This window comes from Melopsittacus undulatus, chromosome 1 (assembly GCF_012275295.1).
Source record: "Melopsittacus undulatus isolate bMelUnd1 chromosome 1, bMelUnd1.mat.Z, whole genome shotgun sequence".
NCBI lineage: Eukaryota > Metazoa > Chordata > Aves > Psittaciformes > Psittaculidae > Melopsittacus > Melopsittacus undulatus.
In genome coordinates this window covers 32,329,158-32,401,246 of record NC_047527.1, presented here as the reverse complement: position 1 = coordinate 32,401,246, position 72,089 = coordinate 32,329,158, and the positions used below count along the sequence as shown (strand labels likewise).

The following is a 72,089-nucleotide window of genomic DNA, read 5'->3' as shown; positions in this document are numbered from 1 at the left end:
ACTGTGAAAACTGAAAAATAATGAAGTTCCCAGCTTTATGTAGAATTATATTAGCAGGTAGCCCTTTTATTTGCCAGAAGTTTTGAGGCTGGAAAATAACATAACCTGTTAATGATTGGATGATCTGATCCACTTCTCATTCATGTGTAGTTATAGCCTATTCCTTTAATCTAGGCACATATGGTTTTTAATCACTGATAGCTCAACCATTTAGATCCAAGAGGACTAGACAATTTTTTTAACTTCCTTATTGTTTCCTAGTTGCTATAATAAATTCTTGATCTTATCACTTTTCTTCTAGCTGTAAAAAAAGTTTTAATGCCATAGGCTGAATTAGAGGATAAATTCCTGCATTCTGAGTTACTGTAATTTTATTTTGCCTTCTGAGAATTACTTTTGAAATGTTATATGGTATTTCTATAATCTTCTGGAGCTGCTAAAAAGCTGCTAGAAGAATGGTATGTTAGACTTTTAAAATGGAATGTCTTATATGTTTCTCTAAAAGCAATCTTTTAGGTGTTGTGTAGTCCAGGAGGACTGAGTGCCCAATGGGCTACTCTATAGCAGACAACAAAATGAGTTAATGTCTGTTCTTTGGCCCAGAGAACAAGTGGCTCCCAAACCAGGGTGGTCTCGTACACTCCACTTACTGGCCACAGCTGCAGGTCTGTGACACCCTCTAAACAAAGTCCATGCTTTGCCATAAACCAAACTAAGCCTGGGAGCACATGAACAAATGAACCGTGTGGATGAATTTTGGTCAGTGCTCAAGTCCGTGCCAGGGTCTTTAATATATTAGTGTAGATATAACCAGCTGCAGGATATTAACGATTAGACAGATATTGTTATTAAGACTAATGGTCAATGCATTTATGAAATCTAGAAAGGGGACCAAATAATAACGTAGGAAAAAGCCCCTCTACTTAAATTACAGGTAGAGGGTAGGTTGTAAGGCATATATGTTCAAGTCAGACATGGAAAGATAAATTAGTCATGGACAAGCATTGATACATAATGAAAATAAAGATGTCAGGACTTAGGGCTTGGTAGGGCTCAGTGCTACAAAGTCCAAACCTTTTTCTGAAATATAAACACCTTCCAGGACCGACAATTCTGGTGTGATTTAACCCCAGGGCACAGCTCAGCCCCAACCAGTCACTTGCTCACTCCCCTCCAGTGGATGGAGGAGAGAACTGGAAGGGTTAAAGTGAGAAAAATCATGGGTTGAGGTAAAGACAGTTTACTAGGTAAAGCAAAAGCACAAGCAATGGAAAATCAGAAATCCATTCACTTCATCTCCAGCAAAGTAGGGCTTCATCATGTGATATGATTTCCAGTTAGTGCATAATAGGCATATCTAGTTTTGAAAAGTCTGTCTTATTTGAGCTGGGTTTCCATTGCTATTAAACAAGCTACTTTTTGTTCACAGTTTGATGCTGAAACTTAATAGTAAAAGCACTCCGCAGACAATGCAAGGAATTCCATTTCTGCCTAAGATTTTGACTTCCCATGATGACTGCTACCCTCAAAACCAGGAATGAACTGTCAGTCATAACAGTGAAATTAGTCATTATGATAGCAATGATCAGATTTCCAGAAGCATCTTCCTGATTTTAGAACAAAATCTCATGGCTTAAAGTTACTTGCTCATTTAGAAAATCCTACTCTGAAACAAAAAGTGATGATACTTAAGAAAACACTTCTATGTATTCAAACTCATGAGTGGGACTCATGGAATTAAAAAAAAAATCAGGTATTGTCACTGGTAAACTTGCATGACGGAAAGATTACAGCCTGGAATACACTTCAAATTATTGTATGTTTCCATAACTCTTTGGTGAAGTTCCTGCCACTGATCTCGCTAAATGTAAGCAGGTCAAATTATTTGATTGCCATTTCTCACTATAGGCTTACTGACCAGCCAGCTTTTTTGCTTTCTTCTGATATATTTCTTTTGTGATTGCAGATAACTAGACTTATTTTTTGCAGCATTTCATAAAGAGGACTGTATGAAAAATTTTTTCCCTGCTGTCTGTTAATTCTTTTACTTCCTACATTTTTTTTTTTCATGGCCACTTCTGAAAGTAGTTCCTCCTTCGTATTTTTTTCAGTAGCTTATAACTGGATGTTCTATTGTTAATCCCAAATGTCCTTGCTTTGGGCTACTGATTTTTTTTCTTTTCACTTTCTCTTAAGTCATGCAGATTTTCATCAGCAACAACATTGCATTAGCACAGGATTTTTTTTTCTGTCAAGAGCATGAGTTAATCAGTTGTGTCCCAGCAGCAGGCTTTGGGAAATATATACACATTCTGCATTGTCTAATATAGGTATTTGCAGCATTTTTAGATATTTTAATTATTTATTTTTGGTGAATATACTTTATCCTCAGTCTTCCCTTTAGCCAGAATCCTTACCTTCTCTAGTTGTTCAACAATTTGATTTCAGCTTGTAATTCCCATAGGACATTATATCATATGATTTATGCAAACATAATTATGTCTGAGCTACAATATTTGTTTCGTTAAGAGCACAATTTTCATCAGCAAAAGAAGATAACATAATGGTTCATCAAAACATAACTTTCACAAGCTCAATGTTGATTTTTTACTTGAGTCTGTTATTTCATTGTACTTTTGTTTTCCTCTAAAATACTTGTCTAATTCCTTACAAAATATTAAGGTTGCATTTATGTGTAGTTACCTGATTTTCCTATATTTCACACAGGTGCAACATTTTCTCTTCAATCTGATGCTTTCTTCCACAATCTCATTCTTTCAAAATTCCTACCTTACCTGCTAATTATGTCAACATTTGAAATGGATGACTGTGCAATTATCTGATCTTTACTGCATTAATTTTTGTGTCTTAATTTCAGTTATTCAGCTTACTTGTATTTATATTGAAATAGTTAATCTTATTGAATGCTAAGTCAAACTGTTCATTTAGTATGGGGACCATACCTCAATTATCCTTAATATCAGCCTTGGACCCTGGTTTTTTGTTTGTTTGGGTTTTTTTTATTATTTATTCTGGTTTTATTTATATTCCCAAAAAGTATTTATCTCCTACTCATTTTAATATGCTTTGAAGGTCTAACTCAGCTTGACTTTTGGCTATTCTCTTTCTATCTCTTGACTTCTTGACCTCTAAGAGATGATTTCTTGGCTGATCAGTCCTTTTTTCCATTCCTTACAGCTCTCCGCTTACTCCTAATATCATTTTTACTTACTCATGCAGCTAGGTCTGAAGGTCTTCTTTGTATGCTTTGGTTTGGTTTGTTGTTTTTCTTTTTTTTTTTTTTAAATGGAAGAATGTTGCAGATGGCTTATGAAAAATGTTTTCCTCTATGCATGAGTCTTGAGTTCAGACCAGATGACTTAATTAACCAGAATTTCCTTTTTCAAATCAGATTTGTGTCATTGCAATAGAAGCAGTTTTTGTTTGTTGTTGTTTGTTGTTGTTGTTGTTGAGTTTGGCTTTTGTGTGTGTGTGTTTTTTTGTTTGGGTTTTCTTTTTTGTTTGTTTATTTGTTTAGGTTTGTTTTGTTTTATTTTAATTTATCTCAAATGGGATCTGTCAATGAACACTACCTGAAAGGTTATTTTCTTATTCCACTATTCTACAGTGTCCTTACACTAGGTCTTAGGCTAGTCCTTGGACTAGGTCTGTAATATTATTCTTAATTCTGTCAGCAATTATGTGCAAGTTATCACATTTTTAAGGTATTATCGTGAGTAATAGCACTTGCTTTCCAATCTATATCTGTGAAAGCAGTCTTCCACACTGTTACAGATCACAGAGCAATTGTTCTGAATTAATAATGTAATGATTCCTCTCCATGGTCACACTCAGTGTTGTCTTCTAAATATCTATGAGCTTCAGAACAGCAAAATTCCTTTTCCATTTTATTTATTTATGTACTTTTTAATCAGTAAATCCCAGTGATGCTTCACCTCTTTTGTCTTCTTTATCTTTTCTGGATGACTTGGCTCTTATCCATGTATGACTGCTGGGGTTTTGTTTGTCCCTTTACAATCCATTACATAATTCTGTTTCCTGCATTTTGTTTCCCTAATTGCTTGAATGTATATGTAAAAATGTTTATTTCTTTTTGTTCCTCCATACTACTGATGAAGTTTCCTACACAGACAATACACAGTCATTTCTTTACGAATTAGATAATTTCAACTACTGGTTGTGCTAAGACGTACTTTTTTGGAGCCTATCCTAGAATCAGTGGAATTCATTTCTCCTTTGCAGTAGCTTTAAAAATTGATTTTATTCTCTCTTTTAAATAAAAGTTAATGTATGAGCTTCATAAATGTCTCAGTACATCATCTCCTCTCATTGTAAAGAACTTTCAGTTGCCATAACTTCTTTCAAAAAAGGCTCTATCCATATACTCTGGGAAATTTTCATTTCCTTCCTCCAGCTTTCATTTCTCTTTCCTTTGTTCCACCCAGCTAACCATCTTTCCTGTCTGCTGTAACCCTCCTTCTGGTTTTCTGACTCATATTTCTCACCCTGCAGCCCATTTCTCCAAATTCTTCACTCCCTTTCTCAAACATATGGGAATGATTATGTTTTGCTATAGACCCATTCCAGGTTCACCCACCTAAACCTCCTGAATTATCTTTACTGTCTCTGAATATAACTTTGTTGTTTTTTGTTGTTTCTTTTTTTTTCTGAAATATGGTAGTTTATGTCTTTTGGCAGTATTTCTGACTTTTCTCATGACAATATTCTTGTTGAAGGTAATGGCATTAGTAGCACAGATATGGGCTTCGGACTTCCTCCAAGGTGTTCAATCAGGCAGATGTAATGTAAAATCTACAGGCAAAATATAGCCCATACAGCTACTTACCTAGATTTCCAGGTTAAAAGGCAGGATAAACAGATTTTTCCTAACGACTTTGATCTTTCAAGGCACTGTCTGAATCAGTCATGGAATCAAACCAATCATAGAATCACAAAATGGTCTAGGTTGGAAGGGACCTTAAAGGTCATCTGGTTCCAGGCCCATGTGCAGGTCATGGGCAGGGATGTCTTCCACTATAGGTATATATATAGGTTGCTCAAAGCCTCATCCAGCCTGGCCTGAACACTGCCATGGACAGGGCGTCAACAAGTTCTTCCTTAGAAAACTGCAGCTTTTAGTGGCTTCACTGTAAGTCTGTGCAGTACCCGTAAAAACTCTGAAGTCATATTTTGTGTCTTTGGGTTGATTTTGCAGGTGTCTTCCAAAGGAACCCAATCAACTCCCCATCCCCAAAACTGGCATGTAACATATGCCCTCAGTTGCAGGAACTGTCTCCAATAATCCTTGTTTGTTTAGGGAGGATTCCTTCTTGAAAAATATTTCTTCCACAAAGGGGGTGATGTGTATTTTTATGACTTTAACCAAAGATGTGTTCTGAAAATACATTTTCAATAAAAATAGTTTATTTTGGACTGACATAGCATTCATGTTTTTTAGCATCTTAGCAAAGTGATCTAGTATTCCTGAGTCCTTGAGCATGCATCTGTTATTAGGGTTTTTCCATTGCAGAGAACATATTAAGACAAAACCATTTAAAAAGGCATTTAAATGTCCTGAATGTGAGAATTCAGCTCCATGACCTATTCTTACTTAAAAGTCTTATTTCTTTCTTCTCTCCAAACCAGGAGACCCTGAGTCTATGTGACAGCCAATTCACTACCCCCCTACATCTTGTTCCTCTACTCACCCCTGGCTGGTCTTCTTCGCTAGTCCTAAGCCAGAAGTGTAAGTCTGGCAATGGCCATCTTCCTGCAGGCCCTGGAGAGTAGAGTCACTAGCACATACTACAGCATGTATAAGCAAATGTAGTGTATTTGAGACTCTACACAGAAGACGCTACTGCTGCAGTATACGTCTAGAGCTTTGAAACGTGTGGTACTTTCATGGCAAATATACCAAAGCTTGAGAACCTCTGGTATGAAAGCTCAGCTACGCTAACTGCTCTAGACACACTAATACCCATTGCACAGTGAGGAAGAATGTGATTGGAATAGCAAATAAACATATACAGAAAACAAGATGTTTTCTCTTATATTGTAAGAGAATTTATTTTCTTCTGAAGCGTTTCCTGAAAGTAAAATTAGGCTCTGTGACAGCTGGCATATTTCTGTAAACTATTTTTATCACTGTAGACATTGGAGAAACAGCAAAACTGTCTAACATTCCCTGCTCTATTGACTCAGCCTGAGCCTTTTGGAAACACTTTAGAGTCATGCAATGGGTGATACTTATTTGATGCAATGTTCCTTTTGACCAAGAAATCAGAGATCTAAATCCTAGCCACAGAAAACATCAGCTGTTACTTTTCAGGTCTCAGTTGCTGAACAACAGCAGGTCAGGTTGTTTTCTGTGTAACTGAGACAGGAACAGTCTCACAGGTGGAGGGCACTATGTGTCTGGTATGTAGGTACCAACTTACCTATAGTTTAGTTCCCCTTCCTGCAAGATGAAAAGAGATTTACTTGATTAGTTCTCAAGACTACTGTACAGCTTAATAAATAAAGCATTTTGAAATCATCACATTGGAAAATTCATGCCTAAGTTACATACTTTTTTAAAGAAGGTCAATAATTAGTTGCAGAATTGTATTGGAAACATTTTAGCACTGAATACTCCTGCACTTTTTCAGTTATTTAACTGTGAAAGTATAGGCAATAAATAAAACACTGAAGCCAATATTTTAACATACATCCTATGTGAATTTTATTTAGCTATCTAGATAAAATCAAAATGATGCTACTTTGAAAAAAACCAAACCAAACAAAACATTAAAAGGATTTACAGCCAACCTGCTTCATCATGTAAAAATAATTGCAAAGTATAAAAGTAGTTCATTAAATAGTGTATTTAGTTAGCTCCACATTTTTCCCTGCCCTTGTAATATTGAGAAATGGTTATTTTTCATCCCTAGATTCATTTGCTTTGCTTTGGAACAACAGATGAACAAAATGGCAGTGTGACCTGATTAAGCAGGCTTTGTTTCATCAAACTAAGCCATATATGTGAACTCAAAGAAAAAAGCAGCTTCTCCCTTTCCCAGTATTGTATACTTTCACAAGCACAACTCTGAGAGATGTAATAAAATAAACAGTTTGTTTTTAAACAGATGTTCTTGTGCTGGTCTGCATGGGAACAGCTGATATATGAGGGAATAGCCTAAGACCCAGTACAAAAATAATATTTAAATTGGAACAAGTGCTTTTGTGATTTACACCTAATTTTGCTCTCTGACAACTAGCCAAATATTACAGAGAAAATATCCAATGTGTGTTCTTGTTTTGAAGCAGCACAGAAGATCTGTAGAGGGAAAAGAAAGAAGGTGAAAGACATCACACAGAGTTACCTTTAAGATGCAATTCACTGAGTTGTAATGATCATGTTGAGTACAGCTTGTACAAACAGCTACTCTCAAACCTTTTAAAACCATGTATATTTTTAGTAACTAGTATGGCTTTAAGTCTAGGAGTTTCAAAGGTGTCTAAGAGAACTAAATATTAAATTCCTTTTGAGTTTGACTCTTGAGCTACCATTCAAAGAATCTGATCCAACAGGTTCCCTGGGAGCTTAGAGCACAGAGGATGTTGCTGGACCAAATTTTATGTCAGCTTCTAAATCTGTCCCACACTGTGCTAAGTGCTAAAGCTCCACTCCAAAGAGAGATCAACTTATCTGCTAAAAGCACCCATTCTGTGCTCAAGAGAAGAATGAGAATTTACCAGATGGAAAATCACCATCAGGGATACTAGAACAGGTTGTCCAGAGAGGTGGTAGGTGTGCCATCCTTGGAGGCATTCAAGGCCAGGCTGGATGGTGTTCTGAGCAACCTGGTCTAGCTGAAGATATCCTTGCTCATTGCAGAAGGATGGGACTAGATGACCTTTGAAGGTCCCTCCCAACCCAAACTACTCTATGATTCTGATTGTATGATCCCATAGAAGTGTGAATCAGTGGTGGGGAGCATCATGAGTGTGGGAAAAGTTTGTCTCACAAAAGACAGAAGTACAGGTGAGCACAGGACATGTATGGAATTGTAGAAGAAAAGTAGGAGAGCTGTTCCTGTGAGTCTTCTGTTAAGTTAAAGAAAATGTGCCCAAGCCAGGGCCATGCTAAATGGAGGGACACACCAGTCCTCCACTAGATCCAGTCCGTAACACTGTAGGGCTGCAACTCAGCATGCAGAAAACCTTATTCCAGGCAGAATATGGTTGCTCAGATTCGGGATAGGCTGTAGACTACATCTAATTTGGCAGAATTATTTAGATTGATCCACAGTGCAGAGGACTAGAAGAAAGAAATTAAATTCTCCCAAAGAGAGCATTTTAGTAAAGGGCAATCTATAAAATCCCATCTTGGCCATTAGAGCACTAATATATAAATGAAGGTATAACCATGCAAGTATTTAAAACTTTTTCATTTTGAAAGACTCTGTCATGGTAAATGTGCTCTGTCCATTTATGAGCTCAAAGTCTGATGTGATGAGCAGCAGTGTAAGTAAGAGGAAATGTAAGTGTAAGAAAGAAAAAGCCTGTATCCAAAGAAGAGAATTTTCTTAGCTTTATTTTATGAACTCAGACATTTCTTAGAGCTTTACAATGAGCTTCTGTAGAGGCTGACTTAGAGATCAGGTCTGATGGCAGGTCCTAAGTTAATTCTCTAGCTGCTGAAAATCTCTCAGTGGGTCACATTGTGCAGTGACAGCTAACCTGAAGTCTAAGGAAATATTTTAGTAATGTTTCTGGAGTGGCTAGTGCAGTGTGTGATGAAAATGCCTGTGCCCCTGCCAGTATGGACCCAAACCAAACATATATAAGCCTGGGTTACCCTAGAGTTGATCTTATGTTCTGGTTTGAGCAGTAGCAGTATTTTAAAGTGCAGTTTAAACCATGACATCTTATTACCAAACATCCAAACAAAACTTAAAATATTACAACTCCCTTTTTCCTCACTTTTTAAAAAATATTGAATGAACTTTTTAGAAAGGAGAGGGGAAAATTATAAGTGGAGAGGAAATGTGGCATGATACCTTAGCTAGATGTCTGGAAATCAGTCAGCCCTTGAGAAAATCTTGGACTAGAGATCTGATTCCTTTATCTTCTTTATCTCTTTATTGACAAGTCTAGTTCATATAAACACAAACTAAATTCAAACTCTACCTTTGAAGACCCAGAATTTTATTCCAAATATTTCTGATTGCATTTCTTGTTTGGCAGGAGATGGCAACCTTGGATAAAATTATCTTCCTAGCCTGAGCTACTCTGCAGTTTGCAACAGAACTGGGTGTTTTTATTTGTTTTTCTTTTTAAAGTGAGGAATTTTCAGGAACATTGTTGATTCAAATCACTTGGGCCCATTTTGCCTCCTGCTTTTCCCCTCCTTAACCTATCATTCCACAAAATCGCCACCAGATGGCCAAAACATCCATGTGCTGTCTGGAAACAGTTCTCTAAAGTGCTATGAAGAGTGAGAGAGAATGTAGATATTTTGCCATTTGAACTTTGTGTCGCAGGTTTTCTTATAAACTACAGTACGCTACAGCAGGTTTTTTATACTTCAAGAGCTGAGGATTTAAATAATGATCCTACCTCTGAACAGTGATGGTAAAAATGTTAATAAAGAACTGTATGTCTTTTACATGGACATAATCTTTCCACATTATTCAGAGGATGAAAAGTGCTATCAGATTCCTCTGCTCTTTCACAATTATTTTTCTGGCTTAATTTAGTAATCCAAGCCCTGTATGTCATATCACGTTAATTAATTTTATGTTAGTGAACAGGTTAGTTGACACAGACATATTAAAGAATCTGAATGTGCACAAGTCCACGGGACCTGACAAAATCCATCCATGGGTCCTAAAGGAGCTGGCAAATGAAGTTGCTAAGACACTGTCCATCATATTTGAAAAATCATGGCAGTCAGGTAAAGTTCCCGATGACTGGAAAAGGCAAAATATAACCCCCATTTTCAAGAAGGGGAAAATGGGTGACCCAGGAAATTACAGACCAGTCAGTCTCACCTCTGTGCCTGGCAAAATCTGGGAGCAGATTCTCTTGGAAGGCATTTTAAGAAAAATGAAAAACAACAAGGTGCTTGCTGACAGCCAGCATGGCTTCACTAAGGGGAAAACCTGCCTGACCAATTTGGTGGCCTTCTATGATGGGGCTACAGAACTGATGGACAGGGGTAGAGCAGCTGACGTCATCTACCTGGACTTGTGCAAAGCGTTTGATACTGTCCCGCACGACATCCTCGTCTCTAAATTGGAGAGACATCAATTCAATAGGTGGACTACTTGGTGGATAAAGAACTGGCTGGATGTCCACAAGCAAAGAGTTGTGGTCAATGGCTCATTGTCCGGCTGGAGAACAGTAATGATTGGTGTCCCTCAGGGATCGGTGTTGGGATCATCCTTGTTCAACATCTTTGTCGGTGACATGGACAGTGGGATTGAGTGCACCTTCAGCAAGTTTGCTGATGACACCAAGCTGTGTGGTTTGGTTGATACACTGGAGAGAAGGAATGTCATCCAGAGGGACCTTGACATGCTTGTGAGGGGGGCTGATGCCAACCTCATGAAGTTTAACCATGCCAAGTGCAAGATCCTGCAGCTGGGTGGGAGCAATCCCAGGCACAGCTACAGGCTGGGCAGAGAAGAGATTCAGAGCAGCCCTGTGGAGAAGGACTTGGGGGTGTTGGTGGATGAGAAAATGAACATGAGCTGGCTTCAGTGTGTGCTTGCAGCCCAGAAAGCCAACCGTATCCTGGACTGCATCAAAAGGAGTGTGACCAGCAGGTCAAAGGAGGTGATCCTGCCCCTCTACTATGCTCTTGTGAGACCTCACTTGGAGTAATGTGTGCAGTTCTGGTGTCCTCAACATAAAAAGGACATGGAGCTGTTAGAACAAGTCCAGAGGACGGCCACGAGGATGATCAGGGGACTGGAGCACCTCCCATATGTAGACAGGCTGAGAAAGTTGGGGCTGTTCAGCCTGGAGAAGAGAAGGCTGCATGGAGACCTCATAGCAGCCTTCCAGTATCTGAAGGGGGCCTATAAGGATGCTGGGGAGGAACTCTTCATTACGGACTGTAGTGATAGGACAAGGGGTAACAGGTTCAAACATAAACAGGGGACGTTTAGATTGGATATAAGGAGGAAGTTGTTTACCATAGAATCATAGAATAGTTAGGGTCGGAAAGGACCTTAAGATCATTCAGCTCCAAGTCCCCTGCCATGGACAGGGACATCTCACACTAAACCGTGTCACCCAAGGCTCTGTCCAGCATGACCTTGAACACCTCCAGGGATGGAGCATTCACAGCGTCCCTTGGCATCCCATTCCAGTGCCTCACCACCCTTGAAGTAAAGAACTTCTTCCTTATGTCCAATCTAAACTTCCCCTGTTAAATTTTAACCTGTTACCCCTTGTCCTATCACTACAGTCCCTAACGATTCACCAGCATGAGGGTGGTGAGGCACTGGAATGGGTTGCCCAAGGAAGTTGTGAATGCTCCATCTCTGGTGGTGTTCAAGACTGGGTTGGACAGAGCCTTGGGTGACATGGTTTAGTGTGAGGTGTCCCTGCCCATGCCAGAGGGGTTGGAACTAGATGATCTTAAGGTCCTTTCCAATCCTAACTATTCTATGACTCTAAATAGTACTAAGAGTACTATAATGTGTTGTGAGTACAAAAATACTTATGCCTACATTCTCAAACAAAAAGTTTAAGGTCCTTTAGGTAGAGTTACAAAATACAAAAGAGTGTTTTTTAAGCTAAATTTTATTTATATATGCAAATATCTCATATTTTAGTACTAGTCAGAGATGTGTCTTGTTCTGGCATAATTTAGTGAAGTGTTCAAAAGACAGTAATGATAAGGTTAGTTCTCAGTGTGGTTTCGTTCCCATGGTTTTGAACCAGTCCCCAGGAAAATGTTGCATCCAATGCAGATGTCAAATAGCAATAAAATAATGAAGTTTCCATTAAAATACTAACTTTCTTTGAGTTTAAAAATGGTGCCTTCATCATAGGTCTGTTTCCTGTGTTTGCAGTTTGAATAATTCCTAATTGGTTTACTGCCAAAAAACATTTTGCTACATTTTATTTTCTTCAGGGACAGAAAACTATGAGAGAGCTGCACATTCAGTTCTACCTTTTTTTTTTTTTCCCAAATTTGAGATTGTGAGGATCCTATTTTAAGTAATTATAATAAGAAGCAGTTTGGGCACTGTTTAAAGAAAATATACGATTTACCTACTTGCTTTCCTACAACAAAACTGAAGTGGTACAATAGTGCCTCTGAACGTGTATTTTCACATAAAAAAACTTTATTACCAGTGATGATGCTGGAAGAAAACCAGCATAAGTTGAAGAATTCATTTAGAATCTGGGGAGTATCTAGAGTGCCAGAGACACTATCTCTGCCCAGAAAAGTAATGTTTGCTTCAAGAGTCATAGATACTTGATAAGCATGGAGTCTCATGCTGCCTTTTGTGGCTAAGTTATACCTTAAATATTGGGATGCTATCATTTTTATTATATAGTATTTCCTTCTAGGCTCCATAAAGTCAGCTTTTTTGTACATAGACATAATCATTACAATCACTTTCCTGTACCTTTATGCTTTTTTCTTAATTTGAAGGACTTCAATCTTTAGGTCCCATGTAAAGAAATTTCCTCTGAAGAGAAATATTAAGAAATTAACATTAACAGCATAAGTCCTAGTGTTTTATGGACCTTCTCTTAGGTGTTCATAAAGTTTCTCAAAAAGATTCCTTACAATTCCAGATACCAATAATGTCGCATCTTAACTGAAAATCATTGCAAAGAGCAAAATGCTGTGGAATACACACTTGAAATGAAAACATAAATTGCAGAATAACTCCTTAGAAATAGGTCTCAGGTTCACTCAGAAGATTCAGGAACTGTTTGATAAATATAATCTCAGTTTGAAGATGCATTTCCCAGAGGTTAATGATCATGCACAAAGGTGGCTTTTCACATCTCTGGCTATTATTGCCTGCTACCTACACACTCTAATTTGTAGAACAGTAAAAAAATTCAGCTTGCAGTGAAAAATTCATTTTGACAGTGGCAGTAGCATCCCTCAGTTTCTTTTGTACAGAGCTAATATCACTTAGGTAGGATGTGGCAGATTTGTTATGTGCTCATATACAAAACAAACAACCAAAAACATGGACCAGTTAAAAGTACCCAGGTGTTAATGGAAATGTTTCTTCCATAATAATTCCTTGGCTTCTAGAATTATAATATGGAACTTTAGCAGTAATTTAAAATATCATTCAGCAGAAAATTAAATTTGTGTCACAAAGATACCTGGAAATCTCCAGACTACTTTTGCCACTCTTTGTGGATGGAGTTTGAATGTATCAAACCTCCTTCCAGTTGTCACTTGGCAATGTCAGTGTAGTATCATCACATTCAAATGCTTCAAGGAATGCTGATGTATTTTACACCTGAATAGGGCTCAGTGTGCTGGCATCAGTTTGGGATAATTGTTTGTTTTTTTTTCAGATTTTAGTATTTATATGAGCTATGCTCATTACAAAGTGTTTTTGAACTATCTTGTCAAGTGTTTTTCAGCTTTTGAAGCACGTAAGTTGAAATTAAGTGCCCAAACAAGAGCAAAAAGACCAGTTTCTCAGTGATGCTAACTGCGGTGTGAGAGTAACAGCACTGAATTTCAGCTCAGGTTTCCCTCAGTTCAAAGAGAGATGGAAAAAATTAAAGAATAGAAGAAATATTTTTCAGCACAAAATTTTTGTGACATCAATGATATTTATTTTCAGCTTGTTAACACCCTTCTATTATTTTAAATTACCTAGTTATAAACATTTTAGAATTAAATGACAAGAGATATTTCCAGTTAATCTTTGTAAAAGGTTGGTGCTTCTCCTTAAGCCAGTTCATGCGTCATACTGCTTTCATTTGTCCAGCTGCTAATATAAATGATGATCTGTTGAAGTGCATCTCTCTTGGCAATAAATAAAGCTGGCAAGGATTTCTGGACTGTTGCGCGCATTTACTTTATGAACAAGCACACCATTCTGTATATCAGCACTCACTGCATTGCATTAAACAGTCTTGCAAATACAGAGTGATTTTCTGAGAGATTTAAATGACAACTCTTTTGTTGGAGGGATCTAAGACTTGCAGCGATTGTGACTTCTGTTTTATCAGAGCTGACAAGTTTCTTTAAAAAATCTGAGAGGGAAAAATTAAGCTAATTTGAGAATGAACAAAGGAAAGAATGGCTTTCATCATATTTACCTTGTACCATATCTAGACTGACTGTAAATATCTGGAAAGAACCTATGGTCGCATTTAACAACAGACATCCTTCGACTTCAGTGAATTCCAGACAACATCATTAACATATCATTTTCTCTGTTCTTGGAGCAAAATTCTGCTACCACTGGTTAAACTGACATAGTAGCCAATTTTGAGATAATGTCTTATGAGTATGGGTGTGGGACAGCAGTAATACTTTTTATGTGGAAAACCTTTTGGACTTATTAATTTACACTGATTGATAATGTGCTCCACAGGGTTGAGATGGATGCAACATAGGACCCTGAGTGATAAAGACTGAGGCCTGTACTGGGAAGATACTATTTATATATGAGTTGGAGTACCATGTTTTCCCCTCTTCTTTTGAACTTTGAGTTGATTGAAGACTACTCTGTGAAAACTGGACCTTTTCATGTCTGAGAAACTCACATGTTATAGCATACGCTGGAGTAGTCTGTGTTTCTTTGTACAGGTTATTTTCTTCGTGGAGAATAATAACAATATAAAGAAAGGAAATGTAAAAACTAATTTTTGCATTCTTACTATGTAAGTTTTTGCACTGTTTGCAGCTTAGCCTGTTCAGCACTTATGCTACAGCATTTGTATTCTTATAGCCTTACAGAATCATGCGGAAACCCTAGAAATGCTTTTCTGAATATGAACATAATTTCAAATGATGCTTTGGAATGGAAAATGTTGTAAGAAAAATACCCATAAAATGTAATTTTCTATGTCAGTATATTTATGGCACCACAGTTTATTGATGGCACAGTGCAGTGCTTATAAACACAGCAGTCAGAGCTTAATCATTCCCATCAGCAGTGATTTTGCGCATCCTCAGACATCCTTAAATGTATAATTTTTAAGCTGACACAGCACAATCTACCAGTGTTGTGCCTATTTATTGATTCTATAATATGCTTGTAACTCTAGAATTTAAAGGAACCTGCATGGTCACCACCCAACTCCTGGTATAATGTTTTTTCACTGCTAGAGAAACTGCACAGGCATAAAGAAGTGTTCAAAATAAGATTAAGTGCAATATGAAGTAGTGATTTAGGTAGTTTCACTTGTGAGTAATGAAACACTGACTGGGCATCATTTTGGAGGATCAGATTTTCCTATAAAATTTGAAACTGAGTACCTGACTAAGTATAGTCATTAAAGACCACACTCAACTTTGCAGAAGAGTGGAGATATTTTCATGGATGTTTTAGCTGTATTCTAACTTGGATACTTGTATTCAGCCTTTTTATATTTCCCCTGATGATTGACAGGAAATAGTCTAGTTTTTAATCTATTGTTTTTGTTTGGGTTGGTTTTGTTTGTTTTCTTTGGTTGGTTGCTTGGTTTGGTTTTTTGTTTTGGGTTTTTTTTTTTTTCTGCTGTGTTCTGATGAAAGTATTTTGCGCTGACAGGGGCCCAGCTGGCTTTTGCACAAAGAGTTGAAAAATCAGTTCAAGATAGCAGTGTTGGATTGTCAGGTTTGTGTTTGAGATTAACGGTCTAATGAAAATAAGATGCTTGTCTTCCTATTTGTACATGGAGTTTGCACCTACAAGTAACTGTTGACAATTCCAGCAGATCTATCTGCTATGATTTTACTGGTATCTGATTTAGGAGTTTTAGTTTCACTAATTTTCAGTGTGACTCAAATGATGTAGACACCTTTGATAGTCAGTGAACTCAAATTGCAAAGTTGCAGGTGAAGTAATTTGGCTGAAGGATTAAATAAACCCATTGAAATGACTCTTTAAGAATGAACAGGACACATTATCCTTGTTTCTCTGAAAGTTTTCCTTCATTACTATTAGAACTGTTTTCTACTATAAGGGTAAAGCTACATAGTTTGGTTTGTGGTATGTTATATTCCTGAAAGTCCCTCCCAGTTGATGTAGAGTACAAAAATTGCTTAAATAAAGCCTACGTCTTCTTTGTAGTGTATTACACTGACTTTGATCAACCACTCTTTTCCATTTTGAAGAACTGTCAAAGTCAAATTGTAAAAGATTTTAGGGTGAAATTTGCTGACCTGACGCTGTCCTTTCCAAAGATTTCTGTTGAAATACAGATTGCAGTTCTTAACATATGTTGGTATAGGTCATATCATCCTACCTTCAGTGTTGCTTCCCAGTTTTAAAGGTGAAAGGTGATGAGAAACCAATAATATTATTTTTATACAAGTACAAATTAAGTTACAATTTCAGCTAGCCTTAGAGCTGTGTTAGAATATTTTGAGATCATGAATGGTGCTTATGGCTTTAGCTTTCTTCTTGAGTACAAGACATGCAAACAGTGTCTCTCAGAAGGCCTCAGCATCACTGATTCTTTAACTTCTGCATCAGCAATTCTCAGTCTTTCTAGCATTCAGAAATACTTGCTTTATTTTTTTTTTCCAGAAGTGAAAAGATGTTTTTTAAGACATAACAACTGTGTAAGAGCAGCTCATTGAAGGGTTATGACTGTTGTAATTAAGGAAATCCAAGGTGTGTCCCTTGCTACAAATAGAAGTTGTTGTTATACATGGAGTAAGCCACTTCTGTTTTTTAATATGCCGAGATACTTTTATGCTTAGGTAGCCTAGATGTGCCCTTCCATGTTTCTTTACATCACTGTGTTCTTTAACATATTCAGTGTTAGCTATTAAAAGCCTAAGGTTTTACAGTCATTAGAAGTGCCTGACTTCAGGGGTCAAAAATGCAATAGGAGGACAACTGAAATAAGAGTGGTAGCTTTTCAGCACTTAGAGAAACTATTCTTGTATATACCTTGTAAGACACTTTATAATCTTCCCAAATTAGGGTCCTTATGCAGTATAAAACAGTTTTTAGAAAATTAATAGAAAGAACATACACAATAACCATGCAAACATAGAAGCTAAATAAAACTCCAGTGTAATTAGTGAAACTTAATTGATTTCATATGAGCTGTTTCTACCTCCACTTTCATTAAAATTAGTCATTTATGTAAGTGCTTAAAAAGTCACTCTGATTAGCTGTATATCAAAATTTCTGATAAATCAATGACTTTGTTTTACTAAATTAAAGCACTTTAACGTCAGAATTGGTTATATTTTATGCAACTGAACTTTGATCAAGAAAGGAATGTCATTTTCTTACCAAAAGACCAGCATTGTTGTATACAGCTGGAAAAAAAAAACATTCAGAAGGGCATCAAAGAATAATATTGTGCCCTGTCTCTTGTTAATACAGAATCTGGAATTCCAATTTGCATTTGCATCACTTGGCAAATTCACTGTAAAAACAAACTCAACACCACCATTCCCCTTTTTTAAAATATTTTGTCTAGGTGTATTACCAGAGATCTTTGTCAGAGATCTTTGCTTGAGGTCAAAGAGGCCATTGTATTGCCCACATTCATAAAAGTGTAAATAATCTAACAGGACATAGAAGATTGACATGAGTTGATGGTGTCTCCTTTAGTTTTTGCCAGTTTTTTTCCAAATTGAGTGCAGATGTGTTTAGGGGAAAACTACTAATGACAGAAATGGTCTCAAAGCAGTAAAAGAGTCACCATTCCAGTGACAGTACTTTGAATTCAGGTGATGTAAAAAATTGGAATGCATATCTCTTCAAATCTTTTAGCCCCAACAAATAAGTGGTATTAAATTAGTTGAAACAAATCAACAATAAAAAATACACCTTTACCCAAGTCCAGGATTTTAATTCAGGATCAAACTTGATAAAACCATTGCCATCATTTCTGTTCAGCAGCAGAAAATGCCTTTTATCCATCCTGTTTGACTCATAAGATATGGTTTCCCCAGAGTCCTTCCAGTCACAGGTTCACTAACAACTAGGTGTCATTTATCCTTTTTCCCTAATGGATGTTCACACAAAGATGCTGTGAACTTTCCAACAGCCAGTGAGTCCCACATGTCTTGCTTAAAATTGAGACAGTTCATTGCAATTTTCTCAGCAGATTAGAGGACTGAGCTTCATTTATTCTATCAATTTTAATAAGAAACATAGAAACAGATGTGAAAGTTCTTTAATATGAAAGGACTCTTACTTCAAATGGAGCACTACATGTTTGCTTCCCATATAGAGAAACTTCCACCTCTTTGTTGAAAGTAAGGCTTCTACATGCTGTTTAAGAAAATATTTTGTGAACCACATTTAGTCCATGGGCTGCATATTTCAGTTTACATGGAAAATACAAAACAAATGAAAAAAGTTGATCTACTCAGGGCCCAAAGTGACTGATGTATGAGTACCAAACATGTCAATACTCAGGAACAAATTCATGTAAAACAAAAATTCCAGAGGTAGCCAATATTAAACATATGTCTGATACTAATATTTTTCTCTTTCTCTCCATTTCATTAGAATTGGACTTGCCTGAAATGCTTATAACAGCATTTAACAGAAGATAACCATAAGCAGGAAAACAAAAATACAAAACATTTTTCTCTTGATGTAAATCCGATACCTTGCAGAATACTGTTATATTTTTTGCTTCACAATGGATGTTGAACTATAGGAAAACAGATGAAATAAAATGGGAAAAGTACATACAGCACAAGCTGCAGACAGCTATCCTTCACACATCTACAAAGGGGGATTCCTCATCCCCCTTTATCTTATCCTTACGGGAAAATGACTGAAGCAGAGATAATATCACCTCAGAAGTGGACAAAAAGTAGAAAACAGTTTGATTACTAATTCTTTGCTGCAAAGAAGAGGAGAAAAATTGTCCAATTTACTTGAACAGGCTCCTTATCACAAAGTATAGAGTATTCTGTAAAAGATATGCATTCACATTTCTCACCATCTTTGCTGCATGCACACCAGGTTATAGTCACAGGAGTGCCAAATCCTGCAGAGCTGCTTTTTGCTCTATTAAAAAGTCCTTTAGATGGCAACTTCACAGAATATAATTATAGCTGGCTAAGTAGTCTCTATTATCTCCAGCAACTAGAAAATAAGTGTTTTAAATTTAGAGTGGTTCAAATGAATGTTTTTTTAATGTCATTTTACTACTTCACCTATGGATGCAGCTATGCTGTACCACATTGTGAGCAAATAATTTCATTCAGTCTAAAGCATAGCACTGAGAACATAGCATAGCAGGCTCTTCAAAAGTTTTGGGAACCAAAACATGAAACCATATTAGAAATCAGAGTAACTTGACCTAAGTACAAAGAGAGTTAACCAGTTCTTCCTAAAATGGAAAGAAGCCTTCTGTGTATATAGGGTTCGTTCCCCTGGGTTCTAGTATCATAGGGTTGAGATGAAGTTCAAAGTCAGACAAAGTCAGTATCTTTGACATTCTCTTAGCAAAATAAACACTAATGGTGTCAGTAACAGCTCAATAACAATGAATGTTTTTCTTAAAGGGTAGTCAGGACTCCACTCTCCCTTTTCTGAGGGTGAACTTCCACTGCTGGAAGACTGCACTTTAAGTCACCTCAGAAATTGAAGGATGTCAGTGCATTGGTGTGGTTAGAGCAGCTCCATGGACATGGAAAGGAAGAAGAAAAGATTTGGATCTCATCAGTCTTGTAGTTACTGAACACAAAACCCAAGTTCTTGATTTATGACTGTATATAGTGAAGGAGAATCTTTAAAGAGGCTCTATTCCACACTGATTCCCAGTCTACCTTTTCTTTATTATTTGCTTTAAAAATACTTCTTCATTGTGAAGTTTTTTCCAAGTTTGTGCAAAATTTTAACACTGACAGTTTCTGTAGAATTTCTTCTAAGGCATCTGTTCTTTTGGCTTTTCACTGGCTACCTTTCATCAGTTTAACTTGCCATCAACCATACTTTTTTGCTTCCTATCTTCCCATTTTTTTATTATAAAGCTTTCAGATATAGCATCTGAAATAATTCTGAGCCTTGCCCTTCAAAGATTTGGATTTATCTTTACATTTAGTAAGTAATAATGATCCTCACAAATGACTAGATATTAAACATGTTCCAGTACTCTGGATTTTTCTGTCACTTTGACTTGACTTTGGATATAACTGTGTGGTTGTGCATTACAAGTCCAGTCTACAGTAATGCTGTCTTGCTTTTCATATAAGAACTTGATTTGGCTTTGCCCTGCAATCAAATAGCTTGGTTTAGAATGAGACACAATGCAGAATCAGATCTGAGCTCTGAGCAGCTTACTTGGTTATTTGCTCAGCTGAGTCTTAAAAGTTCCCAAGAACGAAGATTGTCCAAGCTCCCTGGGCAACCCATTCTGTTACTGGACCATCCACATGGAAGAAAAGCTTCTCAGTATATTCTGACTGAACACCTTTCAATTTATATAATTTTCTCTTGTTCTTCTGCTCTGTACCACTGTGAAGACACTGGCTCCATCTGGTCAGTTACCTCTTCATAGCTTCTGCAAGTCTGCCACCAGGTCTTTCCAAAGCCGTCTCTCCTCCAGGCAGAACAAGCCCTACTTTAGCCTTTTCTCAGGCCAAATGCTTCCAACCATCTTGGTGGCCCTCTGCTGAAGTCACTCCATCCTATTGGTGTCCTTCTTGTACTGGGTGGGGTGTGTCTGGGGAAACTGGATGCACTACAGTATTCTAGATGCTCTCTAAAAACTGCCAAGCAAAAGTGAATAATTGCTTCTGTTAATACATCCCAGGAGGCTGTCAGCCTTTGATGTGAGGACACACTGCTGGCACATGTTCATTTTGTCTACCAAATCCCCAGGTCCTTTTCCACAGAGCTGCTCCCTGCCAGTATCCCAGCAGGCCCAGCTTATATCAAAGGTTTCCTCCCAGATGAAGGATTTGGCATTTGTCTTTGCTGAGGTCCTGCTGGCCCATTCCTCCAGCCTGTCTACCATTTGTCCAACTTTGTTAACCTTCTCCACTTCCAGTCAGTCACACATAGCAGGTTGTGCAGTTGGGTTCAGTCTCTCATCTCTGCTGGGTCTCTGTCATCTTCCCAGATGCTATGCAGTCTGTTTTTTGCCCCACATCTTCTTAATGTGATGACCTGACTCCTCAACCAGCTCATGGATCCTGCAAGTGAGAACACAGTCTCTCACCATGTCAGCCTTTAGGCTGTATGTGGATGTCCTTTCCTTCTTCTGCCAGGGTCAAGGCTTCTGCTGTGACAGAGGTAGCTGCTCCAGATAGGGCTGGGGAGAGTGTCTTATGGTTACCAGTGCCACATTATATTCAGTTACCCAGCTGCACCAATTGCTGTTCTAGGAGCTGCAGTCAGGGTCTCACAGCTATATAGGTCTACTCCTAAGAGTAGCTGGATGGCTTCTTGACACTTCCAGATCAGGAGGCAGCTGCAGATAAATGATGTATTCACCCTTTGAGCACAAAGAGCTGACAGAAGTGTTTAGAAACTGTTTGATTTGGTAGAAGGAAAAGTGTGGAGTAGCTGCCATTTCCCAGCAACATCAGTCACTACAACACTCCAATAAGAATTCCTATAAGTCCCCAAAGATTAGATTAGAAGAAGGTCTCAGAATATCCAGAAGAACCTAAACACTACTCTGCAAACTATTGTGCCTGTTAGCTGTAGTCTGGCATAGTTTAGTAGTTAACATTATGTTAAAGTCACATTCTCCTAGCAATCTTATTCTCCATTTTGGAGATTCTTATTCTGATTCTTATTACAACTTAGTCTTGAATTAGGGATTCCATATAACTTCCAAATTATATGTTTATATCAACAGTCTCAAATCTGTTAGAAATGTTTGAAAAGTTTAATCTTCTTTTTGAGTTTTCATAGGAAACTGATAACGTTTCAAAAGGCTCTTTGTCTTTAGGTGTTCTGTTTTCATAAAATATCTGTAGTACAGTCTGATAACTGACTTATGCAATTTCACTGTTCTGTAATAATAAATGTTCTTCATAACTCTGGCACAATGATATACATATATATATATATAATAGCTTTTGCTTATTATTTTTTTTTTATTTTTAAGTTGATTTATTCATCCTTATGAAGAGATTAAATCCATGCTCAACTTTTCTGCTGCATTTCTGAGGAATTTTTACTGCATTCAAATTTTTAGCTTATTAACTATTAGGCTTTTAACAACTCACCACTTCATCTTTCATTTCCTTAGATGGTGGTCTATGAGAAGCTTGTGTCAATGTCTGGCAACATAATGCTGAGCAAGTTAGTCACATAAAAATAAAAATGTTGTAAAGGTAAGAAATAGAGATCTAAGCAGACTGTTATCACAAGAAAAAAAAAAGGTTAAAAATCACAGTACTCACAGAACACTATGTTCTATCCTGGGCCTCAAAAAATAATCTGTTTAGTGCAAATAAATGAGATAGAAAAAAGACAGGCAGGTATTTAGAGACACAGATGTAGACTCTTGCCTGGAACTGTAAGCAGTAAACTCATGCCCAGAGTTGCAAATTAGGGCAGGAACTGATCCAGAAATTGATGTTACATTTTCTGCTTCCAGTACAGTGAACTGGTCACTAAACCATATTGCCTTCAAAGTAAATATTTAGAAACTTTTTCAGGCTTAAATTTAGTTTCCTTACGCAAAGTTCATTTGGGCATATTCATGTCAAACATAATTTAGAATCTTCTTTTGCTCACAGAAGTTGAATATGAAGAAAGATGAATCCTCTAAAGGTCAGGAAAAATACTGTAGAATGTACACACCCACTCTTCAAAATTGGTGCCAAGTTGCTACTTATCTTTCCATTAGAAAAAGAAATATTAAAAGTGTTGAAAATGACACAAATTCTAGAATAGGAACCTGATTTGCAGTCATCAGATGTTGAACACCCACCCAAATATTATTCTTTTTCATTTCAATACCCTTCAAAGTTCTAAAAAGGATGCTTCAATCCAGTAGAAATTAAATGTGAACTTCTGCACTTGGAATGAGAAATGTTGTCTTTTTTAGTATTGATGTACACTGGATTTTTCAGTTGCATTTTCAATTATAAAGATGCCTACAGCACCATATAAAGGGACTACATCATCAAGGATCTATAAGAGAGCACACAAAAAAATGCTTAGGTTTGGTCAGAATGAGCCCACAAGACAAGCACTGCAGACACTACACCAATGGTTACAGAGATTTCTGTTTATAATTTATCTATCCAAAGAAGTGAAGCACTCATGCATTCATCTGTTTTTATTATGCTGGTTATGATAAGATTACTAAGTAATGCCCAGAGTAGTGAAATGTGACTAAAAGAAAGTCTGGAAAATGTATGCTTAATATGGCAAGTACACTTGGCCTAGTAAATTCTTAACACTTCTGCTTCTCTTCATTGTGGCCAGCGTTTTCTGTTGATGCATTAGTGAGAAGAATACTGATTTTATCAGCTTGGAGTGTGCTAATTACCTCATTTCTAAGAAATGTTATATTATGACTGGCACAGTTCTTTAGCATCCACTCTACTCATCAGTAATTTCTTGTCAAAGCAGACTTCTTGCTACATGTAATTAGCATTTCCTCCAATTATAAATAATTGTTCTTTATTTTCTACTAATTCTTTTCTAGGCTCCTGATATATTTCCAGTACGATAGATGAACCTGAGCAAATTGTTTCATGAGTCTCCCATATGCCAATTTTGTTACTGTTGTCACCCAATCTTGTGCCATTGGCTCCACAGCATATTAAGAATATTAATGCTTGTGATTTTTGGAAGTTATATCTTAAACTTGTTTGGTTAATACTGAGAATATGGTTGTCTATATTGTACTTATTCTATCTTTGTTTAAAACTTTGATATCTGAGTGCAATGTGGATCTCATACATGTTGATATATTGGATAGAATTCAGTTCAAGATGAAGATGCAAAAAGTAGTGTCTATATATAAGCTGCACACTTAAGCTCCCAGTGTAGTCCACAAAGATATGGTCAATACAGTCAAGGACATTTAAAGAGCTATTGAAGCAACCTGCCGGGTGGGTGTCTCTGATGCAACTTGAGATGGTCTCAGCTGGTCACCTGCTGTATTTCAAAAAGGCACAGATCTTAAGTCCCAGGTCATATCTGTGAAGCAGACATATCATATGTCTGGGCATATTAAATGAAACTAGAAGTCTGTGGCTGAGCAACAGAAAAACTACCTTGGTAAGCTGAAATTGTTTCTCCACTGTTCCCCAGCTGCCATTATTTTTTCAGGAGATAACTCTTTTGACACAGTTAGTTGCTATGATCTTAAGCTGATAACTATCACTATAGGCTGGATTGGCTTGTGATTTCAGACTTCATCTATGACACTGCTGTAGTCAATGACATTTCTGTCGCCATATTGGCAGGAGGAGGTAGTTAATGCCAAAGCATTATCGAATGAAGAATGTTTCCTATTCTCACTTCACTCGTGCTAAAAAAGCCATCTTTCCTTTTTTTTTTTTTTTTTTTTTTTCTTTTCCGTGAGATACAGTTAGGAAACTTTTCTTCTTTCCCAGGATGATCTAGAGTTAGAAATAGGTCTGTAGTCTAGGGCCTGGCAGAGCTCAGGTCAAGGTACTGCTCTTTACACTATTTTTGAGCAACTACAGGAATGTTACTTGGCTTCTCAGTGCTTCATTGTCTCCATTTGATGACTATCAATATGATGAAGTATCAAAAGTACAAGTGAGAAATTTGAATGTGTGAGGCATTTTGATCTTTACTATGTCTGGGGATATATATGCACTTAGGGTTTGTCTGGCACTGAAGTTTTAATTTCAAAAGCATCTGGAATCCCAGAGAGGTATTTCTAAGGTAGTAAGGAGCAAAATAAATTATACTAAGTGTTTCAAGCTAAACTGTCTAATGTTAGCAACCAGCATCACATTAAATTGGTGTAAATACACTATTCTTAATAGATGACAATCCAGCTTCTATGCAGTCATAATTCATTTACTAAAATAAATGTCAGTCAAATTATAAAGTTCATGCTACTTATCAAGTCATGGATGATTAGAAGATCAGAATTTATATTCTTAATCCAAGGAATACACAGAAGGAGAACCATGAATGTTGTGAGTCATCAGTTTTATTGTGCAATGAAGATAAAGAGGATGTATTTCACAGGATATATAAACATATATCTTGTTCTCTTCCACCTATGCCTCTGTAGAGCTTATCCTTCAGATAAAATCTAGATCTTATGCTAATTGATTGTATTCCTGTTTCTGTTTTCTCCTACGTGTGAACACTGTTTTTCTGAAAAAGTGGACATTTTCTATCAAAATCTTAAAATCTAGCCTATTTCATAGAACTAAGAGAATCTTTCAAAAGGTAAATTGAATTGTTTTTAATTCTTAGTTTCTTCTACATTCTTTCTCATTTTTGGTTGTATAACTTTTTTCATTGCTCACGTTTGCTGACATTAAGTACAAGAATTATTGCACTTTTTTTTCCCAGGCTGCTCAGTAACCGTGTTGTGGCTGCCTCCGCTGGCACATTCTGTTCTTAATTAGGTTTACAAATATTTTTTCTCATTCCATGGTCTCACTAATGTCTGTCTCTGGCCTGTAATCATTTTTTGTCACTGGTTTGATTGCTCTCTCTTTGTCTTTTCTGAGTGGGCTGAAGAGTAGGGAAATAGTTCTTTTTGTGTATGTTGTAGATGGTTCTATTCTTATTTTTCTCCTTGTGAGCTTGCAGACCCCTTTGATTCTTCTTTTCTTAATTTTTCCTCATTTTATCCATCCCTTTCTTGGGGTGGACCTTCATGAGGACTTTAGTGTGGCTTCATTAGTCTTGCTTGCCAATTTTCACTGAATGTCAGGTCATTAACTCATTTCTTTCACTAGAAAACTGAATGCACACATGCATATGATTATCTAAGGTATTTCAGTTGTCAAGCTTGAGAGTTACTGTTGCTCCTTCATTATTTGCCATTGTTTCTTATTTGAGAACTTATTAGTACAACAGGCTTGGGTCAAGACACTCTCATGCCCTAAGGTCTTTCATGTTCACAACATACTTTCTGTTATTGTGCCTGTTAGCACTGCTCATAAACTTTTTTTCTACATTTAGATGAGTAGTTATACTGACTTGCCTGTTAGACATGGAAACAAATAATTAAGCAGTAACCACAAGCAATGGAAATAAAAGAAATCTGATAAGCTGACTTGTTCTTAAGAAAGTGCAGCTCAGTTTTACAGCTGTGAACGTTATGGCTATTTTACAGCATTTACTTGTATGTCATAACTGTTCTGGATAAAGACCAACATCATAACAGCCTCCAAGTACTGCCACACGGTGAGTATGAGGAAATAATTATAGCAATCTAAAATGTGGCTAACTAGTAAAATCTACCCTCTGAACTTCCTGAGATGTTAAGCTGGTATCATCCCTTTTATAACTTATTGCAGTTCAGATGAAATCAAAGGACCTGCAGCAATTCAAAGAAACAGATTTCTTCCCATTGTATTCAAACAATGGGAGGACAGTTCTTGATGTTAACATAAACAAATATGCACTTCATTACAGAAGAAAGAAAATGGGACAAAATGAATCATCTACAAAGACAAATGATGTGTTAAAGTTTCTTGTATAATCATGTAAAGGAATACCAGCAGCTGCATTATAAGCAGCCGTTTTGGACAGGGTGGATATGCATATAGTAATATAACTAGTGATGATATTTTATACTTAACACCTTTCATCACAAAGCACATTATCAAACACTAGTTATTTCGGCCTTACAATATGTCTGTGGAAGACTATTATACCATTGTAGAGATTGCACACAGATTAAATGGCTTGGGCTAGGCCACACAGCGAGTGTGTAGTAGAGCCAAAAGGAGAGCGTGAGTGTTGGCTTCCAGCCGCTGTGCTGTAACTACTGGACCTTGCTTCCTTAATACTTAATTTCCATATTGCTTCTGTAATAGAGCTACTGAAATTTTGAGCACTCGGTAAGATTTGGTGTAATATCAAACCACTTGTGCTTCTCTCTTCTAGCTTCTTTATGATGTGGCAAAATGTTGTAATTACATTTTTAAGGGTCTCCTTTTATGGGCTGCCCCAGGTCGCCTAGCTCTAGTGGGGGATCAGGCTGATACTGTGTTGCTCTCATCCCCTGCCCCCAGTATACAATTTCTCGCTGCTGCTGCTTCTCTCTGCTAGCTTTTGTCATGGCCTCAGTGCCCTTAGCTCTGCTATGTGAGTGGCTGGACCATTCTGTGCTTAAATAATTCCAGCTATATGCTAATAAGAAACAGATGTCTCCCAAGCACTGGCATGAGCTCTCTGCTCATGCATGAGTCCTGCTGCTCCCGTAGTTTCTCACGAGCATTCAGGTAACTGATACTGGCTAGCCACAACCTGCCTCGAGTTTTGTGTGTCTGAGGGAGAGCAGGCAAGGGAAGAGGATGAAGAGGGAGTGAAGCGGGAGGCAGACTGGTGAGGGGTAACGCGCAGCACCTAGGGCACTTGCTCGGCGATGAATGGAGCAGAGACTGCTCGCAACTAGTGCCTCTCGACTGCCCTCCCGCTGCCGGGCATGGCTCAGGGTGTCCCGTCCCCCCCCCCCCCCGCCCCCCAGGGCAGGCTGCCCCACGAGACAACACGGGTCAGGACAGAGGAGACGGCCTTGTATAAGTTCCGTTTCCTGTGAGTGAGGCAACAGCGGTTTGCAAACCCTCTGCGCTTCATGCTGCTCCGTCTGTGCTTACAGAGCTGCGTAAAATGTTTGTCAAGCCAGCATGATGCTTGTGAAATGAGGGGGGGGGGGGGGGGAAATACCCAACAAAAAAAAAGAACACGGAGGGGGGAAAAAAAAGGTAGGAAATACTGAAAAAGGAGACTCTTACATGCTGCCGCTTTATACTATAGAAACTGGGGGTGTGACTGAATATCCAAACCACCTACACATCAGAGATGCCACCCAATCCCTGCCTCTGTGCTGTGCAGAACTCCTCCCCTCTCGTTTTGGCGAAGCAGAGACCTCTAGAGAAGCTGCCTGTTCTGGCTCATACGGACTGTAACATATAAAAGCTGTTAGCAGCTCCTGTGGCCAGAAGTTTCAAAACCAGCACAGTTTTGTTCTTTGGGGGTTTATAATAGGAGACACTTCTTCACAAAGGTTCATATCATCATATAGGAGAGTGCTATATATACTGGGAGAATAATAGACTGTATTTTTTTTTTCTTGGTATTTTCCAGAGGTAAGCCATTCAGCTCAATAAGTTTGCTTTGCATGCAGTTTTATCAATGCTTATCACATTTTGCTGAAGTTAAGATCTGAATGCTATTTCTAAGATGTCTTGCCTTCATGCTTTATATGTTGTCTTTTGCCTACTAGCTTATCTGTGCCACATTGTGTCAAAATGAGCCATGCATATGGGGTAGGCATAGCCTAGGATATATTTTTCATTTTCACTGGAAAACATGCTGTGAAATTCCTTGAAGTCTCCCCATCTAAGTTTTGTAGTGTGTTTTATGGACTGATCAGGTGTGATAGCACTGTCCCTATTTCAGGAATACTACTAGCTCTGATTATGTAATTCATTGTGTAATTATACTTCATTTGGTGTGATTGTAGTAAGGACATATTAGCCCTTAAGATGGTTATTGGGAATTGCTCAGTAGCACATGTTCTAACTGGATTGTTATTATGATTGAGCTGACAGAATAATTTTTCTGATCACAGACTGCCAGTTCACTTTGTCCTGCTACTCAGATGTACAGAATCACATCTTTGACATCTTCTCTTCTACAGATTTGTTTTCTACTGCCCTGACTTAAAGTAGAGTACCTCTGTGGCCTACCCTTCTCCTTTGGCCCCAAAATGACAGTAACCACTGCAATCAGTTGTGCTTTCTTATTTTCCATTCTCTGTGAAACAAGTGCATTAGTGTTACCCAACTCCACTGACCTACTCCTGTCAGACGATAATTTCACTGACATTGAGACAGCTTTGGCAGCTCATCTGGACTCTGCAAAAATCCCCAAAGCCAGACGGAAGCGCTACATTTCACAGAATGATATGATTGCCATTCTTGATTATCATAATCAAGTCAGAGGCAAAGTCTTCCCACCTGCTTCCAACATGGAATATATGGTAAGTGAGCTTTGTTTATTTCAAAGTAAAACAAACTGTAAGTCAGTGATTTGCTTTTCTTTAATTGTGAGGGTTTAGTTAGGTAGATAAATGATTTTTAGCATTGCTTACTAAAATGTTCTTTCCTTACATTATTAAAGTTGCATTAACATAAGCAAGCAAAAGCCAAATACTGAACTCTGAACCTTTTACTTGCCTTTTAAATTTTCATTTCTATGAGTAGTCCTAGTGAAGCTTCTGAAACCCAAGTAAATGAAGCTGTGAATTAACTATTTGGTGGCCTGGGGAATAGTGTGTGTGATCACAAGATGTGCTCACACACACTCACATGTGTTTAAAGTGCTAATCATTAGTAACCTATCACTTTCGTGGACTTCACTTAAAGTCATTGCCCTGATTTATACAAAAGGTAGCCAGTGACCATTTCTAATTTCTTTCACACATAATTGCCTTTTGGAGGCAATATGGTAAAACTGAGTTTGTAAAGTAATTCATCTGATGCACTGTTTGTCTCATGCTCATGTGTTTTACTTACTGCATATGGTCTGTGTGCATCTAATGCTTCTATATTTCCGTCAAATACAATGCTGCTTTTAAATGTTTCTCTAATATGTAGGATTTCAGTGTACGCAAAATGTTATGTTTGTGGCAGGCGCTTTTTACGCTTATTGACAAATACTCATTATATGAATTATCTGTTCCTGCAGGTATGATAGAAGTTATTCATTCACTGTGATTTCGTACTTGGCAGCCCTAGCTAGAGTAGCATGTTTGCTATTTGTGTTCCAACTTTGAATGCATGCATAGTGTAGACCTCTACTGTTAGACATAGGCTGGCCAAGCATAAACTTTTTTACCTTCTAAGTAGGGTATTCACCCTGTTCTAAAAGAACAGACAACTTGTGTCAGCACCATGTATCTGCTTGAAGTCACAAGAGTTTCTCATATGACAACAGTTAACAGGTTTGAGAAACAGGACACCATTAGCTTGACATAAAAAGGGGATAAGAGTGATAACTCTTTTTAGCAGCTAATGACTAACAACCTGGAGACCTTTCTATCATAGATGTTACTTAAATCTGGATTTGATTATAAAATTGTCTTAGCACATCCCAGCAGCACCTCAAAATACTGAGTGCACTCAAAACATATTCAGATAAAGACCTGTTGCCATACTATAGGCTGAGTTTGAAGTTTGGTTGAGTGGAAAGGTCAGAGACAGAAAAAACAGAAAGGTCAGAAGGCAAGCTCAGTCATCGTTTTCATTGCTGTGCTCTCCACTGATGTTTCCTTTGACTCTGCATAAATAAACTTTGTTGTAATGTCTGAGGGAATGGCAGCCTACCATGCCCTTCCTTGGCTTGTGTGCTTTAGCAATGTGCTCCTGCAGCTTGCTTAAGTGAAGCCAACACCCTGTCATATTCCCAAGAGTTTTGTAAGTGCAGTGTTCTTAGCCTGTTCAGAAAAACAAAAAACAAACAAAAAAAACTTCAAAAGAGAAAGCAGTTTCCCTTGATTAATCTATTTTAATGCACTCATATGCATTAACTGCCAAGATTTTATCTGTGTTAGTTGGGTATTCTGCTGCAGCTGCGCTCAGCAATCGTGCTGTGCAAGGTTTGGTACAAAATCAAGACTGAAGCCATGCTCCTTGCAGCTTACATACTGTTTTTTAATTTGCCTTTCCTACTATTGCTTTTACCAGTACCAACCAGCTGTCGGTTGTGTTCCCATCAGCATCACCCCAACAAGTAGTCTCAAGGGTAAGGTCTGAGGCTTTCTTTCACATTTGGCTTCCCAGTCTGAAAGTACTTCATAACTTCATGCTGCACAATTCAGAGCAGCACCTCAAGCTATGTAGGTAATGATCCAGAGCGCAACTTGAACTTGGATTCTGAAGTGGCAGCCAATCCCTTTGCCACCAGTTCTCTTCCAGAATTTAATCCGTCTGTGTCCCATGTAAGAGAGCAAAAAAACCCCAGTGAGCAACATTGCACATAGCTTGCTCTGCCACCTTTGTAGCCATGGCAACATCTATTTAATTTTTCACATCTGTGGCTTCAGAAAGGTTTTGGTAGGAAGGTCTTGAAGATGACATGTAAGCCATACAAAGACTGGGAACCCCTGTATCAGTAATGTTTGAATTTGCTTGGTCCACTGTTAGATCTCTGTATAATTTCAATGTATGGCACAACATCTGTTGTATGTTACAGGGACATAAAGTTGCTGCTGTTATATATAGAAGATATTGTGTCACTTGGTACTCACTTTCATAAATAACACAGCAAACACACTATCATTACTAGCAGACAACAAGTGCTGTACTTGAAAGAACTTTCCAGAGCGTGTGTTCCTGTCCTGAATACTATGGAAAAGTGCAGTGGTAGTGATGAAAGTGGCCTTTAACCATTTCCCCTAACAATGACTAAAAAGGATGTCACATGTCAGAGAATTACTGGAATTACTTACAGATGCAGTAGGTTGTGGAAATCTTTTGTCTTTTTTAAGTGTGTTGAAGTAGAGAAAGACTAAACAGTTTGGAAGCACAAGAAAAAGATGCTTTCTCATCTTTTCTCTGTCCACAGTCATATTAAATTGTGTTTTGTTCTTTTTTCCTAATTCTGTTAGGAGCTCTGTTCTTCTCATGAATTGCTGTATCACATTCTCAGTTTTGTACAGTCCATTTACTTTTTCTTCTCCACTGGTAAGAACTCAGGGTTTAGCTATATGGGTTGGTTCTTGTGATTACATTCTCCACAGCCAACCTTTTCTTGGGCTTTTTCTCCTTGATGCATTCTGTTCCTCCCCTTGATATAGTCCCCTTCTCACACATTCATTGCATGTCCCTGTCCATGGAGTGGAGTTGGAATGATATAATCATTAAGATCGCTTCCAACCCAAACCATTTTATGATCCTGTATCTATAGAAAATTAGGCTTCCTTGTGCATTATTTTGTCTGCGCTTATTGTCTGGGAGGTTTTTGTCTCTAGAACTTTGGATAAGAGGTCTCAAAGAATGGCTTTGAATGCACATGTGTTAGGCAGGGGAGGTTCAGATGAACACTGCAGTAACAGAGCTGGGGGAGTGTTTTAATTCTTTTGGAGAAAGGTATATCTGACCTCTGCTCTGGCCTGTTGTATGCAGTCCCCAGTGAAAGCCAGGAGCCAGGAGTAAAAAACAGTGATGGGACACAGTTTTATTATCAGTCCTTAGAGAAAGAAACTGGTGTGCTTTATACCAGTTAAACTTTGGGAAATCTTTCTTTTGGGACATTAGCACCCTTTCCGTCAGACTTTTAAAGTAATCCTCTTTTGGTTCTGGTATTGCTAATGCCATCAACTGGAAGTTTTTCTGCAAATGCAAATCTAGAGTCAGTGCATGTTTGAAAGAAAGAGAAATGAAACAGGGACTTTCAGACCTTTAGAAGTAACGACTTCTTTTAATTTGGGTCTTCTTATGACATCCTTCATTTTTCCTCAGCCGATGACTGTCATTCTTTAGTGTTCTGAAAGCTGATGCTATGCCTGCACAAAGAAAGATGACACCACATTTTTGATCTGGCAAGGGGTCAAAATCATCCACTTGGCTTTAGGTTTGTTTTGGTTTTGCTTTTTGTTTTCTGTTTTTCTGGAGAAAGCAGAAGGATTCCATTAAATTCATGACTTAGAAAGTGAGGTGTAGAATTGCCTGCATCTCTCTAAGCGTGAAAGGTATGTAAACCTGCAAATCCGGTGGAAGTCTGTGTACAAGCAAATCCTTTTTTCTGAATGCTTGTTCTGTACTATAGAAGCCTGTGTTGCCTTTCTGGAATATCTTGGTTACTTGATAGGCTAGTAAAGATTTGAGCTGTTGGTAGCTGAAATTTGAATCTCATAAAATATATCATTTAGTATGCATTGGTACTATCTTTAGGCTCCCAAAACATTCATTAATGAAATGTCTGTTCCTATGAGAACCAAATGTTAATTATATCTTCCCTACAAGCACCCCACTTGAGGCCAGTTTTTTAAAAGGCCATATGGTCTTTATTGTAATCCACATCACTGTGTGCATGCAAAACCTGGTCAAGAAGTGCTTACATACAGGCATGATATTAATGGCTTCTCATGTACCAAGCAGAAGCAATAACTCTGATGTAGCTGGGCTTTAATGAGCATTGAACACTGTCCACCATGACATTCCCGTAGGGAAAGTGGGGAAAGCCTGTTCTAGTTAAAAGTACTCTGAAGTGATCTGAATAACTTGTTGAAGAGTGATACTGAAAAACAAGCTGTGAGTAGCTCACTGTTGGCTCTGCAAGGGTGAATCCTGAGCCCAGTACTGATCAACATGGTCATTAGTAGACTGGCAGCAGCATGTCTGTAGTATAATAGATTGCATGGTCAAAAACATGCAACTGAATGGTTGTGGAATGCTGTCTGAAGATTTTAAGAGCAGAAAAATGCTCTAGATAAACTTGAGCCTGCTAATGTATGGAAGATGTTCTGATACACATTTTTTTTGTTCACTGATTGCATAAATGCACTTCTATACTTGGCAAAATCTGACCCTCATTGAATATGTCACTTTGTAGGACTCAAAATAGTAAAAGATTCCCGGACTAGCTTGAAATGAGTTTTTTTGGACACGCAGGAATGATTTCATGGCAATATAAAGATATTTTCTCACAAGATGGTGGCAGAGGAGCCAGAAGAAAATGGAGAATGATCCTATTAATTTCTAGTAAATCCACATGAAAGACCATTATAAAATGGGCAAAGAAAATAAACTATTGTTCTAAAATAAAAGTAATTTTGTTCCAAAAGAAACTCCTGTGGTTGTGTGAGTCACAGGAGAAATCTGTGCACTATGTGTGGCCCAGGAGTGACCCTTTTTGCTCAGGTGATGAATTTGGAGACTTGTCTGCAGCTCTTCAAGGAGAAGAAGCAAACTTACAGAGTCAGGTCAGAGAAACAAGAAAATACCCCACTTAATGGTCACAAATGTAAATAATTGCTTTATTATTTCACTCTTAAATTTGAAAGTCTTGATAATATTTTCTTTCTGTCAAAGTGATCTTTAAAAAGGTGTTCTGTGAATATGCAATAGGTAATGCGTAAAACAAAATGAAAAACAAAAAAAAGTCCTAACCCCCCCCCCCCCCAAAAAAAAAATCCTATGTCAAGTTTTCCAAAGTCCTAAACCTTTTATATGGACTTGGAAAAAGTGAATTGATTTGGTTTTCTCTCAAATTCAGGAGCGTTTCTGCTAAATAAGCTTGTCATCTTATCTATTTTTTTCTGTTGTCAGTGTGGTTTATTACAGACAATTCTAGGTCTTAGAGGACATTTTGTTCTTGAGTTGTTTGCCCTGGCTCATCTACATGGTCCCACTGAAATCATCCACATCTGTGAGTGAGGATTGTAGGGCTAGTTTCTTCAAGATTTATGTCTAATGAGTTGGATAGGAACTCCTAATTCATATAGTTTATCCCTGCCTTGTTGCAGGACTTCCTTCTGCATTAAGTACATATGGTTTTCATCTTGTCTACTACTGAACACATTTAGTGATGCTGTCTCAGTCACATCTCTTGGCAAATATTTTACCTTAGGAATAGAAATGATTTCCAAATGTCTAACCTAAATATTTCCCTGTAAACCTCAGATAATTAATCTAAACCTGTCTAATATAATTTCTTTCCTGTTCATTTCAAACATTACCCTTTACCTATGTACTGATAGTTTTCTTGGTATTAAGATACATGCATGCATATAATCTTTCCTTAGTTTCCATGTGCATGTCTTACAATGCTTCTGTGTATTGGAGCAAATTACAGTTGCATTCCATTTGCAGCTCCTTTGTTAAATCGGTGAGTAGCACCCTTAAATATCAAAGCAGATTAGGCCCACAATGCAATGGAAAATTTACTATAGAAGTTACTGGCAGCCTTGTTCCCTTAAATCCTATATACATTATGAAAGTTGGAATAAAGTAATCAGATGGTAAGTTGGGGTACAAAGATCTTAATCTGATTTTCATCATGCCAGAGCACAAAGTAAATCTAAGTATAGTCCAACCCAGTCTTCTGGGAGGAGAGACATCAAAGTGCTGAGAGCTTCCCCAGTGTAGTCCACATATCCCAGTTTGCCATAGCTTTTAGTCATGCTGGGAATTCAAAGTGAGGTGAGAATAAATGAGAAGGAGTGTAATGGGAAAATGTGTTCACTGGTTCCAGTTTGACCCTCCTACCAATTATTTTTCTGTTTAGCCAACTGAGTATGTCCTTTCTGCCTGGTGCCATAACCAAAACCAGGAGTGCCTAAAGATCATGGGTTAATGAATTCCGCAATATCAATCCTTGGAAACTTTTAAGAAAACAGAAAGAACTAATGTCCTTTACATGCTTGCTGTTAGGGGTGGCTGTCTGCATGACAGTACTGAAAGGAAGCAAACATTTTACAGCATACTCAGCCTTTTTCTGCAGTGGGGGCGAAACATGGCAACTGGCACTAAGCTGAAAGAAAGTAAGAGTATTTGAGCTTACTTTCTGCTAATTTTGGTACAACAGAGTTACCTAGCTCCCTTTTTTCCTCACAGGTTAGTTTATCCACTGACCTGTTTCCTACTGCACCACTGTCAGTAATGCAGCGCTATACTACCTGTAGGCTATCAGTAAGATGCAGGATAATGCCCATTTTTCTAGTAGAGCTTCATCTACAAAAGGCTGGGAAACCCTATTAAAGCCATCACTTATATTCTGAGTGAATGACAGAAGACTTGTTCAAGAGTTACACAGGAAGTACTTTTCCTGGAAAGTGTTCCTTGAAAAATCTGAAGAACTTTCCCCCAGATGCTGTTGCTGGTAAATATTGTGATAAAGGATGACTGTGTTAAACTTGCTTTGGTATTAGAGCTCATTTCCAATGTTTTATGTATAAAAATTTTAAAACATCTATCTAGATGGTGTTTTAGAATATTTACATTATTTAAATTTAGTATTAAAAGAAAGCCTTCTAGGAGTCTAAGCAAACAAAAAAACAGCCTAGTAAAGTCCTAGCTAGAGAAGCAGCCTGCCCAGAGCCATCAGAATTAGACATTCCTTTATTATTAAATATAGCACCTCTTGAACTTCTTGGCTAAAAACAGAGACAAAGCATTTTTCACAACAGTCTTGATCCAAAGAACACATCACTTTGTTTCAGACATGAATGGAGATGATAGTAACCTTAAACCTCTCAAAATTTTAATTCTTTTTCCATACCTGAAAAGAACATCTGAAAAGAAGAATAGTCTACCCAGATCTGTGGAAATGTGTATCATAAGGGAACATGGAAACTGTAGGACAACCACTTGTTTGCTTTTTGTGGACAGAATACTGTCTTTAGCACAGGCACCACTATGTGTGAATGCATCTCCAGGTGCCCTGGAATGGGGTTTGAGGTCTGTTTTAACTCAACTAAGAATGACTTGGGTTTGCAGTTTGCATCTGTTGCAGTATCTGTTAATCTGTATCAAGAAAAAGAATCTTAAATTGAGCTTTCTTCTTCTGAGAATAAAGAACTATTGTTTTTATTCTTTGTCCTGAAGAAAGAAGCTGCTATGTGTTTTCTTTTGTCATACTGCTGTACCTTTCAGTCAGAGCTGCTTAGAAAATAAAAGTATTTTCTTTGAAAACTTTTACAGAAATTAAGAACATTTCTTGGTTTTAATGAAAAAACCTTAGTCGTTCTTAAAAAAAAACAGGCAAAAAAAAGTAGATTTTTTTTTTTTTTAGAATGGTTGCAAAACCCCACAAAAGAAGTAAATTTTTCATTCACATTTTGTGGGTTTGAGAAAAGGCAATTTGCTCTGATTGTATTTAAAATGATGGAGGTCAGACACCTTCCTTGTCAGACTTAGGACCAATTGTCAGGGTGACATGGAACTAGACAGAGTTTGGTCTGTGTTACCACTTCTGAGATAAGCTCTTGCCAACTAAAATATGCCTTGCAGTAGGTTAGGAAAGCACTGAATATTTTAAGATATGTAGCTCTGATATTTGTCTTTCCCAAAAGCTAAACAAATAATAGCATATCAGTGAAGCTTACTGTTATTAAATGTGATAGCCTACCAATTTTCTTTGTTTCTTATTGTTTGAAAGCCTGGTGCCAAACATGAAAAGAAATGCAGACAACCTTTAGAAGAAACAAATTGACTATTAACAGTGGTCAGGATTCAAATGAATTCACTTTGAATTTGTACCAAATAGACATGCAGGAATATAAACTTCTGTATAAAATAAAGATTTGAATTTTCATAAGAAAAGAATTTCTGGCAATGAGGTTTCTTGAACATATGTCTGGTAATGCCCTGATTACTATAAGAGAGACCTTCTCAGAGTACTGAGGCCTTCAGAAGTGTGAATCAGATGTTTGGAGGTTTGGTTATATGAAAGTAAATTGGCTATAAAACATTGCACAATTTTGCTTTGAGTTGCAATGGAGTATTGGACAAGCAGCTTGATGTATTAATACTCTATTTATGTGCAAAAGAATGAAATACAGTACTGTGATTCCCTTCAAGATTTTTTTCTCTAGAGAGAAGAAGTTGGCAATTTTCTGTGTAAACTTTCAAATTATTACCTAATGCATTTGGGAAAGGATTTGCACATATGGTAGGCACCAATTACAGTATGCACAGTAAAACTTCTAACAGGTGGTAGCTGAAAGCAAAAAGTATTCATATTCTTAGAGAGAGAGAGCGAGACAGGCTAGAGCCCAAATGATCTCAGAGCCCAAATAAATCAGAGTCCAAATAAATATTTAAGTTTGCCAAATCTGTCTATAAATTCCAATGAACTCATATATTTTCATCACACAGTATGTATTGAAAAAAGTGAAGGCAAAGAGATGAGGCTCAGTCACTGCTGAAAAAGCATGCAGGCAGAAGGGCTGGTAGGTTGTGAATTAAGCTTTGTGGGGTAGTGGACATGGTGAGGGGTCCTACAGGAACTGTCTGAACCTGAAAATACTACAGACTTGACTATGAAAAAGAGAAAGGGAGAAGCTGGGCAAGGGACTCCAGTATGCTTTGCATGTTGCTGTGGTATTTCTGAGGGACAGCCACTGCACGTGCAAGTGGTACAGCTGGTGCAAGGCTGCATGGCTGAGTGACCCATGAGGACAGGATCTGCATGTTGGAGGATAGCAGCTTACATCTGCTAATCCACTCTGGGACTTGCACTAGCAGCTGTGGAGTGCAGCTGCACCAATGGGCTGGACACATCAGATTTCATCCATCAGTTTCCAAGTGTTTTTTCACACAGGAAGAAATCACTTGCATCAAGGTTTTCTTCTTTTCCACTTGCTGTCATTCCAGAAGAAAGAGCTTCTGATCTTCATCTGGGCAAACAAGCAGAAGTACAGGGCTAATGGAGAATAAAATCACAAGTCTGAGGTAGAAAAGTTAACTTTTTGTTTCATTGCTGCTAAAAGAAGGTCCTACTGGCAACCTTTCTGATGTGCATATGAACCATTGTGGGTTTGTTTGTGTCAAATAATAATCTGAAGATGCTAATGAGTCCACAGTGGACATATAGTAATGGAAATTAATATGCCCAAACAGGCAAGAAAATTGCCACTTTCTATTACTGCAAAATACAACAGTGTTGTCATGCAACTGTGTTCAAATTGTGTATCCCAGCATTTGCAGTCTCTCATCACATCATTGCAGTCATGTAAAGAAGGAGGAGTGTGGAAGAGGAGAGTGGTCAAAAAGCGTATTTCACCTGTTTGCTCTGGATTTGTGCTCAAACCTGTACCTGGTGGTTACCACTTCAGCTGTAGAAGTGGTGTCAGCCAGCTGACAGGGATAGTCACACTGTGGCTATTGTGGCTTTATGGGCAGCAGCTTTCACCCTACTGGCACTCAGGGAACTCATAGAAGGGTAGTGAGTGAGGGGGATGTCTATGTTTTGTTTAACCACTGATAAATATGCAGATTATTACCCTATCTGATATGTCATTGTAACAACCAACCAAACAAAACCAAATAGCAAAATTCCTGAGGGCTGCTGCTGATATTTAATATTCAGAACAGTGCTCTGCTGAGTTTCTCTTGTACTCTGGTGCAAAGGAAGGGAGCTTCCTTGCTACTGGCTATAAAACTGGGCCAGGAAAGATTAAGGACTGTGATGGCACAAGAAGAATGGAAGCACAGTTCTCTATTGCTTGAATGCTTTAAAATGATCATTAGCAGACTGCCTAGCCTGCCAGGTTAAAAACATGTCTTTATGGACTCCCCAGTTAGCCCATATCTTCTGTCTAGCAATCTGTCTGCTGGCAACTCTCAAGGAAGGAGCACTCCTACTTCCCACATTTTTTTCATAGTTTCTCTGCGACAATGAGGGCTGTAAATCTGCATGCTTCTAAAAACATCCACGTTGCACACAGATATCCACGCAGAATTAGTGTATCACTGTGTATTCTGCTCCTTTTGTATTGAGAACACAAATTCTCGCTACCTGCTGCCATTAATAACTATTTCAGAATACTTGCAGAGAAGGGGGAGTTCATTCCCATTTACATTGGTAATTATGTCCCTTATATAAACAACAAGGCATGCATAAACAAGATTTAACAATACTGAGACAGATAATTTCTTTTATCACTGTAAATTTGCATTCTGAGCTTCAGGGAAGGTATCCGATTATTCTGAGAATACATTTTTTGTCTCTGAAAAACAGTAAATCAAGAAATAAAAATTAAAAGTGTTTCAATTTTCTCATGGAAAGTCATCCTTGGCTAAATGGTCTTCCCCATTGAATAATACTTTTCCTTTTTCCACACATTGTGTAATGAAAAACTAGACTATCAAAAGTTAGGTTGATATTTTTTTCTCAGTCCCTATATTTGCCAGGAAAAATGGATCTTAACTTTATCTTCTTCCAAATTCTGAACTTTAAGAACACCTTACAAAAGGGTGCAATACCAGAGAACAGTACCAGTCATTCCTTCTCAGATGTGGCATCTGTGGAGGAGGCAACTAAAATGTTAATTTTCAGTTTAACTTTCAGCTCTAATGATATTACTGACTCAAGTACCTGTTGGGAGGTATTCTACTGCTTGAATCAGTCCTTTTTGTGTACCTGTAAGAAAACTGAAATAAACATTTTATATGCATGTACTTTAGTTTTACTTTTGAAACAATGAGTCATGAGAAAAAGACAATATAACATCACTCCAACAGAACATAAATGCAGTAAAGTGTTGACAGATGTTACTGATGACTTTGGAAGAAGCCAGTAATTGCTTTCTGTGGGGCCAAAAAAAAAAAAAAAAAAGAAATCACAGCATGTTTTGCAAAATTTACCAATCGGATCATAAATCTGAGGGTAGGTATCAGCAACATGGAAAGTTAAAATTATGAGTTGTCAGTCTTTTTTTCTTTGACAGTGTGTTGAAGATATGAAATAGAAATGAATGCCCATTTTAGTATTTATAGAGCACACAGATTTTTTTCTCCCATTTTCAAACTAAGAGATATTGAAATTCTGCCTATTTTTCAAATAGTGAGGAGACATTCTCTTGCAGAAATGGAAAATAAGTAATTAACATATTCTAGTATGCATAAAATTAACTTAGGAATATGACATTTTTACACTTGCATGCGTACGAATTTAATGGTTTTAAGAAAAACATCCATCAAGGATCTATGTGAAGTTCCAAGATATTTGTTCTTTCCTTTCTTGACTTAGGTAGTGATACTTTGGATGATCTATAGCATCCAAGAACTCATTTTCAACACATAATATGCGAGGAAGCCTTGGCAGGCTAAGGAAACCTTCTCTCTCCTCTCTTCTTGCTAAATAAAAGTTTTCTCTAAAGCAGTGAGAAAACTTAAGGCATATGATCAAAAACCTAAAATAATGGACATGCATGGCCACTTCAATATTGAGCTTTTCCTCCTATTTCAACACATTATGAAATTAATATTCATTAAATGTACTTCTATTATGTATGGTGTTCATAGCTCTTCCTGCTATGGAAAAATCTTGGAAAATGACCTGATGCAGCATTTCTCCAGGTGTTGGCATCCTTTGGATTGACAAGATGAGAGACATGGACTGCTTCCTAAGGTCCTGTGGACTACAGAGTGAAATCTTACAAAATCAGCTTGAAACACAGGATTTTAATATTGGTTCCAGGCAGAAACTTTTTGGTGCCCGTGTTTTCACCATCTTACTGAGATAGGTTAGTTTAAGGAAAAAACGGTCATGTGTTGTGAGCTTCACTGGCATTCAGGGTTCCTAAATCAGACCTCATTCAGGTAACTGGGGGGTGCTCCATGGAAATAGGAAGTCTTCAGGGAGGGTCACACATTAAATAATTTCAGTTAGTCATACAGAAGACCTGTAGTGAATATATGACCCCTACTTGGGCAAGGTACAGATCTCAAGTGACACAGTTCCTTGATACCATCAAAATTCCCAGACCTGATGTTTCATTAGGACCAATGATGGGATCTAGACCCTGAGAATGCTGCTTTGAATCCCTGCTCTGTTTTAGTCAATGTAATTTAACTGTGACTTCATATATCCACCATTCATAGATGTTCTCAGCAAAGTTTGCATGTTGAGGCTGTGCGTGTTGCAGTAGTACATTTAAATCTAGGAGTATGAAACTTTTAACTTTACAAATAAAATTACCACAGGGTGAAAGTAGCCAGAGTAGCAGTACGTTTACAATAATACAATAGTCTTAGAAAGTCTGTAATAGGAACAAGTGATTTGGATTAAGAGCATTCCATTCAGTTTCCTCTGGTATACTTGTTCAGTGTTTTCTATTTACATATAAAGTAGTGAGGTTGCTGTCTGAAGTAGCTTGTTGTTTTGAGCTTTAACTCCTATTCTGCAACAGGATTTGTCCCCTAAAGCATGTCAAGAGAAAGCTAGTCCATTTAATGACTGATATTAGGAGTAGAATTCTAACTGTAAAAATGGTTATGTACAGCATTCCTCAAATTAAATCATAGCTACTAATGTGGGAAAAGAAGAGCCAGTTATTTTTCAACAAGTGTTATGGACAGATCTTTGTAATATTGTAGTTGCTTCTCCTTTTTGTTTTATTCATCATAATGTTTATACAGCTTCGTCATCATTTTAATACCTAAGAGAATAGTTGCGACCAGGGCCTACTGTTCCAACAAAGCTGTTGCAACGAAAGAGCAACTCCATCCCTTCTACAATATAAATTACCTGAGAACAACTGAGAGACAGCTATAAAACAGTGATAGAAACAGAGGATACAAAGAAACTGTGACCCACAATATTAAAGGGCTTCCCTTGGGGAAAGAAATTTGTGTTCCGGGCTTCAAGAAATTTAATTCAACATTAAAGATATTTAATTTTGCACTCCATTGCTTATTATACACTATGGCAATAAAATAATTTGTTTCACTATTTGTTTACAGAGTGAAACAAGCAAAAAAAAAAAACTTGGGTGAAATTCTGACCTCACTCACAAAATGCCTGCTGACTTTTATTTACACTAAGATTTTAGTCCTAATTCTCAACCAGCATGAGCTGTATGAGTGCAGAGAACAACGCACAGCTGCCTCATAAAGTATTCTCTTATGCTGAAACTCCCCATCTAGAAGCACTGGCCTGTTCCCTATATTCAGTCCACTAGCTGATTTTCAAGTGTAGTTTTTCTGGGAGGAGTGCAGAGAGTGCAGTCGGACAGCTTTCTAGGAAAATAATCTTTGGCTGAGGAAAGAAAAATAAATTGGCCAAAGGATGTTCATTTCAAGTTGCCAGTGGAAGTGTGGTGAGATGCTTTAACTCTGTCACAGCTCGGTCAGATCCAGTTGAGGAGTGGGGAGGGTTTCCATGCTGGACCAAATCAGTGATCTGGAGAGTTTGGGAGGGAGTATTTATACTGGGTAGAAGGAAGGTGACTGCTTCCCCAATTACTAATGACTTAACGAATTAAGATTTTTAGTCACCACAGAGATAATGAGCACAGCTTGGCACTGGGCGTTTCCTTCAATCTTGACCTACTGAGTACGCAAATTTTTCTGCTTTTTTTCCTTTTGCAATTTTATGTTCATGCCTGGCAGGTTTATCTAACATGTTAAATAGAAACACTGGATTGGCCATCATTTCAAAGTTTATATTTTTGTTTATAATATTGTTTTTTAAAGTCTTTGCTAATTAAGTTGGGATTTTTACTTCCTTATGTCATGGTTTAAACTCAGTCAGCCATGCAGTCTCTTTCTTGCTCCCCTCTTCCTCCCCCCAGCTCCAGGAGGGATGGGGAGGAGAATCAAAAGAACGTAACTCCCACGGGTTGAGATAAGAACAGTCCGGTAACTAAGGTATAATACAAACCACTATTGCTACCACCAATAATAATAATGATAAGGGAAATAACAAGGGAAGAGAATACAACCACTCACCACCTGCTGACCAATACCCAGCCTGACCGAGCAGTGATCTAACCCTTCTGGGTAACTGCCCCCAGTTTATATACTGGGCATGATGTGCTGTGGTATGGAATATCTCTTTGGCTAGTTTGGGTCAGGTGTCCCGTCTCTGCTTCCTCCTAGCTTCCCCTCCTTCCTGGCAGAGCATGAGACTCAGACTGTCCTTGGTCAGAGTAAACATTACTGAGCAGCAACTAAAAACATTGGTGTTATCAGCGCTGTTCCCAGGCCAAAAGTCAAAAACGAAGCACTGCACCAACTACTAAGAAGGAGAAAAATGACTGCTACTGCTGAAACCAGGACATCTTTTCATACAGAAACCATCTTCTGGCTTTCAGGTTACTTCAGTTTATCTCTTTAGGATATTTTTGCATTTCTTTATATGTTATTTATCTATATGCAACAACGAAGCCTCATGGTTAAAAAATCCAAATGTCTTTGCCGTTTTCTCTTACATGCCCAAAACAGGGGACTTAACTGAAATATAAATCAATACAAGTGTGGACTCAGGATCAGGATTCTTTGAAAAGGGGGAACTCTTACAGTTTTAAGATTTTAAAGATTTTAAGTCATCATGAGATAATTTCTGTGTGTCATCCTATATTAATTCATCAGTCTTACAAAGATGATTGAGAGCTAGTCTTAGAGGGCCTGAGACCACCTTTTCTTCTAGGAAAATAAAGAAGATGAAGCACTCAATCATCCTTCATGAAATACAAATGGTTTACATGGCAGGAATGGACTCTTCACAGAAGCTTTTCATCAGCTGTTAAAATAGGAATGGAGGATCTTAAAAAGCGCTGCATATGGTCCCCTCACCTTATTTTTTATTCAGTAGTGAAGTTCTTCTTGTTCTCGCTTCTTTTTTCCATTTTTGTTTGCCAGAAATTTCGTATGTCCAGAGAGTGGTCAAGAGTGAACAGATAATGGAAAGCAGAGCTCACTATGTATCACAGTAATGCTTACCTGCCAAACCCACAACTTTTTAACTGAGTTTGAAACAGCCCCCTGAAACTTTACCAGTGAAATGCTGCAGAAGATTCCTGAAAACCAGAAAATAAAACTGAGGCGAAATGGAAGTGGACTAGAAATGCTTTCACTGTCCAGGGCGGGGGCCATGCCTAGTTTAGAGAGGTCATTAATAGTGAAAACCTAATCTGATCTCCACATTTCTTTCAAACGCATAACATGCAATTTTGCAAGGCAATTTAGTATGCAAAAATGTGCTGGATGGACATGAGGAGCTTGATGCTATTTGTGCAAATACAGTACACATTTAGATTATTGTGGGACTGCAGCCAGGTTACTTGGGAGCAAGAACTCAAACCTCATGTTCAGCCTTCTGGCAGGGAGCACTCACGACAGAAGCATGATTAATCCCAGCAAAGGAGGGTGTTTATGGGGTGTCACGGTACTGGTGGAGCTGCCCCTTATGGACGCACAATAGGCAGCTGTGTTTGGACTCATGCTGGATCCTTGTTCTCATCTGTTCCCCTGGGCCTGGGCAGGCTCTGAACACTGACTGTGGCCCTGGCCTCTCAGACACACTTTTATGCTTGCACCTACTGTTGTCCCCTCCTTTAACCTTCTTTTTGGGATGTACCACAGAGGTTATAAAGGTTTTTTTTACACTATCCACATGCAGCTAGTTGACTTGACATAAGAGATTTGAAGCAGAAGAAATGTCTGTACACTGTTTTCTTCTCCTTGGGACCTGGATCATTTCCTGGGGTTTGGATGCTGCCATAGCAGTCCAGGATCCCCTCCCTTGTACCCTAGTACTGCAGCTTACCCTTCTCTTCACAAGTTATAGACTTATTTCTAAGTCCTCTGAGAAACTCCCCATGATTTTTCAGAGCTCAAGTCAGTGTTCGCTGGGTTAACACCAGTCCTTCTTAGCATGCTGCTTCCTGACACTTCTCTGTTTTCTCCTTTTACTGGCAGTTTGTTTTTACTTTATTCTGGGACTCTTTATAAATAGGTGTAAAGTAAATATGCCCTGCTTTAAGCACCATCCATCTTACTTTTCCTAAGGTGGTTCAACTTGAAGGAAACTTTGCATTAAGGGTTCATATTGCCCTCTGTTGTGATGCTTCAGTTTCAATCTAGGAGGTACCCCACCTCTTCAATATTAGCAGTTTCATAAACTTTACTGAATTTTGTCATTTTCACTTAGAGAAATTTCATGAGCTACCAGACAGAATCAGGACATGGATTACTGTCCTGGTCTGTGGTGTGTGTGCAGTCTTCTCACTCTGCAGATTGCAAAATTAAAGCTATGTATTCAGTGTTAGAAATCATGATTAGTTCATAGTACAGAAAATATCTGTGGTATGGCCACCTTATCCTTTGATAAGTTAATTTCTGACTTTGCCTCCTATTTCATACTTGATAGAGCATACTCTTTATTTCATAGCCACTCAAGATTTATGAGTTTGGGTTTGTGTTTAAAAAGCTGCAATGGCCTGGCTAAGCACATTTTGTCCCTGCCTTTTTACCAGAAGTTCACTAAAACTATCCTGCATCTAAACACTCCACTCAGGGTATTAAAAATGTACATCTAACTCCAGGATCTACAGCCTCGTTGGATATCACTTAAACACTAAGTTATAGTAGGATTTATGCATACTTGTGATATAACAGTGAGATATTCTTTATCTGGATGTCCAATAGTACAGCAGATTGTACTGCTGATCTTTCTGTTATTGTTGAGAGAAGCCCATTTGCTATGTAGAAGACAGCAGAGTTACAAATTAAGAATGTGAGCAGGCAAAGCATATAAAAGAGACAGTATGTAGGTTCACTTGTCATGTTATCATCATTGGAGAATTTAAGAAGTCAAATTGTCTCTTCTTACAGAGTTGTTATTTTTTTATTCCAGGCAGGGAGTAATGTCAGCTCCTGTGCAGAATAAAGTGGTGAAACTCGTACTGCACCTGGAAACTATCCATAGTCTTTGCATTTATGGCATCCCTTTTCTTGACCTTGTAGCCTCAAATATGAAAAGCTGCCACACACACTCTCTCTGGCTATAGATACTCTTGAGATCCTATTTCAAATGTGTTGGGGTTTTGCGGGCTATGTAATACCTGTGCTGAACTGTTCTTCCTCATGTGCCTCTCCTTCACTTTGACTTTCTATCTGAGTCTTAGCCAACATTTCATTCCTCTCTACACATGGATCTCATCAACACAGAAATAGAAATGGTGGGAGAATGCCTGTTCAGTAAAGGGCTTTTCCAGAAAAAAAGGGAGAGATCTGAATACTTGTCTTCCTCTGATGTGGGTGGGAATTCTGTCCAGTGTTAGGGTAAATCCTGCTACATCCTGTACATGCTGCCCCACAGTTTTCTGAATTGAAGAGCTCTCTGCCTGGTTACACACCTGATGTGTTATGATAGTATATTTGTGACTTAAGCTACTTGTTTCTTGTGCTCTTGCAGTGTGATCACTATCTGTTTGGGTTTTTTTTTTTTATTCTACTGCTAAGGATATTTTATTTTGTCAGGTTTGGGATGAAACTCTTGCCAAATCTGCAGAGGCTTGGGCTGCTACATGCATTTGGGACCATGGACCTTCCTACTTGCTAAGATTCTTGGGCCAGAACCTATCTGTAAGAACTGGAAGGTAGGCACATACCCTACAAAACAGTTATTTTGTCTGTCTTTGAACACCTTTTGAGATCCAGATCTTAGACTGATGCAAGTTGTCATCCAGTATTCTAGCAATAATTGATATCCATCTGTGTTCATTTGGCTTAAGAGTATTAGCGCTTAATTCTGTGCCTCTAGTAATGCATGGAGAAATGTATGTTTAGGTGATTTGCATCAGAATAATTAGCAGCAGAAAGTTCCAAAAGACTTAAATCTAAGATTACATGTTTTTCTTTTTGTATTTTAAACAAACCCAGGTATCGATCTATTCTCCAGCTGGTAAAGCCATGGTACGATGAGGTGAAGGATTATGCTTTCCCTTACCCTCAGGACTGCAACCCCAGGTGCCCCATGCGATGTTACGGACCCATGTGCACCCATTACACACAGGTTATATGAATTACATTCTTCTATTCAAAATCTATCATCCAAAGCTGGACTTTTCTGTATTTATAGCTCTCCCTCAAATAAATGTGTGTGTATATATATATATATATGTATTTCCTTTCAATTTGGACTTCACCAATAATAAATATTTATTCAGATGGTTTGGGCCACTTCCAATCGTATAGGCTGCGCAATCCACACATGCCACAATATGAACGTCTGGGGATCTGTTTGGCGACGAGCTGTTTACTTGGTATGCAACTATGCGCCAAAGTGAGTTGCTTTCTTTTAAATATTGTTTACTTTTATACTTCATGCATGTTTTGGTTCTCTCATAGGATTCCTTACTCCTTTTTCTGCAGCTTGACTTCTTGTGCTTTTTCTGCTGGCTGCTTCTTTATTCTAACTTACAAAAAATGCATGACTTTGGTATACAAGGAAGAAAAGGAAACAACTTGATGTGTAAGGAACAAGCCCAAACCCTTTTTTTCTGGATTATTATTATCATCATCATCATTATCTTCCCTCTTTATGCTGATTCCACTTCACTTTCAATTCCTTATTTCTTCATTCTGTTAAATATAATCATGGTGACCTAGTCTTCTTCAGGTGAGCAATGCCACTGTAGTTAAGACCCTTGATTTACTGTGAACACATTATTGCCCACAAGATGCTTTTGTTTATGACCATGCTGCATAAGGGTATCTGTGGCATAGGTTTCCTAAAAGTCCATCTACCTAAGCTCAGTGTCTCCAAATATCATCTTGCCTTCCATGTTAGGATCCTTCAAAGGACAGCCATAGGCAACCCTGTATCAAGTAGCTGTGAAGCCATGCGTTAGGTTGAAATGAAGAAATTAATTTTCCCACAGGATTTTCTAGATATCACCCCAAACTTACATCTGGGTGCAGAATGGATCAATATCGTGGCTCTGGGAAATGTTTGATTTGAGGTCTGGTTTGGACCAGTGCTTCATAAACAGCATGGGCAATGTAAATGGCTGTTTTCTCTGACTCTATATTAAGCAAAGCCATAATTCTGTACAGCAAACTAAGTATAATTAATTGAGCATGTTTTCCGTAAACTCACAGTGGTACAGGTCCATTTGTGGTAAAGAGCATGCGAGAATATGTCATTATTCTAGCTGTTACGTGAGTAAAAGAATTTTTAAAGATTCTGCAACTTAAAAAAAATATAGGATTTAGTAAGAAAACTGAATTCAGGGAAAATGGCCTGTAGGAATCAAAAAGATTTCTCTGTAATTTTGCCTTTTCTATCTAGTAGAAAAGGGTGATGAGAAATGAATATGAGGGAGCAAAGATCAGGCAGCAGAACTATGTGAATTTTAGCTCCACAACATGGACAAGGTGAAATCAAAGTTTATAAGAGAAACCCAAATATTACTTATTATGTATCTTAATTTAAAAATAGATAAATAAAAATTGCAAACTTCCAGCGTACATCTCTTTGTACATATATAGGAAAAGAATGGGTTTATACATTACACATTATTGAAAACTGCTTTGTTGTTTGTGTATAGGTTAACAGTGTATTAATGACATTTTACATTTTCTCAGTGTAAAAATCCCACTGTTTCTCAAACAGCAAACCAAAGTCTGGAGTTACAAGCTTCTCCTCTGGATAAGATTTTGAGTAGAACTTTGGTTTATAGGTAGTAGAATTGGGGGTTTCCCATCCCGTCACAAAAACGATACTGAGTGATCTTGTCTGGCTTAAGTTAATATTTCCAAGAATTAATTAGATTGAGTTAAGTAGATTTGGCTTAGAGTCCTTGGGCACACATGCAGAATTTTCTTTGCCAGTAAATAGACTGTCTTTCTGAGTAGGGAACTCCTCTAAAGAAGAAGAGGGTGAGTATTACAGCTCTGACTCAAGTTATTGAGGTTGGAATTTGGCAAAGATTTAAGATTTAGAACTGAAATAATTTTTACTGATGCTATGCTGTAATGCTGAAAAAATACCTATGCTTCTGAAATCAGGAAAAAAGTTTGAGGATAACTATAAAGTTTAAAATTCCCTGCCCCTGCTTTTCTAACAGACTCACAGAAATCAGCCATGTGTTGCATAAAAAATGAAGCAGAAATCAGTTTTCTGGATTTCCATATCTGTTATCAAACTAAATATATTTCCTGAGCACTCAATCTGCTGTACCCATTTGGAAGAGAAGTAGGAATGAGAAAATTATTTGAGAGATTCCTACTTTATTCCAAGGCACAATCCAGACCAGGGCTTTTGATCCAGCATTATTGGCTTGGAGGTGGAGGATGAGAAAATGTTTCATAAATAATTGCATTACTCATTGCTATACCATGTCACATGCAAACTAGAGGAAAGTTCCCTGCTCAGTGAGACGTAACATTTAAATAAAAGTCTAATTTTAACTTTCTTTCTGCCTACATCATGAATGTTACATGAATCTTGAAAAGCCCAGGTTTTATATACACACCTAAAAGACTAGATGTGTTTTTCAGATGTTCTTAGATATTTCAGAATAACCTCTTTTCACATGATTGGTTTCCAGACTTGTACCCCTTTCCACTCAGGCTTTATTATACTGCACTATTCACCAGATGGAAGTCTTCCTTCTCCTCCCATTAATGAGACCACTACAAATGCCCAAATACAGTTCTTCTTAATATATTACTGTTGAGAATACTTTTCATCTTACCTTTTTGCTAACCATGGATAGCAAAAGAGAGAGGAAAATGCCTTCCCTCAGAGCTTCACAATGTGGACCTCGGGTAGTCCAACCTAAGAACAAGAGTTCACTCAATTTATTTTTCCACCTTTCAAGAGTTACCTTAAAACCAAGTTTTAAGATAACTGCCAGACAAGAAACTGCTCAAGGAAAACCTTGCACCGATGTTTATGTTGCTAAGGTCTCATAAATATAGCCCTCCAGTGAAAAATACTCTCTCCCAGACTCAGAGAGTCAAAAATCACTTGGCTGCAGCAAAATCAAGAAAACTGGGACTTTACTGTGGAGGCTAAAGGATATAGAATTGATCACTGGCCTGGGGTGACATGGTCATTCTCCTGCTGGTTTAGGGGAATTGGTAGATCAATACTTGTCAGTAACCTCCAGAAATATATTAATGTATATTTTCAGTAACAGGGCATTTATAGGGTATCGCTGAAGATAAAACCTTTAATTTCTCAAAACAGCTATGTTTAATGATTATTTTTCTTTATCTCTGACCTTACTAAGCATTATTTTTCTTTATTATTTTCAGGGGGAATTGGATTGGAGAAGCACCATATAAAGTAGGAGTCCCGTGTTCAGCTTGCCCTCCAAGCTATGGAGGCTCTTGTACTGACAATCTTTGTTTCCCAGGAGTAACATCAAACTACTTATACTGGTTTAGATAAGTTAAGATTTACATTATTTTGAAAAAAAAACCCAAACTGAAATCAAAACCCCATGGATGAGTAACAAGAAGCTTGTATATTGAATTTTGCACATATTATATAGAGAGAGATATTGTAATAATACTCTGATGTTTTCTTTTTGTATGCTTTTGTATAATTAGCTTTCAAAGTATAGTATAATTTTGTTTTAACACTTTTGGATATAAGACTCACGTTAACCCTTTTATATTAATAATTTGTTAAAGGAGAACAAAATAATTTTCACCTTAGCAAGTGTAGCTTCCTGAAGATTAGGCTCTATAAAAAGCACATTAAAAGATTAAAGAATATTACTTCCTTTAAAACATAATAGCTCCAGAAAGAGAAAGGTCATTGTTTAATACTGTGCTTTGAAAATGGAGTGTGATGTGCAAAGCAACTAATTGTTCTCACACTCTTACTGGTTCCTCTCATTTACACTGGTGCTTTCACCTGCAATGTCAATGGGACTCTGAGCAGAGGAAAACAAATGTGCAAGGGAAACTGCAGGATTACCTACCTCATGCACAACATCTATTTGTTTATGGCATTTGAAGAGTTCAGCACGTAGCTGATGCTATCATCAACAATGCTGGTGTGCAGACAGGAAAATTACAGACAATGAGGAACCACACTAGCCAAGATGCAGTGGCTGTTAACTCACATGCCTGAAGTCTTATCTGGGTAGAAAGCTACATCACTTTAAATACTGGTATAATAGCACAGCCTAATTCTACCTTCCTGTGTTTCTGAACACAGTCATAATGTCATAATGGTGCTTTGCAGCAGTATGTTTATTCTTGTACAGGAAAGCAAAGAAATACACTGCTACAAAGCAACATACATCAATACATGACATCCATACTGTCTTTTACACTGTAAGTTTGCCCCTATATGTGTTATCCCACTGACTGAAACTCAGCCAGGTAGACTTTCAAGGAGAGATCAGATTTAAAATTAGATTATAGTATTTCCAAATAAAGGACATTAGGCAACTTTAAAACTTCATACAGATTTTTTTTACAAAACTTCTAAATTTCTAAAGCAATTAGCAGTGTCCTCTAATATATATGGCAGTGTTTCTTGAAAATACCTGTGTGAATGAATAAAAAATGAATCTTTTTATTCATACCTTTCCTACTAAAACGTGAACACTTATGGGTGCTTACTAGAGCATTTATAAAGAAGACCTATACTTTAAGATAGAATATTATACAGGTAGTTTTCTTGAAAAACTGATAATAAAAAGGAGGAAATCAATTATCTGCCACAACTACTATGTCATTGAAATAGCCTTGAGTTTTGGCTTTGTATTACAGGCCAGAATGTATTCCACTTTAAATATATGTGTTTAGTCTGCTTGCACTGCTACATTTAGACCTTTGAAGTTTATGAACTTTGAAAAGCAATACTGAGTAGAGCAGGCAGAACAGAGGATTTCACTAATTCAACATATATATGCATCTTTAAGTCACTAATTCAGTCCTTTTGAGGGTGTTTGAGATAGTCTGTCACCAAAATATCAAGTATCATATTGGTGATATAAAAGGAAGTATCAGAGTTTGAGATAGCTGGGGGGGGGGGGGGGGGGGGGGCGGGGGGGGGGGGGGAATGGGCTCTACAGATTATGAAATGTTGCTGCCGCTCTCCAGCTATCCATAATCTGATCCCTCAGAGGATGTCAGCAACTGACCTATGGGTCTTCAGGCATTTCTGGCTAGTGATGCTTCTGTATCTGACAGGACAATAACTAGACAGGTTTATCATCTTAAGATATGTCCATGTTTAAAAAGAATAACACTTGTCATATTCTATGAGGAGAGGCTGAGGGAGCTGTGTCTCTTTAGCTTGGAGGAGACTGAGGGGTGACCTCATCAGTGTTTACAAATATGTAAAGGGTGGGTGTCAAGATGATGGAGCTAGGCTTTTTTCAGTGACATCCAGTGGTAGGACAAGGGGCAATGGGTCTAAACTGGAGCATAGGAGGTTCCACGTTAACATCAGGAAGAACTTCTTTACTGTAAGAGTGACAGAGCACTGGAACAGGTTGCCCAGGGAGGTTGTGGAGTCTCCTACGTTGGAGATATTCAAGGCCCACCTGGACAAGTTCCTGTGTGATGTACTCTAGGTTACCCTGCTCTTGCAGGGGGGTTGGACTAAATGATCTTTCGAGGTACCTTCCAACCCTTGGGATTCTGTGATTCTGTGATAATATAAATGGTTTTCCTTTTGGTTTAAAAGATTTGGACTTGGACAGTGCTCAATCAGTCAAAAACTTTGGTTGAGTAAAATCCAGTGCTGTTTTGCAAGAGAAACACAACCTTTTTGCATTATCTATGTATACATTGAGAATTCATTGAGACAAAACTACTAGGTGGGTCACTAGCCCTCAGTCAGCTCAGTTTTTGAAAAAGACGCATGTGACAAGTAAGTTTTTGTTCTGTGTAAGAAATCTTCTGTAGTGGTAAAGACAGCACAGTTAAAACAGTGTATCTAGCTATTTCCAATATTCTTTTTTAATAGAAGATAAGAAGCAGAGCATAAGCAAACATTCAGGTTAAGCCACGAACCCTACAACAGTAGGTCTAACAATAAATGACTATGCACTTTGGAACTTGCAACTTGTATGTTGTATGGTACATTTTCCAAACAGGACTAGACATTGTAAATTAATTTATAATTCTGTAATTCAGCTGAATTTATTATAACGGGTATATATGTTATTGCATCTGTTACTTTTTAAGTTGCTACAAATGCCTTGATTATGTGGAATATTTTGTTTTTCATGAACATACAAAACTTTGCTTTTAACAAACAGCATGCAGGTTTTTTCACAACATCCCATAATGGTGCTAGGGATTAACTATTGTAATCACACTGTAACTGTCAGCAGTAAAATATGATCTGGGTATAAGCTACTTCATATGAGCAGCTCCTGATAAAACCAGCCACAAGCACTCAAGCATTAGCTGAATGTTTTTCACTGAACAGAGAGGATTACAGCTCATCATGTATTTGATTACCAGATGAAATTTGCCCTTTGTGTTTGATAAGTAGTTTACTGAAGGCCTTTCCGCATTACCTATTTGAATCAGCCCAGTTTCTACCATCTTTTTTCTCTTGCACCAGGTAATGACAATGGCCATAAAGCTCTACTTTGATTGCCAGTGTCAGTGCTACCTGCCTGATTACCTGACACCAAGTGCTGCTAGAACAAAAGTACTGAAATGCACAGAAAACTTTAGTTGTCTGGCAGTATATCTTCTCTGATACACTCTACGGAAAATACTTGCTGAGTTCAAGGCCATGCTGAGGCAAAATACTGCCATTTGCTATTCTGATAGCCTTGAAGATTTGTGTTAATTCCATCTAAGTAGAGTGGTATGCCTTTAAAGACAGAGAAATTAGCTCAGACTTCTGTTCTAAATATAAAATTATGGAAGTATATACAAACTAAAATAAACCTAAAAATATTTTTGGTCAAAATACTGTGAGAGGCACAAGTGCAAAAATGAGGCAATTGATATCATTAAATATTGAATGCAGCTGTTTATAATGTCTGCTTGTGATTTTTGCCTCATTTAAACATGTAAGATGCTGGGTAACAATTGATACCTTTTGGTGCTAATCTCTATGTTCTGGTGCTGAAGTTAGACATTATTTTCTGTGGACAATGATGTTTACTTCCAATATTACCATATACACTCCAATGTTTGTAAGGTCTTTTTAGCTAAGCATATGATTTGCCACTAGGCCAGGTTTACTTTCAGAGTTCCTTTTTATGGCTGTTTTAGGCTTTAATAAGAGTGTGCATCAGAGAGGAAAATATATTCCAGTTCAAAACCAAGACAAGCAGTACCCTCCCCTCATCATAACAGTGAAGAGCTTGTGGAACAAATTATGGGGAGAGTAAGACCTCTGACAGTCATAACTTCAGATTGATGCTGAACAGGTTTTGGTCATCCCACATCCTCTTTCTGGGGTAATAAATGATGTCAGAAAATCGGTGTTTGACCTTGCACACTTATCATGGGGATATCTTCTCTGAGAGCAGTTTGTTCACCTCTGAATTTTATATTTGATATTTGATAATTGGTCAGGCTTCAGTGAGAACCATGTGAGGTTTAACATAACTTTTGCAGGACTGAGAAAGCTGGAGTCTGTGAAAGCTTTATGGACAGAAAAATTAGACTTCATATGCCATCCCCCATCAAACTGGGAAATACCGTGGGGCTCTGAAAGAGGAAACCTCCCAGAGCAAAAATGCTCTATACCACAACCAGGATCTAACAGAAAAAGACAAATCTGTATCTATATCCATATCTATGTCTACAAATAGATGGATTGATAAACAGGTAGAGATGGATCAGGTTGCAAGCATGGATGCCCTCTTGTGGCTGAGAATTCCAATATTGGTTTGATTCCATAGGAATCCAAGAATTTTTGCAAAATTGAAAAACAGAAAATCCACATGCTCTGGTTGTGAGATCATAATTGGTCCGATGATCTCAAAGTGCACAAACCTTACTATTTGGATTCATAAGGAAAACACTGGAATTCTATCAGTAATAACCTGAAATAAACACAGCCTTCTCAAACTGCTTTCTTTGAGTAGAAAATAAAAGGAAAATCAAGAAAAAAATATAGCAATTGCCCATATGGTTAACTCAACAGATGGTCAACAGCCCATCTGGTTAGCTCAATAAAATAAACTAAAAATAAATCAAATCAAATCATTACTATTGGTAATTTCAAGGCTTTCTTTTTGGTTAATCTAATTTACCGAGTTTCCCTCAGGATATCGTTATTTTCTGTTAGAGAAATTTTTTCTTATACTGCAAGGCAATGAATTTTGAAATTCACACAAGTCAGTGGAACAGATATAAACTTTTGATAGTTATACCCACTCTGCTGAGCTCCCCTGAGTGTGGAATGTGAGAAAACCAGACTGAAATGGTTAAAATTTAGTATTATCTCCTTGTCTCCCACCAAAAGACAAAATTCAGAGTGGAGTAAAATTTTGAAACTTTACTGTTTGACAATCCGGTTGTAAATTCCTTAAAAATCCCTCAGACTGACAATCTGTATAAATTATGTTTGGGTTGTTTTGTGTTTGTTTTACTGGTTTTTGTTGTTTTTTTTTTTTTTTTTTGCAGCAGAAGAGAGAATATCCCTCAGGTTATATGTTTAGCTCACAACAGCAATTGTTACTCAAATCACTGAGCTATTCATCATGCTGCAAACTTGCTACAGCTTCAGTAGATCATCATATAAGTCCGGAAGTATCTTAGATACAATATTTAAGTTAATAAACTTGTTCCTTAAGAGTGAATGGTAATATTGGAATCTAATAGCTCTGTGGAGTTAAACAGCTTTGTTCCATGTAGGGTGCTCTTATGTAATTGAAATGGTGCTTAAAGGCAGGGTTCGTTTAAGAAGCAAACAATCTACAGCTGCTTTTTTTTTTTTTCCATATGCAACAAGGAAAGATTTTTCTGAAGACTGAAGATGTTGAGGATTGGGAAAAGATGTTCCTATGCTTTCTACGTGAACCCAAGCCAAAAAAAGAATTGTCAATGTTCATTCAGTGAAATGTCCTTTTCTCCCCCATTTATTATATGTTGTCATATTTTTTGTTTAGATTTTTTTTATATAATTGTGTGGGTGGGGTTGTATCTGGTTTTTCAGAGAAGAAAGCTTGTTGTGTAACACATTTTGCAGTGAACTTATCAATATAGCATTTCTTTCATATTGTCATATGATGCTATACATGTTATACCTGAGATATAAATTTGTATCCCTGTTTCAACTTCTAATGCTATGAAACTATAAAGAAATGTACATCATTTCGATCTGTTTTGTAACATCTATGCATTTAAATAAATAAGTAAAATTATCAGTATTTACACTTGATGTTCTTTTGCTATTTCTTCTGCTGATTTGTTCCCTGAAGAAAACAAGCTTTCAGGGAGATAGTAAAGGACATATCTAAACTGAATTAAAATTCAGTTTAAATATATTTATATAAGTGCATATACTTTGCACCTGAGCTCCATTATGTACTTGAAATCTATCTTTATGTGTCCACCCATAGGAATAGGAGCCTATCTTTTGGTACTGAGGGCCTGAACTCACTATCAGAATTAGTGATCAGGGGATGTTTTCTTATGTGCCTCTGGCCAAGAAGAAAAATCTGAACTGTGGCCAAAGTAGATATTCACAGAAAATAAGGAAGGTGCCATTGTCAATTTGGCCTTTTCTGGAAGGACACATACTGTAGGCAGAAAAAAATAGTAATTCTTCACTACCTGAGTTATTTTATGCACCATTCATTTAGAGATACAGCTTGAAGGACACAATCTCACATAAAATGGGAAAGAATAGAAGGAAGAGCAGATTCTTTTAGAATACCACAGTACATTTTTTCTAGTATATCTTCTCTCTATTTTTTTTAATGACGTTATATGCTTTTTATCATAGAATTACAGAATCACAGAATGGTTAGGGTTGGAAAGGACCTAAAGATTATCTATTTCCAAGCTGTTTGTGATGTAGAAGTTCACTGAAATATGGGATTTATATTATGTGTAATTGTGAATAAATATAGCCCAAGGTGTTGCCACTCTCTGGGTAATTGTAATAGGATTATGTCAGATGTCAGAAGCTGGGCAACAATATTCAGTTTCTATCAAGCCTTCAAACCTTGGTTTTTCACCTACAGAGCCCAAAATGTGGAGGAGCTGATGTGTAACTCTCACCCTGATATAGAGAGTGGATTTAACTGGGGTGTGTGATTTCAGGTATGGGGACTTGAAATCAGTAGCAGAGTCCACAGTTCAGACATAGCATGAGATGTTCTGAACTGTGACTTCAATAGGAGGAATGGCATCATTGGTGTCAGCAGAAAGCAAGTCCACATGTTATAGGAGCACTATGGTTTGCAGTGCCTTTATGTAGTTATTACCAAACTGAGAATGTCTCATATAAACCAAGAAATTTAGTTTGTTTGTTTTTTTTTTTGTTTTGTTTTTTTTTTGAGAAAATACCTACCATGCCAATAGGGCATATGTGCTCAGGGTGACAACCCATATATCCACAGATGGTCAATGCGGCATCCCAGCCATTTGCAATCTTGAAGGCAGGCAAGCAGCTTCCTTCTCAGAAAATCAGTGTCTGAGAATCCAGTTATATCGTTTTTTTGGGTTTGGCTTAATCTCTAATTCTTCAGTTCCCTAGTGACTGACTTTGATATTATAGACATTAATCTGGTGTTCTCTGACTTTTTTTTTCTTTTTTTTTTCTGTTTGTTTTCTTTCATGTTAATAACACAATAACCTGAAAATTACACTGTCATCCAGGCGAATTATTCCTGTGTCTTTAACATAGTTCCTTGTGTCTGACTGGGGGACCATTGAAGTAGTTGCATTCATTACACATATGACAGGCCTTTACAGCAACATCATGCAATGGAAAATGACATAAAGAGTTCTCCTTGACAGATAATGGAGACTGAGATATATTTTCTCAACTTGGCAGTGCTTATAGCCTTTTTTACTTTCTGTGGGTTTTCATCTTGAGCTTTAGCTCCATCGTTTTGAATCCCCTTTTCATCTGAAGCAAGACAGGTTTATTTGATTTTGTCTGTGAAATCTAGCACTGGACTTGCTCCACTGAAATTTTTTGTCAAAAAGAAAGCTTAAAAGTATGTCTGTAAGCCCAAAACTCTCTGAGGTCTTGCTCAATTTGTAGTCCATACATCTAGAGGTACAGTCTTAGAGTGCTGTTTTGGAGACTTTTATAGACATTGGCAACTGTGAGTTGGCGGTAGTTTCAACCAATAAGGACCTTGCATAATGATGCAAAATTTTTCTACCCATATCACGTCCAAAGTCTCCTCTGTAACTGAATATTTTGAAATCTACTTTTATTAGCAGCCATCACATATGATTTTACACTTGACCATATTGCTTTACTAGAATGTAGAACAGAGCACAGAGAGGGATGTGCCAATATCCATGTAGGTGGTGAATAAATAATTTACATTATTCAAGTACTGTTTTATCTTCTCTAAGCTTTTAATATCACTGTGTCTGTTTAGGTACAGTAGGACACTTTGTTGAGTTACGTAGAATTTAATTTTGGCATCATTTTTTCTGCATCAGTCTTTTAAGAGTCTTTGTATTTCCTCCTTGTTTGCTGGATCAGGGGTGCTGGTAAATTCTAATACTTACAGATACTTACTGTGAACTACTTGCATATCTTGCCATATAAACTTCTCATGTTTACTGTTTTCATTACACAGAACTGGTGTTTTTGCTTTTTTAGTTTTTCTCAAACTCCAACTTCCTATAGCTGCATGAGCTTCTTCACTCCTCCCCAGAAGAAAGTCACTTTCTGTTTAGCTTGCTGTATACCACCAACATTTTCTATTTTCCAGCAAAAAGCATATGTGCCAAACACAACTGAGATGGCAGTCTTCAAAAAAACAGTGTCTCCCTATGGGTGTGTTGAATGTGCACAGACACGTGGTCTTTTTTCCTACAGGCAATGCCAGAATCCTGCTGATATATCAGACATGGAAAAATATTTGGCAGTAGCTATCTTTTCCAGGATTTTTCTCTTCACAGGTACTGGAAAATATTTCTCTTTTACATATCTATTTGATTATTTTGACTATGTCCAGAAGCAAAAATAAGCAGCTCATTTTTAGTGAGTGAATCTATTTTACATTCTGCTAACACCAGTGTAGTCACCTGGAGCTCTATACCAAAATGTAATGCAGTGAGCTGGGAGTGAGAGGTGCTCCAAGAGTGGCTCAGAATGAGAAGATGTCTTTGGCATTCCGAGAACACTTTTATTTCCTTGCTGAACAAGTCCACATGGGCCCTACAGTTGGATCTCATGATGATGTGACATTTACATCTCCAGAGCCTTTTTTCTCTTCCTTCCACAGACAAATCATGAAACCTTCCCACCAAAGTAACCTTGATGGTTGTATGACAAAGCTCCAGCAAAAGGTCTGAATGCAATACCTTTCAAAATGTATCACAACCATAGGACCATAGGTGGAATACATCTGTTTCATTGCTGGTACCTTATCTGGTACCTTTAGAATCTCAGTTTATGATGAAGGCACTTTTCATGGGTATCCAGACTGTGACACAGCCTGGCTGGATGGTACACAGCAGTGGAAGATTCTCCACTCCTTGAAAACAGTGTCAAATTCCTCATCTGTTTTGCTTCTCTTCTTTCCAAAGCATGAACTTTCTCCTTAAGACCAATGGCATGACATGCTTTTAATACAAAAATAGATGCTCTTTACCCAGGTTCTATTAAAGTTTCTATAAATTTCATTATTTGTTCACAAAGGCTTGTCATTTGTCTGCTCTTTCGTGGGAATAAACTCAACCTGAATTGTATCTGCTTTTCTTCTATTACTTGTAGCTTCTCTGGCAATATTGTAAGGGTTGTTTCAGGAAAAAATCAAAGCTAACTTTTTTCTACCTTTCTTTTTATTTGTATCCATTTCTTATCTTTATTACATAAAAAAAATTAAATACAGTCTGCAATCTTTGATATATACATAGTTTTTCACTTCTTCTGGCTCTTTTCAAATTCTTATTTCTCTGTACAAGGTATTTTAATTTCTTTTAAGCTGTATGCTACTCTGTGTTTCCCAGGGGTTTATGGTGGTCAATACAGCTTTTGATGCAGATAATTCCCCTCTCTTCCAACCAAGTTACCTATTTGCCATCAGGCATCATATCCCTTTTTATGTTATCTTTACAACCTTTCACTCACACTCTGTGGATGTTGATGTCATTGGATCATAGAATAGTAGAATGGTTTAGGTTGGAAGGGACCTTAATGATAACCTAGTTATAACTCCCCTGCCATGGTCAGGAACACATTCCACTAGACCAGGCTGATCAAAGCCCCATCCAACCTGGCCTTGAGCCCTTAAACATATGGGGCAGCCACAGCTCCTCTGGGCAACTTGTTCCTTTCTTCCTATCAGCAATCTCTGCATATGTGTAGAAGCAGAGCCTGTTCATCTCTTTTCAGTGGTAAAAGCAAAAAAAAAATTTTGACATCCCAAGCATGAAAGACTGGAATCTTCTTCCCAGGAAGTAACAGCAGGCTCAGAAAGCTAGAGGATGGAGTTTTCTCCTGCTGGCCAGGGAGAAGAAGAGAGGCTAAAATGGTGGCAGCAAGTGCTTAGTGTTTATGGTTGGTTTGTTGTTTTTTTTTTTTTCATGTTGTCTATTTAGTTAGATAACCCATATGTGAGCCTTAGAGTTAGTTTCTTCCTCATCCAGAGGGGATTCAAACCCTCTCTGACACTTTCAGTAGACTCACAAATAAAATAGTTTACATGTGCAGAAAAGCTTTGTTAAAAGGTAGGTATGCAAGCAGTAAGAAGCCACTGCTCCAATAAGTATGGAGCTAAGTATACAAGAGTTATGCAAGAGGCCCAAGGGAAAACAAAAGTGATGGTCTGAACATCTAAGTAAAAGAGTTACAGATTCCAGCCCCTGTTCCCAGGACTGTGGCTGTTATAGACAGTGATTTTGGCACATAAAACATATAACACGATGCATTTATTTTTATTTATAGGATGCAAAATGTAAGATCCCCAGGAACACATACTGGAACCCACTACTTGTTATGGAACAGTATGTGCATTGCCTCAGAGTCAGAATATCACTTCCTTTCTAACCCTTACACAGGCTGGGCAACCCCCCCAAAAAGCTAGGTAGAAGCTGTCTCTGAAGTGCGTTTTCACCTAATTGATTCATGCAAAAAAATTAAGAAAAGGAAGTAGAAATAAACCCACGTGCTTGTTAAACATAATGAATATGCTCTCTTGGTTGGTTTGTAAATGCAAACAAAAGAATGCCTCATCAGATAAGCATAGGTCTCACTCTACGTATATAAGATGGGGGAAAGAGAATTCTCTAGTACTAGGGTCACAGAAGGCTAGATTTAGCTAGTTTTATTCCAGCTGTGTAGTTGAAAGTGTCGCTGACTGTATTTAAAGGAATTAATGGCAAAGCAAGATAATACAATGGTAAAGTCATAGTGACAAAACAAAGACTATGCTATCTATCTCTGTGTGTAAAAGTATATGCAGATCTGTATATATTCCTAAGCTTTTACATTCCACATTCATGAGAATTTTTGGCAAATCTTAATATTACTACAAAAAGTATATATCAATCCATAGAATTTACTTAGCAACTTTTTCTCTTGTGCCTTAGCCAAGCCTAACCATGTGTGTGCATTAGAAACCCTTGACAAAAGCCAGCTGAGGGCTGAAATGTTGGGAATTTGCCCTCTTCACCCTTATAAATAAATCTTTCTTTAAAAGCAAAGAAAAAATCCTGTTGGCTTGGAGTATCTCAGAATGCTGACTGTGCACAAACCAAGGCTGGAATAATCATGCGTGTACTGTGATTTGGTTTTGTATTACCTCCTTGTCATGTTTTAAAAAAAGAATAAAAGTATTATAATTTCTTATTGCTTATTGCCCCAGGTGCTTGCCAGATAGTTAAGGAGGGCCAGCTGTTAGCTTTCAGGAGATGTCAGTGGAAGGACTGATAGACTTATTTTAACCAATGCATTTAAAAACCTATAACATTCCCGCAAGTAGTAAAGCATTTGCTTGTCTTGACAAGGAATGTTAGGAAAGCACGGAATGCTGTTGTATCTGTCTTTTTTTAGCAGAAAGGCAGCAAAATAGATACTATGTGATGAGCTAATTCTTCATGGACCACCAGTGAGTACAGTGCAAGCTACGCTTTTAGATCTGTTTCTGTAAATGATGACAAATGAAAGCGTGGTCTGGTAAAACCAAAGAAAATGGTTCTGTCTATCTCAACCTACCCATAAGCTGTGCAATGAAAGTACTTTTTAAAAGTGCATTTAAAAAGTAAATTTGTTCCACTGCTAACTCTTGGCACCTAGGTTTATGAAAGCTGCAGGTCCATGAAGACAGTTTAGAGCAAAAAGAACCTGCCATCAAAAAAATCTAAGTGCAAGTATTATCAGTGTTGTTAAAGCAACTATTGCAACAGGCTGATTTTAGTTTTTCTTCAGTTGAAACACTAATTAACATTATTCAGCACTTGATTTATAACACCAGCTAAGCTTTCTCCTGTTCATGCAGATTTTTTAATAACCAGAGCTGTTCTTTCTTGTTCTATCCCATCCCTTAAATTAAAAGGCTTTCAATTAGGCATAACTCCATTGATCTGATCTGGCACTAGCTCAGGCAGCAAAGTTTGCAGTGATGCCAGTGGAAGCTGGCTCAGCCCTGCCCAGCTGTGTGTGTTGTGGGACAAGCACTGTAGGTTTCTACCTTTCCTGTCATGTCACACCACCATAGCAAGGGTCTGTAGAGCTGATCAGAAGGAGGAACATGGATGAATAAGGCCACAACTTCATTAACAAAATACTTGTGGTATCTCAGGAGGCCTAGAGCAAAGCTACAGTGCTTCTACTGTGTAATCACTAAGTAGCTTTTCCAGAGTTTCTAACCCCCCAACTCTCCTCCTCTTCAGTGGAGTGGAATAAGGATCTCACAAGGCAACACCTCAGGACTTGTGCTTCTTTATGTTTAAGGTCCACTGGCAAGATCCCAGTACTCTTTTTCTCCTGTTACTTGGATCTTTTATTTTTCTGTACAAGCTGCCTCTTAGAATAACCTAAAATGTTCCTACAGAAATGACCAACATTCAGATCTAAGTCATTCACCAGTCTGGCTTTTCCTGACATTCTGAAAAAGATTAAAAAAAATGCCAGTTTAACAACAAAACTAACTGCTGGCTACCAAAATTCTTCACTAGGCGGAATCAAAGTTTTTTGATACTATGTTGTACAGAAAGAGAGTTCAAACCCTGAGGAAACAACTTACTAGAGTGGCAATGAAGAAAGAAGCAGTTGCTCTCTTCTGAATTGTGACAGACAAGCTAGAAGAGAATAGATCCCCACTGTGTTTTTTGGCTTGTGCTCTCTCTGTCCTTCTAGACATAATCATGGGATGGTAAATGTGTTCTACTTAAAAAACAAGTCTGTAGCAGTCATTTCACTTTGAATTAGGAGGTAAGATGCAAAAATGCACATTCATAAAGAAGTATCAGAAAAATCTTGCTTAAATACAGCTGAATAAATAGCTTACATAGATAAAGAGGAAAGAGATTACAGATCCTCGCATCTGGCCAGTCTCATTCTTCACATGGTCTACTGAAAATTAAATAGAGAAATCTATCCCAACTAACCTTTATATCCCTTTCTTTCCTGAAGTTTCCTGATCTTTCAGCAAGGTTGAAACGACTTTCTGAGACCCTTTTTTTTGGGGGGGGGGGGGGAGAGAAACTAGCTCAGTTACTAGAAGGAATCTTATTCTTCATACTTTTTTAATCAGTTCTGAGATTCCATGTACACAGGCTCAGGTATGTTAACACACACCCCTCCTCCATCACTTCCTTCAGCAGGTATTTTCTCCTTTATATTTCAGAAGTGTAAGATTTGCATGCATCTAAATTGTGCACCTAGACTCTATGTAATCTAAAAAGGATAAAATAAGATCCTACTGATTTTTTTTCCTGTGATTTCTCTCACACTGTCACTGAACCAGAAGGTGATTTTAAAGACAAAGGAAAATATACGAAAAAAAACCCAAAAACTGGATATAGGGAAACTTGAGGAATACATAAAAGATATTGTTTAGAAACCTTTTGCACATACATAAATTTGTTGATAGATTTTGCATTAAAAAAAACCCAAACAAAACAAAACAAATAAACAAACAAAAAGTGGTAGATCAATATGAGGAAGGAGAAGCAAGACCTAAGGATACAACTGCAGGGTTTGATAAACGAAGCAGAATGAGGATGGAGCAGAGACAGTCTAGAAGCCAAGAGCAGACAGAAATCAGAGAAAGTGAGAGAAAGAGGAATTGTGTAAAAGGCAGGAGGCAGAATAAAGATGATAGAGACTTGACCATTAGGTTTAACTGAAGTGACAGTTAAAAGAAACCTCCAGCTTAGATTATCTGCTGGCAAAGATAAACTATTTTTGTTAAATCATTTTTAATCCCTGTAACTTGTATTCTATGGCTCACTTTTGCATACCAAAATAAACTTTCTCCCACATTTCTGTGTCACTCTATCATTAGGACTGTTATTTCAACTTTTTGCTTTGAAATACATTCAGCCCTCTAATAACCAGTCAAGGACACAAGATTTATGTTATCCCTTTTTAAAAAGAAAATGGTCAGTCACATGAAGCACAGGATAGTACTGAACAAAAGGAAAAAGTGATATATCATTGAGAACAGTCCTGTCTTGGCTGGGAGACAGTTCTGACTTCTACTATATGATAGCTCTTCTGAGTGTAAGCAAGTAAAGAAAAAACCTAAGGGGGAAAATGTACACAACATTAGGCTGAAATATGTCCCCCAGAGGGGCGAAGGGTAAGGCATGGCTCCTCCTTTCTCCAATGTGCATGTAGGACAACATATATTACTGTTTAATCGTTAAGATATCCCACCTTTTTTCCTGGGCTGTTAGCTTACTTTGTTCCCCTAAACCCAGCTCCAGTGAAAACGAATGTAAGAGAACTTCAGCATTCTCTTTTCAGGTTTTCACCATCTTACACCAGTTTTATATCACTGAGTTTTACTCCATTCCTTTCAGCACAAAGGAATGTAGTACACATTCCTACGCCTGTACTAGAAGAAAACTAGAGGATCTAGATATTTTGTCTGCATCTCTAATTACTGATCTTGCTGTCCTGCTGCAGAATTCAGAGCCAACACGTGTTTCTGGTGGCTGAGGATATCCAGCATCTTGATCTAGCCTCAAACACCCATTTTCCTTTATGCAGGAAGAAGCTGCCATTCATTCCTGCAGCTAGAAGATTACCCCAAGCACACATGTATCTGCCACTGCTCCTGACTGATTCTGTCCTTGCAGGTATGGAGAATGACTCTCATCCCTTACTCAGTATTGAAAAATTAAGTACCTTAAAATAACAATTCCTCATCCCAATACTTCTATCATATCTTGTATTTTACATTTCTCATCTGTTTATCAGTACTGGAGTGGCCTTTGTTACTGACCTGAGTGAGATAAAGAGACCCCTCATGGCCAGCCTTCAAAAACTGACAAATAAAAACAAATTCCAGCTTGTATTCAACACTGTCTATGAATTATAGCAGTTTGTTGCTAATGGGGTTTTATTGAAGGGATGATTAACTCACTTCCTCAAGCACTAATTCAATCAATCAATCAATCAATCAATTAATCAATCCATCCTTATTTTGGAAAAACAAAGTTCAATCCTGAACTTTTAGCCTACCAAAGAAGGCCTTCGAGGAAGTAGGAAGAGTCATAATCCTCCAGTTTCATCATAGGGTGTTCCTGTTCTTTGCTTTAAGCAGAGAGAAGAAGCTGACAGCTTTGCCATCAATGTTAGGCTGACATCCAGACATGGTCTGCTACATATAATCATTGTCTGCACTCATGCATAGAAAAGGGAAAAGGATATGATACATTTAGATATACTAGAAGAGCAAGTCCCTGTAGACCACAGTAATGTGAATTCAGTCTGTTTAAAAAAACCAAACCAAACCAAATCAAAACCAAAAAAACCTACCAGATTCAAATATTTTTGGGAACTATAGAATTGAGAAAAAGAGAGCCATAACACTGGGTAAGTGAATACAGACACATCTGAAACAAGTGTCATTAATCTGTGTGGGTCATGATGGTATCTTTTATTTTATTTTAATACACATGCTGCTTTTAAACAAAGGAACTATTTATTAAATAGCTTAAATTTGAAAGGTTATTGAAGCTGATTTTGTGTGTTCTGGCTGTGGTCTCATGCTATATTACTGACGTGAGTCCATCTGTTGGAGCTTTAATGCTGTACCTTTAATGGAGAGAGCATATCACATTCAAATGACTTGAAAATATGAAGACAAAAATTCCAAAGTGTCTATACCAAGGTTTGAAACATAATGAGACTTCTTGTTCTCTGTCTGCTCACTGAGGTGTGAGTATCTTGGAGATCATGTGAAAATCAGCATGACTAAACAAAGGTAATTTCACCACCCACTCTTTTTCCTTAGAACAAAGTGTTCTAGACAACTACATGTAATCCAAAGGATACAGTAATATAGCTGTCATCATATCAAGTCAGACAATATAAGAATCATCTTTTCAGAAACTTTATTAACCAAGATATATAAGTTTTTTATTGCTGCTTAATTGTGTGATATTTGTGTTGGACAAACAGTAAAAAGTGTTGAGATTATGCAGTTCATCTTTACACTACTCCTGGAGTGTTGATTGAGTTTCTTCCAATTATGTCATTCTAGTTGTGCAATCTTCAAATTTCACCAATTTACATTTCCTTTCACTATTTTTTAACATATCTTATAATCAGATATTACAAACTCCCAGAAAACAGCAGACTGTACAAAACATAATACTTATTCTGTAAGTAGCATGTCATTCTCACAAAATAAACTCAAAATAAACCCAAAAATAATTTGTGTCCACATGGAAGAAGATAGTAGCTTCAGCAGTCCAGCTTGAGCTTGCCTGCCAATGCCTATACCAACAATTTGTCTGATGGACCTCTGTGACAGTCCCGCTGATCCTTCTGACAGATGCAGTGAGCATAATAAGTTTCATAAGATATAGAGGAAAAAACAACTCCAGCTTAATTTTGCAAAATTTTCATCCACTGTACTCCTGAAAAAAGCATTTATGTTAGAGCATCTCAATCTAATTTTTTTTTTTTCCTTTTGGAAAATAAAGGCATTTTGGGAGTTTCAATGTAAAGTTTTCTTATGATGTTTTGTAAAATATTGTCATAATAAATGTAGTCAAAATCAAAACACAGCATTTTGACTGATTCAAAGATAATTACTTTTTAAACTTGAAGAGTTTTAATTCAGTAGAAAGTTGTAAAATATCAGATTTTCAGTTTAAGATCTATTACTATAAAAGTGTCACTGAAATAATCTAAGATTCACATGTTGTAATCTTTGAGTGCAGCATGTGTGAATTGCCATTCTGTTTGAAATTACAGATGACATTGAATTTCTTTTAATGTAAATTACCTTTTGCAAGATCTTTGGTAGAAGACAATTTTATTAAAAAGTGGCCGTTTTTCAATTTATATTTCTATTAGGATGAAAGGCAGCAGGAAAAACTGTTAGGTTACTAATATCTGTGAGATGTGGTAGACAGCATACTTTTATCTGCGCTGGTCGGCTACCCTGCAGAATAATGAACAGCCACAACCTTTTAGCTCATGGGAACTGTCACTTCTGCTGTCTACTCTACAACTGTAACACTGTTAGTTGGTGTGTTGGCTATCACCTGCAAAGAGCCATGTGCTATGGAAGACACAAAACTGATCTTCTCAAAGAACACAGTATGGTGTGGCCTTCTTGAAGGAGGAGGACCCTGGCTCCAACTCCCTTCTGCAGCATGGAAGCAAATTGAGTTCAGCAGTATGAGGAATGTAATGGTTGCTTTTGCCTACTACTAGACCTACCTATCTGCCAGTGTGGGAAGGGACTTCCTGTTTTTTTCTGTCTTCTCAGAAAATTTAGAAATTGCTGATAGAATATTTAAGGTCCTTGGATTGTGGACCCCATGTTCCTACTTGCTGAGGACCCACTAAAATAGCTGAGCAAAAGGGCTTAGCTATATTGAGGATGAGCACTGCAGCATTCCCTAGAGGAATTTATGGCCCTAGTGTCATCAGTTTAGTGAGTGAATGGGAAGTATGAAACAGATAATACTGAGTGAGAGACTGTCTATCCATTGGGAAATGCTGACATAAGAGGGAAAAGGGCCAACCTAGAACATTCAGAAACAGAAGTATTCATTCAAGATGCAATTCACTTTAGAAAGCAGTGTAAATGAAACCCTTACTGATCACATTCAAGATGACACTATTTATGGGGCCTTTGAGACAAAATGAAAGCAAGGATATTTTTTATCTATGACATCAGTGTTTTATGCTAAACCTTATCCTGGATGTTTGTTTTCACAGTTAGTTGCTTATTAGGTGAGTGGCTTCATTAAACCCTTCACAAAGGACAGAAATAGGAAATCAGAGTAAGAGCCTAGGGATGCTTTAGCATCTGCTCAGCTCTATCAATGTGACTATCTAACCAGCTCTGAATTTACAGGGAAAATGTGCTGTAACATATCAGTTACAATAGTATCTGAAGCTCTATGTTTTTGATGTAGCTCTTAAAGGACTCAATTTTTTGCAGATCAGCTGCAGGCACAGGGAGAACTTGGACCCGAAGTACTACGAATAGTTTGAAAACCATGAGTAAGCTCAAAGCAAGTCCCCTACTGAAAAATGAAAGAGATGTTTATTTTCAGAGGAAAATAACAGTTGGTTTCAAAACAATTTTGTAGTTCCAACAGAGTTCTTTGGAGGAGAAAAGGTATGAAAATATTGGAATGTAGAGTGAAGGTAGCAACAGCAAGATTGTCATTACGAAAAATTCCAAGATTCAGTCTCCCTTGCCAAAATATACATAAATATATATAGTGCTGTTAATGAGACCTATACCTCTAACACCAGACAATATAATTATGTCTGGGTATTATTATCACAGCTAAATAGGTGTTAATTGAATATTTCCTTTTTTTTTTTTTTTTGCTGGCCCCTCCACTTTCCTCCAAGATCATTAATTCCTTGGCAATTGCCTTGTCCTCTCACCACAAAACTGGAGGAAAGTCCAGCAGTCAAGAGATAGAAAAGGCCCAGCTGTTCCATACTGGAACTCCATTTCTAGTGCTGAATAGAAGACAGTCTCTTGTAATAATAATCCAGCACCTCTGTTTGAGATTGTGCCATTGCTCTGTAGCTGTTACATCCCCTGGAGCTGGCAGAAAGACATCATAAACACTGTTCATTAAAGGCAAAAATACCTTCCATGAACTAAAAAACTCTATCATGTAGGGACAGGAAACCATCAGTGGAATCAAACCTCCCATGGTGTTGAGCTAACAGTATCTCATTACAGAGGCATTAATGAAGAGCTGTATAATCACATTTTTATGGTTTAACAGTTAGAAAAGTAGAATTTAGTACACTTAATTGCCTCTCTGGAACAGACAGTGACCACTCCTGAGTGACAAACAATTTCCATCTCAGGTTTATGTTATATATTTCTTCCAGAAGATATTGAGTGTGTATGATAGCAAATTCCTGGAACTTCTCAGGTATCATTCAAAACTTCCAAAGGAATGTTTTTGTTTTTATTTCTTCTGCTAACCCAGAAGAAAAGAATGACCCAAACTATTTCATTAGGAAAATTTATGTTTCTGTCCAATGTTTTGGGGGACTATTTTGTTACAGTATACACGCATTAAATATATTACCCTATGTATACAAAATATTAGTACATGTTTTTCAGTCGATGGTTTAGAGACTTGTATTTGAAAACAAAATCCAAAATAAATTAATACATTGACTGTTTTTATAAAGGTACAACTCAGCAAAAATACTATTTTTTAACTCCATAAGCCAGAAAAAAAAAATATTGTTACTGGAATAAATAAACCGCTTGCTAAATTTAAAGTGGAGACAAAATAATAAACTCTCAAGAATTTTCTGGTTGATATTCAAGCCGAGTGGATAATATGAACAGATCAGTCCTTTCCAAAGAATCAGATCAGGATATGGTTTTAATAATATGTCACTTTTCAGTGTCCTTGTTTTGTGTATGATGACTGGCTTCAAAGCCTAGTCCACTTCCTTGCCTGAATGGAGCTTAAAATCTTAGCCTTAGGATGCTGTGTTAATGCGATGACTTAGTGCAAGGCTTTACTATAGCTTTGGTGGAGCTGCTCCACTTTATAGAAATTGAGTAAGGGTCCCAGTCTGCCTTTTCCAGGGTATCTCTTAACTCATTCAACAATCATTCTCACTTTTTCATGCCTTTTCTCCTTCAACATAGAATTAGATATTCAATGTAAACAACAAGAGAAAGTGACACAGAAACCATTCTGGAACATACCACAGCATGGTGGTTAATGTCATATTCTGTGAGTACAAAAAAACTTCTGTTAAAGGATGGATCAAAAATATTAACATCACCCAGAGTTTTTAATGACTGGCCTATCGAGTAAAACAAGAATTACTCTTTCAGCTAGCTTGAGAACATGTGGGAAGGGGGGAATGTGGGTAGGTGTTGATAATCACGATCATCTAACAAATCAAACTATATTTTGAGAGAAGTGGAGGAATGCACTTTTTGTGAGTCCTGGAGGAACTGAGCTATGAGAAAGGAACTCTGCAGTTTGCTGCTGTCAGATTACAGGCAGATATCTATACACCTAGTAAAAAGGTTTTGGTACCATAGCAACATTAGTAATGGAAACAGGCTAAATTTTGGTAGTCCTAGATAGGTTTTGTGACTGCCAGTATTGACTTGAAAAAAAGTTTTTCTGGAATTTACATACTTGAGTAACCATTCAATGCCTAATCATCAGGTAAGTATTTAGAAGGCAAGCAAATGATTGGAATGGAGAAAACAAGCATTAGAGCTGTTTTCACTTTTTCTCCCAGTAGTTCTTCCTGAACTAGCTCAATCCCTTCCTGATCCAGAATGACAGTATCAATAGAGGTCTGATATTTTACACCCATTGAAGATCTGGCTTTTACTTGTTAATTTTATGAGGTTTTCACTGAAATTAGTTGAAAGCTTTCTGGGAAAAAAAAAAGTCTCTGAGGAACACAGGCCTCTCTTAACAAAACTAAGCACAGAGCTAACTGAACAAGATGAACATACTAATTTAAAAACTTTTGGGAATAGAGATT

At 37.5% G+C, this 72,089-nt stretch overlaps 1 protein-coding gene across 1 annotated transcript; it reads left to right on the top strand.

Moving 5' to 3' along the window:
* The first annotated feature begins 28,986 nt into the window (after positions 1-28,986).
* On the top strand, positions 28,987-51,322 carry PI15 (peptidase inhibitor 15). The gene is made up of 5 exons (XM_034065805.1): positions 28,987-29,328; positions 47,279-47,397; positions 47,681-47,813; positions 47,968-48,083; positions 51,065-51,322. Exons 1-5 carry the CDS (start codon positions 29,056-29,058, stop codon positions 51,198-51,200), a joined length of 777 nt encoding a protein of 258 aa, XP_033921696.1. The 5' UTR covers positions 28,987-29,055; the 3' UTR covers positions 51,201-51,322.
* Positions 51,323-72,089: the final 20,767 nt, after the last annotated feature.

Coding starts and splice junctions, on each gene's coding strand:
- PI15 (XM_034065805.1), top strand. CDS start 29,056: ATGACAGTAACCACTGCAATCAGTTGTGCTTTCTTATTTTCCATTCTC. Junction 29,329..47,278: donor CTTCCAACATGGAATATATG/GTAAGTGAGCTT, acceptor TTATTTTGTCAG/GTTTGGGATGAAACTCTTGC. Junction 48,084..51,064: donor GTATGCAACTATGCGCCAAA/GTGAGTTGCTTT, acceptor TATTATTTTCAG/GGGGAATTGGATTGGAGAAG.